Source organism: Acipenser ruthenus, chromosome 5 (genome assembly GCF_902713425.1).
Source record: "Acipenser ruthenus chromosome 5, fAciRut3.2 maternal haplotype, whole genome shotgun sequence".
Taxonomy (NCBI): domain Eukaryota; kingdom Metazoa; phylum Chordata; class Actinopteri; order Acipenseriformes; family Acipenseridae; genus Acipenser; species Acipenser ruthenus.
Genome location: NC_081193.1, coordinates 33,549,605 through 33,621,693, shown reverse-complemented (window position 1 = coordinate 33,621,693; position 72,089 = coordinate 33,549,605). Strand labels below are relative to the sequence as shown.

The 72,089-nt window shown below is 37.5% G+C and overlaps 2 protein-coding genes and 1 long non-coding RNA gene across 7 annotated transcripts; 1 reads left to right on the top strand and 2 right to left on the bottom strand.

The window, feature by feature from the left end:
- Positions 1 to 16,284: 16,284 nt before the first annotated feature.
- Positions 16,285 to 29,790, bottom strand: LOC117402641 (interleukin-20 receptor subunit alpha-like). The gene is made up of 7 exons (XM_034003988.3): positions 29,524 to 29,790; positions 22,996 to 23,131; positions 22,191 to 22,375; positions 21,268 to 21,443; positions 20,332 to 20,470; positions 19,117 to 19,256; positions 16,285 to 18,626 (listed from the first exon to the last, which is right to left on the bottom strand). The coding sequence occupies exons 1-7, from the start codon at positions 29,576 to 29,578 to the stop codon at positions 17,757 to 17,759; spliced, it is 1,701 nt and encodes a 566-aa protein (XP_033859879.3). The 5' UTR covers positions 29,579 to 29,790; the 3' UTR covers positions 16,285 to 17,756.
- Positions 29,791 to 36,708: 6,918 nt separating this feature from the next.
- On the bottom strand, positions 36,709 to 39,803 carry LOC131737121 (uncharacterized). Of its 2 annotated transcripts, none has more exons than XR_009328698.1 (3): positions 39,717 to 39,803; positions 38,179 to 38,237; positions 36,709 to 37,494 (listed from the first exon to the last, which is right to left on the bottom strand). It is a non-coding gene; the product is annotated as an uncharacterized LOC131737121 (long non-coding RNA). The 2 variants fall into 2 exon arrangements; XR_009328699.1 differs by lacking the exon at positions 39,717 to 39,803 and adding an exon at positions 39,313 to 39,379.
- LOC117402992 (mediator of RNA polymerase II transcription subunit 23-like) lies at positions 39,305 to 71,884 on the top strand. 4 transcript variants are annotated; one of them, XM_034004781.3, is made up of 30 exons: positions 39,305 to 39,563; positions 40,262 to 40,293; positions 40,708 to 40,795; positions 41,087 to 41,211; positions 41,836 to 41,947; positions 42,297 to 42,395; positions 43,474 to 43,575; positions 44,631 to 44,700; positions 45,028 to 45,140; positions 45,731 to 45,826; positions 46,439 to 46,456; positions 51,062 to 51,262; positions 51,864 to 52,007; positions 52,345 to 52,490; positions 53,330 to 53,575; positions 53,703 to 53,845; positions 58,192 to 58,366; positions 60,275 to 60,438; positions 60,679 to 60,803; positions 61,436 to 61,641; positions 62,840 to 63,020; positions 64,176 to 64,346; positions 65,582 to 65,798; positions 66,072 to 66,308; positions 66,769 to 66,934; positions 67,452 to 67,524; positions 68,432 to 68,646; positions 69,802 to 69,922; positions 70,613 to 70,744; positions 71,108 to 71,884. In XM_034004781.3, the coding sequence occupies exons 1-30, from the start codon at positions 39,525 to 39,527 to the stop codon at positions 71,276 to 71,278; spliced, it is 4,128 nt and encodes a 1,375-aa protein (XP_033860672.2). In that variant the 5' UTR covers positions 39,305 to 39,524; the 3' UTR covers positions 71,279 to 71,884. The 4 variants fall into 4 exon arrangements, with proteins under 4 accessions (XP_033860672.2, XP_033860673.2, XP_058880041.1 ...); XM_059024058.1 differs by lacking the exon at positions 39,305 to 39,563 and adding an exon at positions 40,026 to 40,103; XM_034004782.3 differs by lacking the exon at positions 46,439 to 46,456 and having other exon boundaries at positions 39,306 to 39,563.
- Positions 71,885 to 72,089: the final 205 nt, after the last annotated feature.

Sequence of the window (72,089 nt, the reverse complement as noted above, 5' to 3'; positions counted from 1 at the left end):
GCTAAAGGTTATGTTTGGCCGGGGGTCCCCTCTGAACCTCCCTTGGTAGGTAAAGGAAGCGTAGCTTGCATAAAAGTCGTGGAAGTGAAACTCACTAACCCCCCAAAAGGATGGACCCCCAGCTCCCTGCTAAAGATTCCTACGAGTGCAGACAAACAAAGAACTGCCAATGCATATAAAAAAAGAAAGAAAACATTTAACACAACAAAGGAGGTTAGTAACTGGCTCCCTACTAACTGTGTTAAGACCATCCGCTCAGTGGAAAGGAAAAATATATATATATATATACTGTATATTTTTAGGGGGAAAACCTTTGGTGGTCCTGGCGGAATGGTCGTCCCCTCTCCAGACATTCTAGCAATGGACTGATGTGCAGAAGATATCTCAGATAAGAATGTATATATGATTCAACTGCTGGTGAGGTCCAGCGCCCCATATTTACTTAGATGCTGGTTAATTTTTGCTATTGCTGCTAATGTGGCTGCCCCGATTCTGAATGAGTGAGGAGTATAGAATTGCGGGGGAAGTCCTGCTCTGGAAACTAATGTGGACAGATGAGATGTGAACCAATGTCTGGATATAAGTCCGGTTTGAATTGATGGGGGTCAGATTTTGAAATAGGTTTGCGTTCTGCGATATATTAAGAATATCTATACAGAATCCTCCGAATCCCTTAAATGAAGCCAGATCGTGTGGTGCTGAAATGAAATCTTCATAGAACATAGGGAGGCCGTTCCAGTGCTGTATGAGAGCTGACTACATTTTAATGTCTTTTCTAGTTTCTGATGAAATATTGATGTAGGAGTCCAAGTTTTTTGTTGTTGAAGAAAGAGCAAGTAATCAAGATATAAACGTCCAACCTTGGGGGATAATGGAGATTGCAAAATTAAAATGACTCCGCAACGAGAGCAGTGTGCGTTTCCTGATTTGTTTTATTGATCTGAAAGTTCTGGATAAGGGAACGGATATTATTGAGTAGATACAGGGAGGCTGGCTTTGAACTTTTCTGTGTCCAGTATGATTCCTAGAAATTCCAGTGAATGATTGGGGCTGATTGTTTTTTCTTCTGAAAGCGGGACTCCAACCTCTTAAAATAAACTTAAGATTGGTGGTCGCTTCTGCTGGTGGATCTGAGGTAGGAGATATCAAGAGAAAATCGAGTAGGTGGAGCAGAAATGGAACATGATATGAATTGAGAAGTATCCTGCATTGTATTACTTTAAATGCGTCTGATATATCTCCTTTTGCTAACCAGGAACCACAACCTGCTAATTTAATTGAATGAATTGCATCTGAGATGGTAAAGTATTGTAAAGAAAATTGATTGTGAGGAATGAGTGAGTTGATGCTACTGGTGCTTGATCCCTGTGGTGCTGATAAGTCTATGTTGAACGCTTTTTTCATGACATTTTCCTAGAGGCGATGTCGATGGGGTTAATCCTGTAGATTGGAAATGGGGGGAGCTGGAAACGGGCCGGCCATAATCCTTTTTTAATCTCTTTTTGGATAGGATACTGTACTGTCTTGGGTTCTTGAATAGCAGAATGGCGGGTTTTGCTTTGGAAGGAGGAGGGAGTGATTTGACTGATTCCAGTTGAAAAACCGTTCTCTAGTCCATCGATTAAATAGTTGACAAAGATCTTGTTTGGGTGATTCAGAAGTTTATGTTTTATGGTAGATTTATGGGAGTGGAAATTGTAAGTGTTGAAGAAAGTCACTTTGGAGCTACTGGGCAGATGGCTTTGGAATAAGCGTCCCTGCAGAAACTGCACGTGTGATTTGTTTTTGTCTGAACGAGCATATACCGAAGATGATATTATTACAGATTTGCCTTCCTCCTGCATATCTGATTTTTCACCCTAATTTATCTACCCTTGTGGATTGCTCAGGTGGGGCTGAAGAATGGATGGAGTTAGAGATAGAGATTCTGTTTGAAAAGCGGAGAGGAGTGATGCAGACTGCTGATCTGGAAGTTGATGCTATAGCAGCTTTCGGGCAGAGAGAGGTTGAGTGGCCAGTGGAACTGCAGACCCTGCATGTGTTGGCTCTGAGGACACTAAAAATCCTGTTGAATAGGTCTAAGTCAGGTTGTGCCCAGTCGATGATGTGGTTATCTGTTGCCAAAATAGCTGCTGCTTTTGCTGAAAATAATTTGTGATAATCGAAAAACATGGTCCCTCCATATCTCCACTATGTAAAAATTTGTAAGAATCAATTTCTTGTCTGTGGTTTGGGTATACTGAACATAGCACATCTCTGTATATAGCGAAGGCAAAGACGAATTTCCCGAGTTAGATTTTTCAGTAATCTGGGGTCTCTGGATTTCATCATAAATCTCCGCAATCCACGACTCTATGATCCAGAAATTCAGATGTAGCCATTACCAGAGAAACCAGACTAACGTGTTTACCTTCAATTATGCTTCGCCGAATCTGTGGGGATATTGAGTGACAGCGACCAGTGGTTGTGGAGGCGGAACCATATGCTGTGGCAGCTGCAAGATTGTAGATCAGAGGCTCGACCGCAGGGACCGGGGTTGGTATCAAACTGGAGGTGTCTGTAGCTACGGTAGAGGCGGCGGAGTTTACTGCAGTTTTTGTACTGCAGAGTTACACTGCCGTTTTTGAGTAGGATCTTTATGAGTTTGTTGAGAGTCCAGTCCTTAAAGTACAGTCACTTTGGAGGTGTATCCTTGGCCCAGAGCTGTTTTGATCGATGGGGATTGATTTTTTCTACAGTGGGTAGTGGTATGCTGTCCTGCTCAGGAGGCACCTGCTCAGGTGTTACTGAGACGTCAGATAGAGAGAACAGTGGTGGGCTGACCAGATCCTGGGTTGAAGCTATCGGATAATGTTCTGATACAGACAAGAAGTGATCTTCAGAGACCTCTGAATCTGAGGAAGGGTTGTGCGGTGAGTATTCCCTACTTAATTTGATCTTTTTTAATTCTTTACACAGAAATAAGTTGCTGGGGGTCTTGCATTCCGCTTAGGTTCAGAACCAAAATGAAAAACACAAAACAGAAGTATACTGTGTGGCCAATGGTTTAAATAGGAAGTAGATTTGATTGATGATAGGAGATCAAAGGATAGGGAGAAGCCTAGCTCCCGCCCCCCGAACCATAGTGATAGGTTAACATAAAAACTAAAAAAACTACTAGAAATAAATCATCTCTGGTACTGGCCAAAGTTACTGGACAATCACTTATTCAATTTTTGACGCCAGCCACATACCCACATGATAACTGTCTTCTCTGCCAAACCAGAACCACACTAATAACAATGCAAAATACATTTAAACATAGGGGAGCACATACAGATTAACAGATAATGTTACTGAGCTGCTGCAATCTGGACAGTTGGCATGTCGGCTATCTCTCCCTTTTCCCAAATGTGTCTGTGCTCCTGTGTAAAAATACTCTCTACTTGCAACAACATACATCCCTGAGATAAGGAGAGAGATTATAATCAGGGGTTCACATAACTTATATCATTAGGTTCTCACATGAGTATTATCAGAAATGGTTTGGTACTCACCAAAATTAGGGGTCATTATCCAAGTCGCTGTCTAGCTCCACCTCCTCCTCTAAAAGTTCAAATAACTGGGATGTCAAGGATCAGGGGTGTAAATTTGGAGCTAGATTTTAGCGCCAGGGTACCTTATATAGTGTGAGCGACATTAAATTCTGGCGCCAGTAGACATGTTTAATTTATTGTTATTTTTTTATATTTGTTAATAACCATAGATGATGACAGTTTCCCATTGGGTCTGGACTACTCAAATGACCCACCCACACTCACCCACAAAAACAATATGGAAGTCTGCATTTGTTTTTTCTTGGTGTGCATGTGTACCTGCGTACCAGTTATGTGAACCCCTGATTATAATGAGAGATGCTTCTCATATGGTGTAAGAACTCATTTTGGGAAGCCAGAACTTTATAGTCCCAAACTACACAGAATGTGTCTCTGTGGCACAGCGCCCCGCCCCTGTGTGCATTTGTGTTATGTGTTGTATGTTGCGTGTGTAAATGTTGGTGTATAGATTGGTACACGGGATATAAACGGGTCTGTGTTTCACGTGTATTTAAAGTGTAGATTTGTATTTAGGCACGAGGAGAGCACAAATCACTTCACGTGCTGGTTAAATGTAATATGTGAGCACGGGGTTGCACAGAATTAATTCACGTGCTGGGATTCAAGTGAATAATTAATTAGTAATTGAATCCCAGCACAACAGTATAAATAGGCACATTTTTAGTCAGTCAGGGTTAGGTGTTCGGAAGAGGAGAACGGGTGAGAGAGAGAGGATAGTTAAAATCATTAAAAGTAAACGTAAAGTGTTTGTTCTCACCGTGTTTGTTTGTCTCTCCGTGCACCGTTTGTTTAGTGTTAGTCCGTTTTGTCTGTCTTTTTATTTTGGCGTGTAGTGCCGTGTCCAGTGTTTTTGTGCTGTTTTCAACCCTTTTATTTGTTAATAAACGCTGAGTGCAGCCATTGCACTCAGCTCATCACCATCACCGTCTGTCTGTGTTTGAATTCCTTCCTGCTTCCGGTCTGACGCAACCCACTCTGGCCGTCTTTGTGACAGTCTCTTATGCCAAAAGGTTCATAAGGGGCATCTCTAACTGGACATACATATTTTATGAAGTGATTAATTATTTTATTTTTTTTACATAAGAATGTATGTATAGCATTAATTGCTCTTAAAACAATGAACAGCATTGCAGAAAACTTCAACAAAAGAACATCATAATAATCCAAATATAAGTAGCACAATATAATATCTTCTCTACTACTTCTGGGAATAAGTTGATAAAATGCATCCAGCCTAGTTTGACTGACTGATTTCCTTAATTTATTTTTTTGTTTTTAGTTTTTTGCATTCTGAAAAGCACGTGGGTAATTTGCTGTAGCACACCCACTTCCACCTTTACTTTAATCTGACATTCTGCAAATCTACAAGCTGTTTACACACTGACAATAATAAAAAAAGACTGCAAACACGACTTTGGCAATAAAACTGATACACAAGGCTTTTTCTCAGGATCTTTTTGTTCTGAACAACTTAAAATAAAATCTCTGGTGTTCTGTACTCAATGTCTGCAACACTTCTGCCACCCTATGTTCTCAATATACACGCTGACATAAATATGCGGTCTCATTCTATCCACATAGCATCTCAATGCCCAAACCAGGCAGAGGGAATTTAATCTCCTATACGACTCCTCCGCAAAGGGAGGGGGATGGAAAGCCTCTAGATCCACTGACTGATTCAAGTGAAAATCACGTTAGGGAGGAAAGCAGGGTTCGTGCGCAACAATACCCTGTTTCCATTGCCCCAATCACACATACAGGAACTGTGCATGGACAGTGCCTGTAACTCGCTGACCCGCTTAGGAGGTCTTCATAGAGAGATATTTCAGCTCTATGGTATCTATGGGCTCAAACGGGGCCTTCGTGAGAGCCTCCAGTACCACGTCTTGACTCCATTCGGGAAGGACGTCCTTTATAGGAGGACGTAACCACTGAGCACCCTTTAGAAAATGGGTCGCCAGTATATGAGCGCCCGGGGATACTGAGTCAATGGGAACGTGGCAAGCAGATATGGCTGCTAGGTACACTTTCAATGTAGAGGGGGATTTACCCACCTCTAGCAGATCTTGCAGAAACTGTAAAATAACTGCTATAGGGCAATACATGGGATCATGGCCTCCGACCATGCACCAGTTTTGAAAATATTTCCACTTATAGGTGTACAACGCTCTTGTGTAAGAAGCCCTAGTGTTCTGCAGTGTACTTACTACTGCGTCTGAGAGCCCTAGGGCAGACAGACGGTCCCGTTCAGGGGGCAGACCCACAGTTGGAGTCTGCTCGGTTCTGGGTGCCAGAGGGTGCCTTTCGCCTGACTGAAGAGATCCATGCGCAGCAGAATCTCCCAAGGCTGGCCTCGTAGCAGCTGGCAGAGGTTCGAAAACCAGGTTCTCCAGGGCCATCTGGGGCCACCAGGAAAACTGTCGCCTCCTCTCTCCTGACCTTCTCGAGGAAGGCAACGAGCAGCGGTATAGGCGGGAAAGCATATAAAGGCGCTTTGGGCCATTTGTGCGCTAGGGTGTCGACGCCTAGTGAACCTCCGCAGCTGCGGAGGGAGAACCACAGGTGGCAATGGGTCGTCTCTGCCATGGCAAAGAGATCGACCTGGGCTTCGAGACCCAAATAGACCGTACTCTGCACCGGTGTTAATTGGCTTTTTGCATCGTTGAGGGTGAGACCCAGCCTCGACAGATGTTCTGTCACAATCGCTGTGTGGGCCAGTGCTCCTTCCTGGGACTGGGAACAAATCAACCAGTCGTCCAGGTAATTCATCACCCTGACTCCATTACAATGCGAGCCTACCTGTCGGATGACAGGGCAGCTGCTATTCACAACTGCCTGGCCCTGTTTCAACCAGGATCCACAATGCAATTAGTGTTGTTCCAGTTTTTTTAAGTGTGTTCCATCTTACTAATGAAAGAAGCTATGCTCTGGAATCTAATACATCTAATGTGCAAAACGGGAATTTGCATATACAGTAGAGCTTTGCTCTTGGACACGTTGGGCGCTGAGGCCGGGTGTTGCCAAGAGGATTTGACCTCCTTCAGGAAGTCTGGGAATGCTGGAAAAGGCTGGGGGGTCGAAGTCTGCGCTGGTCTGAAAACAGACTGCACTGCTCAGAACTTGCCTTCCAGGGTACCCGGAGGAAGTTGGTGGCCTTTTCCATCAGTGCCCGAACTGCAAGCTTTGCGCTGCACTGGTCATGTGACTGCACGACAACTGTCTGAGCTGGTCGGAGCTGGGGACCGTTATCTGAGTAAGGTCTGGGTCCTGAGTCTCTGCCTGTAGGAAAGACTCCTCATCCCAGGAAGCTGCTAGGGAGAGCGCATCCTGTTCCTCCTCGCTCATCACCACGTCCTGCTGATGAAACTCTATGCTATGGGGTATGCTCTGGAGCAGGCGCTGGTGGAGCTGGGGCAGGTGGAGGGATGACTTGCTGCCTGCTTAAGTGCTCAAGTATCTTGGCCATTTGGCCCTTTAACTCGTCAATATCCCTCGCCTGGTCTGCATTCTCATTCTCTTTTTGCCCTTCGAGGGAGATCTAGAGCGATTGCGGGGGCGCTGTGGAGCCTGCACAGAAGAAATACTTTGCGTAGGGCTCGGAGGGTGGGGAGGCCTGGGATCCTGAGACCGACGACGGCTCTCCTAGGCTGGCTGTAAGGGTCTCACCAGAGAAATGCGCCATTCTGCTTTGCAAGGTCTTCTCTTTGGACCTGGCGCAAATAGGGCTGGACAACCTGTCTGCCAAGGCAGCAGAGGCGTGCTCAATGCCCAGGTACTTCACACACAGGGTATGTTTGTCCTGTGGAGGTATTTTCCACCTGCAGGATGTGCACGGGTGGAAATTCGACATTTTCAGTCGAGGTGTTTAGCTCTGGAGCGTGGACGGAGCCGATGCACTGAGGAATCGAGGCTGTATATCACAGTGGCACCGAAAAACCCAGAGGGGATCGAGTGTGCTGGGTGAAGCGCTGCAGGCGTCGAAGCTCCGAGGCGACGAGGCCTCGAGGCGCCGAGGGTGTCTTGGATGCCGATACGTAGAGCTCACTAGCCTCAAAGGCCTCGAAGCGGCGAGTCGTTAAGGTCTTGAGGTACTGAGGGCCTCTAGATACCGAGGCTATGAAGCGCAGGGGCACCGGGGCCACCAAGGGCACAATGCGCAGAGCTCAAAGCCTTGAGGGCGTCAAAACGCCAAGGCATGGAGCCCTCGAGGCACCGAGGACATAGAAGCGCTGGGGTACCAAGGCTCTGGGGCAGCGTGGCACCGATGGTGCTGCTGCACAGGCTCAGAGAGCCTCAAGACGTTGAATGCTGAGGAGTGTAGCTCACAAGACACCGAGGATGCCGAAGCACCGAGGCACCGAGTCTATGGAGCACCAAGGCACAAAGCCACCGATGTCGTGAAGTGCTTGAACACCGAGTGCGCCGAGGCGTTGAGGCTTTTGTGCACTGAGGCTATGAGGCACCGAGGATCTGAGAGTACTGTGGGCATCGAGGCCTAGACACTGGGGCGCCGAAGCACCAAGCACGAAGTGTCGAGGACAAAGCACCAAGGTACTGGGCTGAGTATCTGTCTTTGTATTATGGATTTTCATGTTGTTACTGCATTTTAAAGCGCTTTGTGATGGTAGTCCACTATGAAAGGCACTATATAAAATAAAGATTGATTGATTGATTGATTGATTGCAGTCACACAACCAGGGGCAGCGCGTAGCTTGCAACAGTGTGGAGCCTTCAGACAGTTGTAGTGCAGTCACACAACCAGTGCAGCGCAAAGCTTGCAGTGGAGTGGAGCACCCAAGATGACGTCCGGACCTCATGGAGCATGCAACCGGTGCAGCGCGTAGCTTACAGCGGGGTAGTACAGTCACAGAGAAGGGAGAAGAACAGACAGAAAAGAGAAAAACACACACCTTTTTATTTTTTTTTTAATTTATTTTTTTAACACAAACACTGCTTTATGGGTGAGTGGTAATGCGCGCGGTCTGCTCAACAATAAGGCCAAGGCCCAATGGAGGAAGCACGCTGTTGTCGTATTTATTTTATTTTTATTTTTAAACTGCAAGGCAGTAGTAAAGAGACACTCGACAGCAAGCTAGAGTGTTTTTTTTTTTGTTTGTTTTTTAACTGTAAATAGTAAGAAACAATAGTACTCGACAACCTGTAGGGGCGCTAGGCTGTGCACACCGAAAGGTCTCCGCGCAGTGACTATTTATTGCCTTGGTAAGGTGGGACCGAGGACGTCACTCCGCCGAGGGGCCTATCGGCAACTTTGATAAAAAATGCTCAGCGAATACCTGACAAGCAGGCATATCCCAAAAGTATCATTAGCGGTCATCTTTGAATTGAAATGGAACTGCAGGTTACCCAGATTAAAATACTCTTCAGACTGCTCTGAATAAAGGAAATGTTTAATCAAATTTTGGTTTGGCAGTAAAATTGTTTTAACTAATGCCCATATCAATGATATATACAAAACAGTTTCTAGTTGGTACACTATTCTCTCAATAAGGTTAAATTACAGGTGGTATCCAGTGAACAATGCTTCACTGCCACATTGTTTTAAACTGACTATATTAATAATACAGACCACTCGTTTTCAGATAGCAACCTGATTTTATATACTTCAATGAAATGTTTTTAAACCTTGGTAGGGGCTCCCGAGTGGCGCATCCAGTAAAGGCGCTCCGTGTGGAGTGCAGGATGTGTCCTATAGACTGGACGTCGCAAGTTAGAGCCCAGGCTATTCCTTTGCCGACCGTGGACGGGAGCTTCCAGGGAGCGGTGCTCAATTGGCCGAGCGCCGCCCGGGTGGAGGGATGGTTAGGTCGGCCAGGGTGTCCTCGGCTCACCGCGCACCAGCGACCCCTGTAGTCTGGCCGGGCACCTGCGGGCTTGCCTGTAAGCTGTCCTAGAGCTGTGTTGTCCTCTGACGCTGTAGCTCTTGGGTGGCTGCATGATGAGTCCACAGTGTGAAAAAAAAGCAGTCGGCTGACGGCACACACTTCGGAGGACAGCGTGTGTTCGTCTTCGCCCTCCCAAGTTAGCGCAGGGGTGGTAGCGGTGAACTGAGCATAAAAATAATTGGCCATTCCAGATTGGGGAGAAAATAATAAAAAAAATAATTGGCAACGACTACATTTTTAGAAAAAAAAAATCTTTGTTTGCTGGTTCCTTTCTGGGAAGAGATTCCATCCGTTAGGGTCTCTACTGTATATGCAAATTCCTGTTTTGCAGATTAGATGCATTAGATTCCAGAGCATAGCTTCTTTCATAAGTAAGATGGAACAATCACACACTTAAAAAAAAAAACCGTGCTGTTTCAAAGCATGTGTTTATTAATGCAGTCTATGCATTTGGCGAATAGGTTAGCACAAGTGTTTTTTTGTATCTACATACAAAATAATAATTTAAACATCTCAGTTATTGAATATACAGTACTAACACACTGCAGCTGATTTATCTGTTAAGGACACTGTTTTCTTTTAATATATATAAACTGTACTGTTTTGTCAATGTGTAGTGCAACTTTCCAATTCCTGTGTAAAAGCTTTTGTCCTTTTATTGTCCACGAAAAACATTTTCCCAATTATTTCCCCAGATCTGAATGTATAATATTGTACTTCTTTATTTGTCCACCATTTAACCCTACCAGGAAACTATGGGAATAATTAATGCATAGAAATCTTGTGGCAGTTGGTTTATGGTTAACTTGATTTTCAGATGTTTGCATAACAAATTATCCTAATTCTAATTTAATTCTGCAACTTCCTCTTTTTGAAACCAAATTTAAGTATTTGATTAGCAATCAAAAAAGGTACAGTAAAGGCAGTTCCCCTTTTAACTTTGAGTTTGTTGGATGACATGGGCACGTTTTGTGCATACCTTTTCACAATTGGTATATGATATATAACTAGAGGATACATTAGGCAAACTTGAAAGCACCCTCGCTAGTATGAATGCCATTAGATACTATGTTGTACATCTCCTCTCATACACACGGTGGAACCTGTAGTTATTGATCAATTAATACAATTGAATAAATACAAATGAATGAATCATAAACAAATATTCACCCCATTGTAATGATTTGTGCCTCACAGACCAAAAATAAGAAAATGTTTTGCACTACTAAACTTAATATTTAACAAAATGGAGCTATTCATTTATAAACTGAGCAATCCTCAGGCTGGTGATGACTGGTATTAACCACATGGAATGAAAGTGTTAGAAACAAGCAATAGAAATGAGGTACGCGAGCAATGAGGCTTATAATAGTGTCTTGTAGGACATCTCATAATCTTATAATCCACTCTATACGGCATACTGCACATGTAGTCAGCAAAGCTGCATTATTTCATCACTTTTACATTTTGTAGTGGTACAAAGACTTTTGGTACAAATAAATTCATATTTGGGTATTTGATATACTAATCGTTGCTAACCTATTCGCCAAATGCATAGACTGCATTAATAAACACATGTTTTGAAACAGCAAGTTTTTTTTTTTAAGTGTGTGATTGTTCCATCTTACTTATGAAAGAAGCTATGCTCTGGAATCTAAAATTAGTTAATTCAATAAGGTGATGCAAAACTTTTGGCCATATGAGAGAGAGAGAGAGAGAGAGAGAGAGAGAGAGAGAGAGAGAGAGAGAGAGAGAGAGAGAGAGAGAGAGAGAGAGAGAGAGAGAGAGAGAGAGCTTTGATAACAGTCCTTTGAGAAGAGCGCTAATAATAATTAATTGTCTTTTGCTTCTAGGCTTTTTGTGGTTTTAGAAGTGTGTCCATTGAACAGATGACACCCTTGAGAACTAAAACTCAATAAACCATTTGAAAGATATCTGATACAGACAGGTAAGGTGAAACTGCTGGAGCAAACATTATCTGTAGCTAAGGTAACAGGAAAGCACAATTGCTGGCTGAGCACGCATACCTGACATTTAGAATGCAACTGAACATCCTGTATCTTAATGAACTCTCATACTGCATAAAACAACCATGAACAATGTGACCCAACAGGAAACTGTATGATACCACCCGAGCAGAGAGTCATAAAAGTTAAGAAACCAATTTATGCAAACAAAAGGAACACTATCATTTTATATAGGCTGCCCAGTGTTTTGCATTACTCTTTTGAGAGCTAAACTTTCACTTGATTTGACTGTAATCTATGTTAAAGTGGCTCATTGTTAATGCTGCTCAAATAAACGTGTTTATTTTGGAAAGATTTTGGTTTGGCTGCAATGAAAAGTTTGCACAACGTATGCATTATTGATATCTTAAATTGTTTATATTAACTAACCATCAATATATGAATCACATTTCTTAACATGGAAGTTAGCCAGTTAACAGTTATTATTATTATTATTATTATTATTATTATTATTATTATTATTATTTATTTATTTATTTATTTATTTATTTATTTATTTATTTATTTATTTATTAAACTGTCCCTTCAAAATGAGCATGACCGAAATTTCTTAATTTTACTTTGTGATTGAATGATGGATCATTATGTTGACCCTAACTAAATAATGTCCCCTTTTGTATGCATGTCTTTTTTACATTTTTAGTTGGGTACAGTATCATTGCTAAAAGTCACTAGCTTTAATACACTAAACAAGATCAACTAAATAGGTTTCATTCTCATTGAATGTGGAAATAGTTACCAATTGGATCACCATAGATACACAGTGGAAAGAGATGGTTGTTAGTTACAGACGGCTAGACTATTGGGAAAAAAGGAATGAATCGCAATATCAAAATTCACTGCTACTTAGAAAGATAGCTAAGGTTGGGTACAATTATTCCAGTCATGACATTTGCATTCTACTATTTAAATTAGTAGATCAGTGTGATTAAACCTAGAAAAAAAACAACTGTAGGTTTTTTTTGGCATCAGATATTAAGTCACTTAAGTCAGTTTCACACAATGGTTTTTATTGTGCAACAGTATCACATATCATCTATAGCATTCCATGCAAAAACGCAGAACAATCCAGGTTTTTATTCCCTTGATTGCATAATCCCCCAAATACAGTGGTGTTGTGTAATTCCAGATCCATTCAGTAAATGTAACAACAGTGTGCTATTGGTGCTAGAAATGACTTTTATTTTGAAAACTATGCAAGTAAAACTTTGCACCAAGTTGCCGACCTTGGCTGGAGACCCACATGGAGATCTGCGTTTGGAGGACCTGCTGGGGATGTAGTTTGAATCACTGCACTTCAGCACTTCAGGCATCTGACAAGTCCAAGTGAAGATTTCCCAGGCTGGACTGTTCCACTAGAGTTCAGTAGCTTGATAACACCCATTGCTTAGGTTTGGGGGAGAAATCAATATTCGTTTTTTGTATTTTAATACAGTTGTCCCGCGTTATACTGCCCTCCTCACTATAACGGCACCCTTGCTTATTGCCAGTTTTTGCCCATGGCCCTTACCTGGTGGTATAAAGAGGGTTGATTGTATTTTGATTCTGAATAAGAACCACAAGCTGTGACTGATTCGTTTAAGATTATAAAATGCCAGCAGCCTGCTGACTGTAGCCTGCAATTTGAAACTATTTATTTTTTTAGTTTTCCTAACCTACAGTACTTTTCCACAAAATCTGATTGTGTTCTTTAGTGGTAGTTCCAAATAAATTAATAAATACGTGAAAGCATACTGTACTTTACATGTTTAGGATACCCTTAAATGGGCTTCATCCCACCCACTATAGGAGCACTGACTGAATCAGGGACTATAGTGACATATGAAGGAGCTGTGGATGAAAACGTACAGGTTCCAAGAAGACAGGCCAGTACTCTGGCTGATGTGAAACCTTTTTGCAACCAATATCTAAACAGACAGCAGGCTGGTCAGATGGGTCTCTGGGGAGTATGTGGTTGTGCTGGCAGCCGGATGCTACCCGTAGGTTGCAGGTAGTGTGGTGAGATAGAAGGCGAGTTTGGTGATCTCTATTGCTGCTCAACTTGCAGCAAGTTGCAGTAATGTCTGTTTGGTAGTAATAGTGTGTCCTAGTAACTCCTGCTTCGCTATTGCTCATTAGTAGTTAATCAGAGTCTTAATAACCCTTCCAGTGAATGATCATTTAGACTGCTCCCTTGAAGATCCTGAGCTTTCTTTTTCACACTTGTGAGTAATTATCATCAAGGGAAAGGGTACATATACATGACATACTTGACTGTAGTACATTGGAGATAGATTTAATATGTGTGTGCCTTACTGTCAAGAAAGTAAGTGTGCACATTTAAGAGAATCTGGGTGAAAATATGGGAAACGTTTTACAAGGTTAAAGTACATGTGAAAGAACAATAAACCTCTCTGCTGTAACCACTGCTGGGATTCCCCCTTGAGACAAAACATCTCACAAAGTACTGACAAGTCCCAAAGCACAGTGCAACAAAATTACAAAGAAATGTAATTTGCACATGGTTTTATGTCAATCAACACTTACTGCCTGACTAAAACTTGACCGAGCAGAAGCTAAAAGCAAACAACACTGTTTAACACCATTATATTAAGGTACACAGTGTAAGGATTTTTGCCTATGTATTTCCCTGACCTAGTAGCTCTTTAGCTTAGCATGTGGCCTGAAATACACTCATGTAGGGAGTGACTGGCTTTTCATAATACAGAGTGCAGCTGTGACCTCGGGACAGATAACACTTCTGTTTTCGCATAACTTGTTTCTGCTTTATAAGCTGTTTTGAGCCTATGTACAAACCATTATCAAACCAATTGAAACTGGTTTAAAGCCATTTACTTTTATTAAAAGTGACATGTTATAACTTTAGGTAAGTGTCACAGAACGCATAATAACACACTATACAATTGGAACACATAGGCTTTTTCTGATAAACACACACCTTGTGTGGGGCAATGTACACATTGTTCCACTTAAATTGCACAAGCCCTTATTGATTCATCAGCTTTTGTTCCTTTTCCATTATACTACTGGTACTTATGCTTCCCATTTAAATGATAAAGAAATCATTGAAACTGCCTGTAAACATTGTGTGATTTTCCTAGGTTAATGAAGTCTTAAAATTAAGCTGTACATACAGTGCCGTGAAAGTATTTGCCCCGTCTGATTTTCTGCGTTTTTGCATTTTTTTGACACTGAATGTTATCAGATCGTCAACCAAAACCTAATATTATATAAAAGGGACCCGGAGTGAACAAATAACACAAACATTTGATACATATTTCATTTATTTATTAAAGAAAGTTGTGCAACACCCAATGCCCCCGTGTGAAAAAGTAATCGCCCCCTTAGACTCAATAACTGGTTACGCCACCTTTAGCAGCAATAACTGCAACCAAACACTTCCTGTAGTTATTGATTAGTCTCTCACAGCACCGTGGAGGAATTCTGGCCCACTCCTCCATGCAGAACTGCTTCAACTCAGTGACATTTGTGGGTTTTCGAGAACTGCTCGTTTCAGTTCCTGCCACAACATCTCAATGGGGTTTAGGTCTGGACTTTGACTAGGCCATTCCAAAATTTTAAATTTCTTGTTCTTCAACCATTCTGACGTAGACTTGCTTGTGTGTTTTGGATCATTGTCTTGCTGCATGACCCAGCTGCGCTTCAGCTTCAGCTCACGGACGGATGGCCTGACATTCTCCTGTAGAATTCTCTGACAGAGAGCAGAATTCATGGTTCCTTCAATGATGGCAAGGCGTCCAGGTCCCGATGCAGCAAAGTATCTCCAAACTATGACACTACCACCACCATGCTTGACCGTTGGTATGAGGTTCTTACTGTGGAATGCAGTGTTTGGTTTTTGCCAGACATAACGGGGCCCATGTCGGCCAAAAAGTTCCACTTTTGACTCATCTGTCCATAGGACATTGTCCCAGAACTCTTGAGGATCATCCAGGTGCTTTTTGGCAAACTTAAGATGAGCATTCATGTTCTTCTTAGTGAGCAATGGTTTGCGCCTTGCTACTGTGCCATGAATCCCATTTTTGCCCAGTGTCTTTCTGATAGTGGAGCCATGAACACTGACCTTAGCCAAGGCGAGAGGCCTGCAGATCCCTGGATGTTGTTCTAAGGTTCTGTGACTTCCTGGACGATTTTACACCTTGCTCTTGGAGAAATTTTGGCAGGACGGCCACTCCTGGGAAGATTCACTACTGTCCCAAACTTTCTCCATTTGGACAATATGGTTCGGTGGAGCCCCAGAGCCTTAGAAATGGCTTTGTAACCCTTTTCAGACTATAATTATAGGGCAGCAGTGTGGAGTGGTGGTTAGGGCTCTGGACGCTTGACCGGAGGGTTGTGGGTTCAATCCCAGGTGGGGGACACTGCTGCTGTACCTTTGAGCAAGGTAGCAAGGTACTTTACCTAGATTGCTCCAGTAAAAACCCAACTGGATAAACGGGTAATTGTATGTAAAAAAAAAAAAAAAAAAGTGTAAAAAATAATGTCATATCTTGTAACAATTGTAAGTCACCCTGGATAAGGGCGTCTGCTAAGAATAATAATATATAATGTTTAAAGTAGTTTTGTATGAATAAAGAAGCTGCTATTACAACATTAGCACTCATAATTTAGTCCAAACAAATTGTTGTTTGTAAAATGAGTCTTATAAGCTAGTACGGTCAGAACATAGGCAAAATGCAAGAAACATAGACTTGTAGTATTCAATTATTTATTAAACAAATGAACAAACATATGGGGAACAACTTAATCTTCAAACAAATTATAATGTAATAAACGATAGGTGCATGTAAAATGTCCATAGAATAGAAAAAGCAAAAATTATAATATTGTCCCAAAAATTAGTATGCAGTTATAAATGTAACTATAAAATTACAACTATAAATGCATGTAAAATGTTGATAGAATTTGTAATTGTAAAAAAAAAAATGGCATCTACGCATGCACTACCAGTGATTCGATACAATCCCTAGTGAATGTATAAAATGTTTGAATTTTCTCAATATGTAACACATCCACTGGCCAATTTTAGTGACTGTATACATTCACTTGCAATTCTATACAATCACTGATTTCACACATTCACTGTAACATATATACCAAATAAAAAATGTATTTCATTAACATCCTACCAGTAAATGAAAGGTCACGCACAATAGCCAAAACACCCTTGAAGAAACTAAACCAGCACTAAAGATAAGATTACATGGCCTTCATCTGTACCATTTGTAGTATGTCACAAAAGCATTGCAGTAAAGAAAGCTAAGCTGCTGGTTTAATACCCCAGTCTTAACTTTATCTTAATATTTCCCGTAAAATTCCTGTAGGTTTTAATTCAGGATTTTCTGTAAATAAACATTAAGTACTATGTAATTTACTTATAACGTATTATGTCACATATAATTACAGCTTACATACTATGTGCATTAATTGTAATAAAACAATCTGCCTCGTTTCATCATGGTAAATTAAGTAGAACAGTTTGTCAAATGCATACAAATAATGCTTATATTAATTGCCATTTAGCAATACCCTGCAAGTAAAAAGTAATCCTGTGTAATACCTACCTATGGTACTTGCTTAAATGAAGCATAGACAAGATATATTAACCAATAATGTTGCAGTTTTTTTACCGAATTCTACAACATTGCTCACTCGACCTGCCGAACTACAGCAGCATCGAATGCCAGTCTCATGTTCTGAATGGTGTCCCATTACTAATAAAAGTGAGATGTTTTCTTGAACATACAATTATATTTGACTATATACACTACTTTTCATCTCAATAAGGTGAAAAAGGAGTCCTTCATTCGTCCAGTACTTGGACATGCATGATTATCACCTGTTGGGTTATTTCCTTTTCATGGAAGTGTATCAGTAATTTAATAACATTCACAAAGCACCATTAAGATGTAACAGCTTAGGTAAGACTTTACTTTTTTATAATAAAAACAAAAGGTCATATTTTATGTATTTCCTGAAACACAGTAAAACCTACATTACCTGGTCCTAAGGTGACTGCCTATTCAAAGTGCCTCTCTTATTACAAGTATTGAATATATCAATTGTGTTCTGGGGTTTACAGTCTGGTGAGATCAGGTTCCTATATACAGTAAATACAATATATTGTTTAAGGCCTCAGGGCAATGCCATGTTTCTTACAATTACACATTTTAGGTCTGTGTTGAACAAATAAGCAAACTGCAGACAACTTATTCTTCCATTTGTACATGCAAGCCCCAGTTTTTAACTAATCTTGTCAGGTAGGTGTCTTCATTGTCAGAAGACTCTCCTGAAGACTGCCTCAAGTACACAGTGGGCAAAAGGCTAGTCTTTTCCTCCACACAACATTCTGCCTTTTCAGTGTCAACTACCGGTACTTCATTTTCCAGTTCATGAAGGATGGGCATGTGCAGCGTACGACTCTCGGGATCCCAGTCCACAAGAATGGTTCCTTCTCCTTGTCCAGCCTCCTCTGGGAAATCCCAGCATAGACTCAGCTTTGTGTCCTTGTCAAACTGTTGACAATGGCTCCCCTCACTGCCCTGTGCTTGTCCTTTTCTCATCTGTGCTTGAATATATAAATGAACCTGTGGTTGCACAGCTTCCTCTTCACTGATCAGGTGGGTTTCAAAGCCTGGGTTAAATGCTGCTTTTTGACTGACCCCAATGGAAGCAGACCTCATTAAGTCTTTGTTTTCTGACAGCTGGTCGTGCTGTTCGAAGGATGACAGAACCTTCAGAACAGTTCCATATCCATAATCTTCACTCAGTGGCCTCATTCCTGTGTGTCTCCTGTAATTGGGGGGATCGTTTTGTTGACCTTCATTGCTTGCCAAAGTTTCAGGATCTTTAGCTAACAAATGTTTTTCTAGGTGGGATGCATAGCCCAAGTGCTTCGCAGGTTGAGACTCACTGGTGGATTGGATTACATAGGCAGAGCCATATTTGATGTGCTGAGTTTCGCCCCCTGGATTCAAAGTGGAGTTGTCGATAGCACTAAAGGCAATAATATTTACTTTTAAGTTGTCATAAGGAACAAAGATGACCTTTGCCTTCGACTCACAATTGTTCTGCAGCAACTGGAAAAAAAAGAAACTCATTATAGATGTAATCTTACTATACAAAAAGTATTCACATATAGTTTATTTTATTAAATATATTGTACTTTATCTAAATGTATTTTATTTAGCCAAGAATGATATTCCTATAAAGGGCACGTTATTTCCTCATTATTTGTTAGCAAATATGTTACATTTTATTACTCAATACATTACTGATTACGTTTACTCACTATTATCTTGAGTGACGACTCACTCATTCATTTTTACTGTTTTAATGATACATTCCCATCAAAGTTGTTACCACCAGCTTATATTTTCCTATTAATAGGTGCTTATGTAAGCCCAGTCATTGTTTCCTGTCAAAAAAATTATTAACTTATAGGGAAAAAATAAGTGTTGCATGCATCATGTTTTAAACATTCTTTTTAAATAATGCCTACAACTTATTATAGTTATCTAATGGCATTTTATAATGATGGTCAATTTATAGTAGAGACATCTAGCTTACCAGGTTTTTGGGTGTTTTTGGATAGTTGCCAAACACATATCGGTAAATAAGATATAAAATCACAATGATAAGAAAGAAAGCAACCACGGAAGGCAAAATACATCTAAACATGATGAAGACCAACCATTCTGAAGAGGTATCTAGAAAGAAAATAAACACATGCATGACATATATTTGTACATGTTGAGTAACTGTTTGCCGAAACACATTTAAATAATACATTTCATTTATTCATTTTCTAATTCAAATGTTGTTTCACCGCTGAAGGTCAACAGGCAACATCATTTCCGTCTGTTAATCACCTGTTATATCAGCTAAACCATTCTTTTCTTAGTTGCAATTCACTGTTAATTAGTAAAAATTATACATTTAAGTTAACTTAATGTGCTAATAAAATAAACACATTTTAAGTATTTAACTCTGTGACATCTATGTTGTGACAAACTTTTCTTTCCTAGCTAGTAAAGTCGTATTACTAACTGTTTCATTTCCTCCCTGTGACTTGTGTGAACAACAGGGTCTACTGAGCAAGTTTAGATAAGTGTAACAGTAATCACCACAGCTAGAAGCAGAATCGTTTTAGTCATTCCAAAACAGCTAGAAGCAGAATAGTTTTTAGTAATTCCCTTAAAAAAACCCATGATATGGTTTCTAAAAATGTGTACAGGTACTGAAGCTCAAATATGCTCTTACAAATTGAGGAACATGTGATGTTAATTGAAAATATACCACAATGTCACGTGTGGTTATTATTCTGTCAGACTCTAAAATGCACATCTGCTTCTTTGAGTGTTTAAACTTTCATTTTACTTGCAGTAGTCCCCGACCCCTTCCTCTATGCTTATCCACATTTGTCTGATATAAAGTCAAAACCACACATTAGTCAGAAATGTTGTGAGAACAGAACAGAACCGAAAACTTGATTTTACGTGTAAGGGGGAAAGCCCCCAACAGGTAGTTCTGGCATGACTTTCTGGATTACAAAGATTGCCATGGAACAGTTACTGACACTCTGGCACTATCTAGCAACACAGAAAATTTGTGAAGCTAATATTTATAAATATTTTAAAACCGCAACCTGTTTGTGGGTGTTTGTGGCTCATTGTGTGTTGAGCAGCCTTAATGAAAATTACACGAATGCCTCCTAGTGTGTTATTACAGTATTTCCTAATAAATACAAAAATAGATATTGGCTCTTTACTAGTGCTGCCTTACCCTTTGGTGTGGTCACACACTGCTCTGTGGAAGGTTCACTGTTTTGCCCATTTACCTTTGTCCTGGCAGACACACAGTACCGTGTATTGTGGTCTAACTTGTCAAGGGTTTGTGAGTTGTTTTTCAGTTGGAAGTACAACTAAAAAAAGAAGAAGTCACAGTTTTTAAATCCACACAATTATTTGAAAAACAATAACCTTACAGCAGAAACATCTTCCCTTGCTTTTGTTTTGGTTTCTGTAGATGTAGGTAACAGCCTATCTCCACAGAACTGGAAACTGATTCAGACCTAGCAGGTGCTCAGATAGTTACAAACCTCAGAATGCAAGACATGTATCGCAGAGCTTAAGGTTTCAAAACTTACATTCACTTCTAAACCCCCTCTCATCTTAGAAACAAGACATGGCAAGGTCATTGTTTTATTATTTATGTCTCGGCTTCAAACACTGTACAGTCCTATCCTGCATTAAGACTGCTGGTAGCTTGCTGGTGTAAGAGGACAATCAGGTTGCAGCTATAGAGCTTTTACCTCATATCATTGCAGGGATCAGAATCTGTAACAGCTCTGTATCACGTAACGCTGCCTTTCCCAGTACATGAAAGACCAAGTAGTTTCAAATATCAAATGTGTACATTTCTCATACCATTTGATGGTGTTTCCGAGCATTTTTAGTTGTTCTGGGTTATGTTGCACCAATACTAAGTTAGTATAAGATTAGTGCTAATCTAGGTCTGTGAAACCATCATTAATCTTCCTTTATCTGGTTTAAAGTTTGTCTAGAGAATCCTAAGTACTTGGACTTAACTGCATTCCTCATTGAATGAGTCCGTTCTTTACCAAAAATTTGAAACAGACACATTTACTAATCTATTTTATTATTTCAATTTCATCTTCTCAGGATGTACAGAGGTTATACTTCCCAATGCTGTACTTACCAACTGTTTAGTTTTATCATTGTACAGAGACACATTGTATTGCAGGTTTTTGTAATATTTAGCCATTGACTTCGCTTTGGTTTTGTTATCAAACTGCCATTTCTTTGGACCACTTAATCGGATAAAAATGGATCTTTCACCAGCTCTGACTTTCAATGATGGGGGCCCAATTTTGGCTGAAAAAAATCAAAACAGTACCTTAGAATGTCCCCTTCCTGCCTTGTTAAAACATAATCAAGCAATGGATATCTCTGTAAACATATTACATTAAAGTGCTCAAGCATGAAACAGGCATTAGCAAAAAGACTGAAAATGTGTTTTAAATGCTCAGATTTCTACAATATGACATATTTCATCACGAGTTATGAGGTAGTACTTCGTGTCACTGTGGTAACCCTAAGGTTCATAAATATATTCATGTATACATGGCAACATGGCCAAGTACAGCTATGACCAAAGGTTTTGCATCACGCTGTTCAGTTAACTAATTCTGCTTCATAAAGTCGAATAAAACCTGCTGAATAATGTTACATTACATACTGAACTACCTCTTGTAGTTATTCATATACTTAACAAAAAACTGACAACAATTTCGAAATCCTGTACTACTATTATGGTTTTTACGAAATAATTTTGTAGTTTCTGTGATTACATTATGTTAAATAAATTATGTTCATATAGTTTTTTTTTTTTTTTTTTAATTATGTCTCAATCCTAAAATGCTAGGTGATGCAAAACTTCCTCAAATTTTGACTAAAACTCAATCCTTTTGCATACTCTCTCATATATATCACTATTTGTACTTTGGTCTTATGCATACTCTTTATCTGTTGGACAATACTGCACTCACTTATTTAGGGCACACACATCTTAAATGTGCCAAAGAATCATGTGAATGGTTATGTTTTTATGATATTACTTACTGTGCAATTTTGGATCAAACCTTGTAGATTCTGTCCAGTTCGAAGAAATGTCATTTAAGACTGCCTTGACTCTTGCATAGTATTCTTCATCTAAGTCACTGGTCTCTTTGGAAAGGTCACACCACGTTCTAGTGATATTTGTACACTGCTTTTGATCATGCCAGACGTCTTTCTCCCCACCATAACTAAGAAAAAAACATTAAGAGAAAGTAGAAAGGATGCCGTTAAACAATTGTTTTTGTTTTCTTTATTTAATACAAACATTTAATGCATTCTGTGAATTATATTTTTACAGATTAATCTACTGCTGCCTGCTTCTTATGTAATATGACTCTAGTCAGCTTTGGGTCATGCATATGAACAGCTGTCTGTGACTTGCACTGTTTTGGCTTTCTGTTAATACCTTGTCAATTGAAATCAAAACAGAGGTCTCCATTTACACATGTACGTTTATACGCACAGCACTAGGAGACTGAAGAGTGGGATGGAAAGTGATGTTTTATAACAGGACAGGGAAGAAGAAATGTTTGTGTAATTGTATAACTAAGTTTATATGTAGCATTACTGAATATCTCATGATAAACAAATTGCTGCTTCACTTGAGCTGAATTGTGCTTATTCTTTGATGTTTGTGGCCAGTTTTGACATTTCTCTAACCAAAATGAAGAGCGGTAACTTAGTAAAACATAAACTACCAAGACTTCCTTTCACTTTAATTAACTACTACACCACCTCTTTGGAATACTGACTAAAACCTGGACCTCTTGAACACTATAATAAACAATATTTTAGGATTTTACATTACATTATGTATTGAACTGTATAGTGAGTTCCATTGTTGTTTCCTTTCCCTGGACTCCAATGCAAGACATTCTTCAGGTTAAAGGATTTAAAGTGGACATCACATGGTTGTTGGGGTACAGCAGTTCCATAAACCACTTCTGAAAAAAGGTCACATTTCACAGTTTAAAATGAGTAAAACCTAAACCTAAACACATGAACACTTTCCTTTCATTTTGATATACTGGTATATGAAACGTTACAGGCATAACATTGCAAAATATTAAGTAGGGTTTACTAATTTGCTTGTACAGTGAAATAGTAAACCCTACTTAATCAATTGAATCGATCAATTCGTATGTAAATGTACCTGTTTCAAAGCCATTTGTACATTTTAATGCATTAAGTGAAAACACTTCCTGTATTTAGTTTGGGGTCTACATTTTAAAACAGGAAATGTTTACTTCTTGATAACGCTTGGTATGGTTTAAAGAATGGTGAATGAGGTTTTCAGCGCACATTTGGCTGCACATATTGTAGCAGAACACTTATCGAGCATCTCTAACCATTGTCGTCTAAGATTATCTTTAAGAGACTTTTCTAGGGGGCGAGACAGTATTTCTATTTATAACAGCCTTTTGCTCAGTGTAGTAACTGAGAACATGTTTATTTGTCTCAATTAGATTTTAAGGTAGCAAACTGAAATATATATATATATATATATATATATATATATATATATATATATATATATAAAAAAAAAAAATATGTGACAAGGCACAGGAGTCACCATCTTTTTAGATAAGAACATGCAACTGAGAAGAGAAACATGAAGATAAATCATAACCTGAAACAGAAATGACTAATCCATGTTTGACTAATTACATTTCTTTCTTTTTCATTTGAGGGCTTTTGTTTTTGTTTGCCTCTGTCTGTAATGTAATGTAATGAGTAGCAAAAATTACAATTTGAACTAGAAGTAAGTTTCCCCTTTCCTTTAAATAAAACAGAAATATACAACCCTTGCTCTCGTTGTAGTCTGCTCAGAGGTCAATGCACTGTGTAGAATGAACTCTGTAGAAATACCCACATTATTTTATACACCAACAACACACTCACTTCTCTTATTAACCACTTGTACATATCATGTTACCACTATTGAACTTTCACTATAGCCTCCCAGCATTCTCAAAATAAAATAATAAAATGGTTTAGTTAAGTCCAAAGAAGTTCAGTAGTTTAAATTGAGTTGTATTAAACCATATCTCTGAAAATCGTATTTATGCCTTAAATACAGTTGCTGTAACTCATGCCAAAATAGAATAGCAAAATGCAAAGTATGATTAAGGAATTAGCTTTTCCTATCTGTTTTTCTGGTAGCATCTTACATTAAGTGTCTCTAATTACTGTGTATTTTATAGTAGTTACTTAGTAAATGCATGTGTACTTACACATACTGTAACACAGCAGGGAGGGGGTTAATATCCTCCCTGCATAAAATATGTGCGTATGCACATTTTGTTTAACTGTTTTATTAGTAATTATCCCCTGCACCTGGTGATTATTGTAAATTAGAGCCAGGTGCAAGGTATTTAAAGGAAGCATCCAGTCTGTTCAGGGCTGCTGGTGTGTATAGAAGCTCGTTTGATAGTGTGCACAAGCGTAAAAAGTTAAAAAGGTATTGTAAAATCTTTTGATCTGTGTTAAACCTGTGTGGTTTGATGTGTTTGTTTGGCAAGTAAATGGCTTAGCCGTCCTGCGAGCTAGTCAGGGACCTGCCTGTGTAGTCAGTGCTCCAACACGGAGTTAGGATTTTGTTTGTTTATTTTATTTTGTATATTAACAATAGCGCATCAGCGCTTAAACTCCTTTTCCTGTGTCTTGGGTCATAATTTAAAGGGGCAAAGGAATGACTGTGAGTGCCGGCCAGTTACAATACTTACAATGTTGTTATTCATAGTTACAATGTACTTCATGTGTAAATCTTTTTGCACTATATAAAGTATGTAAGTATGCAATTGTATCAAAAAAGGTTTGGGGTTAGGGTTCTTGTTATAGTGTGCAAAAAAGGTTTACACGTGCATTGTAACTAATCATAACATTGTAATTATGTGTAAGTACACATGTATTTACTAAGTAACAAATACACAGTAATTAGAGACACTTTGGCCTTGTACACACACACACACACACACTGCGGTTAGCGTGACAACCGTATTAACAAACTGCACTCGCTTTGGTTGTTTGTTGTACACACAAGCCTTTCATTACTGAAGTGAGTGCTGTTTAAACTAACACCTGAACTCGGACACCATTACACGACATTCGTTAGGTTTGTGTGGCGGCAGCATGGAGGCTATGTTTTTGTTTAATCGAAAGGTAATCGAAGGCTTACAAAGGCCTGTGAGAACGACTTTGTCATTTACTGAGAGCTTTCCTGGAGTGCCAAAAACACACAGATTCGGTATCGGTGGAAAAACGAGTTGCGATCGCACTGTGGCGTTTGGGGATACGAATTGTCCCATATTGTCCCAAAACATTTTTTTTCTTATTACAGAATATTATGCAACTGCACTTTGATTAAATAAAAAAGTATATTATATGTATGCACTATTTATATTGTTAAGAATTTACTATTCATCAATATTACACAATCAACTTGGCTCATCAGGCACCTATATATTTCTTTTAGCCATGTTTATCACACGGAAATGTCTGATAAGCGATGACATCATTACTTGCGCAAAAATTCACGAGCACCTAGTGCGGTTGTTTAGTGCAGTTTTAACACATACACACACAGTTGCTGCGCATTAAGTAACCGAACTGAATAAATAACAGAATTCGCTACTTGTTCCGAACAGGATTAGCTAGTGCGGTTGTTGCTGTCTTTTGCAACCGAACTGTGGCCTGGTCCACACTACATAACCGATCTCAAGAACCGTACTCGAAACCGTTCTAATTAATCCAGCTCAACGCGTCCACACTGAAGTACCGTTTCATGTTTAGTCAGGCTTAATGCGGACACACACTATTAAAATAGTCTGGTTACAGTATCAAGCAGTGCAATGAACAGAGAAAATGGATATTATTATTATTATTTCTTAGCAGACGCCCTTATCCAGGGCGACTTACAATCGTAAGCAAATACATTTCAAGTGTTACAATACAAGTAATACAATAAAAGCAAGAAATACAATAACTTTTGTTCAAGCAAAGTACAAGTGTGACAAACCACAATTCAATAATACAGCAGATAATAGTGATAGTGACATCAGGATATGATTAAATAGTGATAGTTACATCAGGATATGATTAAATACAAAGTACTACAGGTTAAACACTTGGCAGATTACAGTATTCTGAAGTACAGGATTAAATGGAGTAAAATAGGGGGCAGATAAGAGCAAAATATGACAGTATCCAATCATGCACTGTATTTTATTTTAAAATAATGTGTTATGTCCCATATTAACAGAGGTCCATATTGCTAAAAAGAAATAAAACAAGTATTTTGGAAAAAGTAAATGCAAACGCACACACAAGTATGGCTTGAAGTTTTGGGGGTTTACTTTTTCAGGTTTTATCAGGTGATGTCCCTTTAAACAAATTGATCTGATTCTGTTTCATAATTAAACTCAGAAAAAAGCTGTTAATTACATCTTGCCTGAGCCTAATTCTGGTCCCCTTCATTTTATTTCAAACAGAGCTGACAAATGACGTGAATTGTTCATTCCCGATCCTGCTTTTAACTCGCATTTCATTTTTGCAGTCGCCTCATTTAATGTCCCGACAGATTTTTTTTTTTTTTAAAGCATAAAAATCAATACCTAGTGCAGAGTGTACACTGATAGCAAGTCCTTCAGGCACCTGCTCTGAGTATTTCGCCAAACATATCACAAAGCATTTGGGGATATTGGAGGATACACAAAAAAATGTAGTTTGGTATTACAGCGTCCACACTTCTGATAAACCGCACTACCTGATGCGATCTAATTAGAACCGGACTCGAGACTACCTCCTGAGGTGGTCTTGAGTCCGGTTGTCGAGTACGGTATTAAATGCTGCGTCGTGTGGATGCAAACCGTTTAGCTCTTTTAAGCCGGCTTAAATGCAACTAATACGGTTTAAAGGCATAGTGTAGATAGGGCCTGTGTGTGTACTTAAACCATATTTAAGAGCAAAAGGTGAACTCACAACCGCATTTAGGCTTGTGTGTACGAGCCTTAGTCATGGCTCCTAATCCACAGTAAAACCTTAAAACGCTGCTATGCAATGGGGATCTTATTTCCATCACTGCATTGTTCACATTGCATTTGTAGCCTATAAGTATGGCTTCTGATTTTCGATGTTTTACCCCTTTTCTACTCTCCTTCAAGAATCAAATTGTTACCTGTTAAGCCATTCTTCTACCTCAATCACAACTGAGAAATGTATTAATAGTAAAATTGATTTAATGTACTCTTTTTTTCTGTGAAACAACTAAATTGGCTTTTAAATTGGCCAAGCCTTAATTTTTGATAAAGCACGAGGAACAAACAAGATCGAAACATGTTAATAAGCGACTAATCTTTATTAAAGCTATAATGAAAAATAAAGTATTTTATGCTGGACACACTTTATTACAATCGTTCTGCGTGACTGCATTTACATTAACCTTTTAGGGCCCATCCAATGTTAAATATACTGCCAGCGACCTAACCCTTTAAATATGTTTACTCAGCCACTGTGAGAGACAGCCCTGCTTGTCTGATACGTAATTGGAAAGACGAGATTCATCCTTTTAAAACGAGATCCTACTTGTGTATTTCAGGTAGATGACCATATTAGGAGATTAGGAGCCTTAAATGCGAGTGTTTTGGAATGTTGTTGCTGGGCTGAAGACAGACCTATCTTGCTCTTATTGTATTACTTGTATTGTAACGCTTGAAATGTTTTTGCCTACGATTGTAAGTCGCCCTGGATAAGGGCGTCTGCTAAGAAATAAATAATAATAATAATAATAATAATAATAATAATAATAATAATAATAATAATAATTGTGAAGTAAACAAACATTTTCACACAAAACCTTTACAAAATAAGACAAATGGCGACATCAAAGGCACAAGTACCTATTTTCCGATACATATATATAATATATATATATAATGTATTTCGTGTTTGTGGATCAGATGCACGAGACCAGAGGGTTATGTTGCCCTGGTCGCCACCTTGCTGGCTATTCAAGCCACAGTGAATAGCCCCATTTTGTGACACATGATCAGAGTGCCTGGGACGAATAATTTGAATGTTTTTTTTTTCCCTCTCTTTTTTTCTTCTTGTTTTATTTTGCACATTTTCAATTAATCCGTTTTTTTGGTTGCTTTTGGTCCCTTTTGTATATATGGCCATAGTTCCTTCTTTCAAAAAAATGTACATGTTCCCTACCTGTTGAAGTTTGATTGTGCACTGTCAGATTTCAGCTAGCCATGCTAAAAAATTTTTTTTACAAACAATAAATAATGTTTAAAAAAAAAAAAAAAAAAAAGCACCGCTCCTTTTTCTGTGGTTTTTGTTATCTGTATTGAACCGGGTGAGTTTCAGACTGTTTCACTTTTGTTATGTACACATTCATTTTATGACATGTACCTGTAACCTTTATAGTTAAAGAGTTATGGCAACAAATCTAACAACAGTAAAAAACAGGCGAAAATAGCTCAGACCCTAAAGTCACTTCTGTTTTGAAATTAAGAAGTAAGACTTACAACTTAAAAGCCCATTTAATTAAATTAAATCAATTTTACTATTAACACGTTTCTCAGTTGTGATTGAGATAAACAAAAAGATTAACATGCATCAATTTAATTTTTAAAGGAGTAGAGATTTCGGGAAAACCCCAGAAATCAGAACCCTATCTATAATCCTGTGTAGACCTTTATCCTGCCCTACTCACCAACCACTGGCCCATCCACAGATAGCCCTCTAATTTTAGTTCATTCCAATTTACCAACTGGGGCAGATTTTCAAAGTGTTAACTAATCTTGTATTAACCTTTTTTTTTAAGGATTTTCTTTTTGTTTTTCTTTTTAAAATGTGTTTTAGTTAAAGATTAGAATAAAGACTTTGAAAATATGCCCATATCAATGTAAACTATAAACTCAGTTTTATACAATGTACCATCTTACTGCTTAACCAAATGATCAGATGTGTGTTTAGCTGCATATATTTCTTCATTACATACAAGATAGCACTGTGCAAACATACTGTGTCTTTTGAACTAGTGTTCAAATCACTGGAAAGATGCACCACCAATGCAAATTTAATAAAAGGCAATAACTGACAAATCACTTAAGGAACTATAAATGCATTTTAAAGTATTTTCTGTGATAAAATATGCTGAATCCTGAAAAGAAATTCAAAAACGACCACCACTTCGACATACCAGCATGCGCGCCAGTAGGTTACCGTCTGAAAATTACTTAATATACAATAGTGGATTTATACAGTAAATTGTAGACAACCGCATTTGTAACGTGCAGTCTTTTTAGAATAATGGAGAAATATATTTTACCTGTAGCCTTTAGTGTTACAAGAAAAATAACAGTCAGTGTTCCTGGTCCTAGCATTTAGATTTGAAGTGTGTAATTTACTTCATCGGGATCGATTCGCTTCAGAATCAGATTGCTTTCATTCAGTATCTGCAGGTAGTCGCTGCATCACAGTTGTGTTGCGTACTATCGATATGCGATCTGAAAATAAACTTAATCTCGTTACAGCTGTTTAATGTGGTGAGACGTCCATACAGTAACAACCTCGACTACTATCAGTACTAAGGAAGCTGATCTTTAGTAACTTTCAGATAAAATCATGTGGTACAATGCAGACCTTTCTGTCGCCGTACCTTGACAAGGGGGCGTGGTGTACTTTCTTTTTGAAAATGTATGAAAGTGTTTATCATCGCTCATTTTATTCCAGCGCAGTTCTAAATCTCTCGGAGTGAAGAATTTCACTGAAACAGGGAAACTATCTTTACAAGTTAAGCGTCTGATTGCGAGATAAGTGTCTGATTGCTTGACCTGCATTTCAAAACTGTCTGATAGCTTGACTACAGTATGTATTGTCAGCTTGGAATTTTAAACGTGTTTGTAAAATAAACGGGTGCTGTACAGTTACCAGTTTAATTTGAACTTAAATGAATAGTCTCTGACAGAACATAATAAAATGGAAAACAAATAGTCTGGCCAAATTATGTTTCCTAACTTTATTAACATTATTACTCGTGCCCATTTTCTTGTGCTGAATTTTTTCTTTTTTTTTCTTCATCATATTAGGAATATTATTTCAGTTACAGCACTATAGATAAACTGCTGAATCCTGGTACCTTTGCTGTACTGTAGCTCAAATGGTCTGATAACAGCTACATGTAAACCAGTGGAGTGTCTGAAACAAACAAGAAGTGATTAGGGACCAAGAAGCAACAACTTTTCATGGTGTTGCTCTTGCCATATCTGTCAATTTCAATATTAAATAAAAAAACAAAAAGCAAACTATGCATTCTGGGCTTGTACCAGATCTCTCTAATTTTGTGGCCAGTGTATACTTTTCCATAAAAGCTATTTACACTACTACCATGCACATTAAAGTAATATTCTTCCCCAATTTACACCACTATATTATTATTATTTGTTTATTTAGCAGACGCCTTTATCCAAGGCGACTTACAGGTGTGTGAACTATGCATCAGATGCAGAGTCACTTACAACTATGTCTCACCTGAAAGATGGAGCACAAGGAGATTAAGTGACTTGTTCAGGGTCACACAATGAGTCAGTGGCTGAGGTGGGATTTGAGCCGGGGACCTTCTAGTTACAAGCCCTTTTCTTTAACCACTGGACCACACAGCCTCCTACCCATCACCCAGTCTATTCTGAATATGAAATATTACAGTATACTAGAAACTGGGATATATATATATACTGAATATCCTGTGATTTCCTTGGTTTGATGTTAAGAATTAATAGTGGTGTAAACAAGCACTGCCATCACTGTGTTGTTTAAATTTCATTAGAGATTTAATGAGAGAAAAAAAAAAAACACCTCTTTGTATAAACCTGAATTATTAAAATATTGTGTGATTACAGAACCTTACCAGTAAATTGTCTGTGGGGGTTAACAGCATAAAATGATAAGATTTATCTTGGTAATAACATGTGGGTTAATGGTAACCCATAACACTTATTCAGAAAATATATCAGATGTACAATCCACTTTTCAATTGAATCTAAAAGTAATCTGCATTTTAACTGATTCAATATCACATTAAAAGCCTAGATCTGTTTTGAATATTTGGGAAAAGGCTCTGAACCATTTTAATATAAATGTAAGAAAAAGGGGTGGACTGGTTTGTTTTTTATATCTGGAAAATCTGAATGAAGCAACAAGAAATGTCATGGAACCTCATCAGTGAACACTTTAAGTATTATGTTTAGTTTGTATGACATGGTAAACATTATACTTTGAAGCTCTGCAGGCACAATGTGTTTTTTGTTTGTTGTTCAACAAAGGGAGAAAGTCAGTCACAGGCATCCAGTGAAGCCATATTTTTGAACCTCAGTTCCTGATCAGCTTCTTGGAAATGGGATCAGTTTTACAATATGTAGCAACCCCCTCTTGTATATATATATATATACAATTCTACAATTGAAGTATTTTTTTAATTTACAGAATATGTAATATTCTATTAAAACATAATAATAATAATAATAATAATAATAATAATAATAATAATAATAATAATAATAATAATAATAATAATAATACAAAATACCACAGTTTTCACTTTGACTCAATAGTTTATCCAGTCACCACATAATTTCACTTCTGCTGCAGCAGATGCTAGAAGCCACACATCACACCGCTGACATCACTAGAACCAAAAAGAAAATAAAGTTCATAAATTAGATTTGTGAAAAATTTTATTTGTTGTGATTTTCAAAACTTTGGTCATTGCCCCTTTAATTTACTGTTTTCATATTATGTTCATTAGGTCAAGAATTATGGGAAATGTTGGTTTGTGAGATTTATTGTATAACCTGTTTATGACCATAGAGAAGTTATCATCCACTATATAAAATAGGATACAGATCTAGAGATAAATAAATCAATAAATAAATAGATGCAAAGAGCACAAGGGTAGTGGGAGACACAAAAGCACTGGGTTTATACAAATATAAAGTGCTTTTTTTTTAATTAAGTCTTTGTCAATTATCTTTTTATTATTTTCTCCCCAATTTGGAATGGGCAATTATTTTTAGGCTCAGCTCACCGCTACCACCCCTGCGCTGACTTGGGAGGGAAAAGACGAACACACGCTGTCCTCCGAAGAGTGTGCCATCAGCCGACCACTTTTTTTCACACTGCGGACTCACCATGCAGCCACCCAAGAGCTACAGCGTCGGAGGACAACGCAGCTCTCGGACAGCTTACAGGCAAGACCGCAGGTGCCTGGCCAGACTACAGGGGTCAATGGTGCGCGGTGAACCTAACCCTCCCTACCCCCGGGTGGCTCTCGGCCAATTGAGCCACGCGCCCTGGAAACTCCTGTCCTCAATCGGTAAAGGAATAGCCTGGACTTGAACTCGCGACGTCCAGAGTATAGGGCACATCCTGCACTCCACGTGGAGAGCCCATAAAGTGCTTTTTTTGATTTGGACACTCAAGAAACTAGATTATTCTGAGGTAAAAACATAACTATAAGTGATCAATAAATTACATAATAAGCAATACACTGTTTTTATACAGTATATATCAAATAACTACATTACAATAGTGCCCATAGCAAACAGATACTGTACAAACTTACATTCTGTTGTTTTATTTTTATGCTAAGGACGTCTTCAATACAATCCATATATTTATACTGTATATATATATATATATATATATATATATATATATATATATATATATATATAGCCTTGACCAGACTGCACCCAGCTACCTCCAGACCCTCATCTCTCCCTACACCCCCACTCGACCTCTCCGCTCCGCTTGCACTAGAAGACTGGTTTTACCTCCTCTACGCTCCCCAGGCTCCAGAGCCCGCTCCTTCTCCACCCTCGCCCCGCAGTGGTGGAATGACCTTCCTACAGATGTCAGGACTGCCCAGTCCCTGACCACCTTCCGGCGCCTCCTCAAGACTCACCTCTTCAGACAGCACCTGTAGAACTCCTCTTTTTCCCTCTGGACACTTATCACTCTTCCTTAAATGCACTTTACTTGCTCTTATCTGCTTCCTATTTTATTGCATTTAATCCTGTACTTCAGAGTACTGTAATTTGTCACAAGTGTTATTTAATCTGTAGTATTTTGCATTTAATTATATCCTGATGTAACTATCACTGACACTGTTATCTGTTCCGTTATTGAATCGTATTTTGTCATATTTGTTTTTGCTAGAACGAAAGTTATTGTATTTTTTAAAAAAGTATTGTATTTTTTGCTCTTAATTGTATTATTACTTGTACTGTGATTCTTGAAATGTATTTTTGTTTACGACTGTAAGTCGACCTGGATAAGGGCGTCTGCTAAGAAATAAATAACTCACCGGTGGCCCAGTACCATGATAAATGTATCACATGTAAGTCTTTATCAGCCATTTGATAAAATAAATTAATGGTATCTTAACTGGTCCTGATAAATGTTTAATCTTTTAATCTAATTACAGGTTACATTCATTTGAGGAACTACTATGTGATTGCACACTTCATTTGCATTATCTTTTATATTCAAAATACTTGCTTATGTTTTGCCATATCTAGTACAAATTCATATCTTATTTGAATCAACTGTCTATGGTTTCAGCAGTTCTCAGAAATCACCACACATTATTTGAATGCTGTGTGGTGATGCTTTTGGGGTTTGATCCACAGACTTATGTCACTATTGCATGAGCAACAACTGACTGACCACTAAAGGTCACATTACAAATTTTACTCTTAGAATTGAATTTCAAATTAAGCCCGATCATGACCCTAGATTGATTCATTTCAGTGTCACATTTTAAGTAGTTGTGGTAGATTGTACTGCTTTCACATATTTATTACAGGCACACGCAGTATTTGGTCTTCAGCTGTGCATGTGTGTCTCCATTTCAAATAGAAACAAGGCATTTTCTTTTGGGTCCATGCTGATAATATGTTGCAATATGTTGCAGATATGCAAATACGATGTGCCATATAATCTTGGATTTACATTATTATATGTTATCCAAGAGGTTTGTTTCCTTCTTCTTTTCATCCTTTTCATAAAGGAAGTTGGATTCAGTCCAACAGTCATTTCCTGGATTTTCACAGTTATGTTATAAGCATGTAATAAGATTTTATTAAATTACATCCCTTATCTATTTATGACTTTGTGATATACTGTAGTATAAAAGCAGACGGAGAAAGGTATTGAAAAGGTAATATAATAGCACATTTATTCAAGAATGAGTACATGCTGTCAGCAAAATGGTAGCCAGCCAGTCATGTAAAGCTATATGTCTTTGTTTATTATTATTATTATTATTATTATTATTATTATTATTATTATTATTATTAATAATAATAATAATAATAATAATAATAATAATAATAATAATAATAAAGGGTAATTTTTATTACTGTGTCTGAAATTGGCTGTACCTGTCTGAAGAGATGTTTGTAAAAAGGGCTTATAAAACTCTGTACTAGGCTTAAGTTAGTAGAGAGTCATTTTCTCTGCAAGTAACAGCCTATCTCTGATACCATAGTTATACTTATAATTCTTATGAGTTTATTACTTTCTAATATTTTGCATGCAAACATACATATCGCATATTACATAATAATGGAGAGTAAATTAATCACATAGCTTGTGTCAGAGCAAACTAACTGCAGCCCTGGCCAGCAGCATCCTTAAAACCAATTAGTTTTAATGTATGTGGCACTTACAAGGCAGTAGGAGTCACTGATCTCATTGTGTCGCGTATTGCTGATGGGGGAGTGTGGGACGGGGGTGTTTCCCCTCCCACTGGGACATTTTTGAAAAAAATGATTAAAATTGTGCATTCTGGTGCAATTTTGGATGGTTTAAGCATGTGCTAGACTAGTAGTGGTCTGCTTGTAGTTTCTGACAAAGTATTCCATTAGTGCAATGAAGGTGTTTTATTTCAGTACTGCTCACAGCAAGGCAGGATCAACAAGAAGAACAATTGACTTTGAGCATCAAGGCCCCTGCAATACAAGACAAGAATGTGTGTGGAATTGGTGACCGCATCTTTAATTGTGTACAGTTGTAATATGGGAAACAGCAGGCTGCAGCTCCCATGCTCAGTGTTATATCAAGTCATGATCTGACAGCATGTAACACAGACAGCTCTTATGATTACATGTTCCCATTTATTTTTTAGTAAAAAAAGTTTAAATTGCCGAGTGCTAGTTATGCTATTTTTTATATTAAATACACCACAGCAAGCACATTGTCATATATTGTAGATATTTTCATTAGCACAATCTGAGAGCTATTTTAGTGAATGGCAGTTTATTAAATTGTTAAGTTTATTTATTTTTCCTGCAGTCAAGTTAGCTGCAGTGTAGGACCATAAGAGTATTTAAAAGGTTAAACTTTGGTGTAATGTTCTGGCATAATAAATAAAGCAATACGTTTGTAACAGTGTAGCTTGTAACATCTGATAAGTTTTGGGAGAAAGACAGGCCATCCCGAATTCCTGAAGCCTGGAATAGGCCTCTGAATCAGTAAGAGATAGCAAACATGGATGCACCTGGTTCTCAAGGTCAGATGTTGGCAAGCGAATAATTTTAATTAAGGGAGAAGATGTTCTTTGTTCAAGTGAGTTATACAGTCAGTCGGAAAAAAGGACGCTGCTATCAATATCTAGCAAGCAATGTCACAGAAAGGAAAGAGCAGCGGACACGTTTTTAAATCGGTACCTCCCTGTTTTAAGTGATATCTGACAGTTTAAAATGTGTTTAAAGGGGGGAATATTTGGAAATCCCCTTAAACTGCTGTCAGCCCCAACCACACCAGCCACCACTGAAATATTTCATTGACTACTAAGTATAGTTTAACAAACAATATTTATGATACAATACATTGGGGAATAACCTTATTTCATATACAGGATGTCAATACCTATGTCTGCAACTGTATACACACACACACACTATATATATATATATATATATATATATATATATATATATATATATATATATATATATATATCATTGAAAACTTGACACTGAAAGTCTGATAAAGGATGTATCATTCTGAGTGTAAAAGACAAGACTGTGTTGATGCAATACCTAGTTAATTTCATTCTTATTCACATTAAAATGTAGTTAACATGACTATGCAATAATTATGTGAATGATATAATAATAATAATAGCTGTGATGAAACTCCAGAAAGTCTTTCTATAAGGTAAAACATATTATAGTACACACTTAAGAGGATGCCACAATGATAAATAATTTGTTTTATTTATGTATTCATTTAAGATTTTATTAGTAATTTGGTTTGGTATGTAACTATTCACAAACCACCATTTGCAACATCCTAAGAGTGTTACATTTACAGTATTTGGAGGTAGAGATGCATTTATGGTACTATTACATTTTCCATAATTTGAAAAAAAATCGATTTAAATAAAAAAAAAACTGATTTAAAAAACAAAAAAAGAGTTTAAAAAAATATATAAATAACAAACCCTCCTCCATGATGGTACATTGAGTTCTCTGTTTATTACACTCATGAGTACAACCATAAACAACCCATTTCACTTCATTGGCCATTCTCATTGGTGGAATAACTAGAATGTTCTGTGAACATTCATGCTGTATCATACATCATTTAGTAAAAAATATAGTTATAACTGGTGATGTACACCTAGTGCTGTACAGGGTCATACGACATTTCAATACTCAGGATATTTTTACTGTTTGCCAAATTGAGGATGCCGTTAAGAGTTCCCTACATTTCTGTACTTAGAATGTTGTTCAGGGATGTCCAAGGTTCAAGGAGATGATTCTCTGTATTTTTCACACATTCAAGGTAATTGTCCTCTATAGTGTTATTGGAGGCTGTGTGGTCCAGTGGTTAAAGAAAAGGGCTTGTAACCAGGAGGTCCCCAGTTCAAATCCCACCTCAGCCACTGTGTGACCCTGAGCAAGTCACTTAACCTCCTTGTGCTCCGTCTTTTGGGTGAGACGTAATTGTAAGTGACTCTGCAGCTGATGCATAGTTCACACACCCTAGTCTCTGTAATTCGCCTTGGATAAAGGCGTCTGCTAAATAAACAAATAATAATAATATTGGGCAAGCAATTCAGGGCTATATGAAACACTTTATGACCATGATGGTTCTTCCGCTGTATTCATTGGGAAGTTAAGAGTATTTCTCCTCTCGTTTTATGGTCATCTGTCATTTCGGAGACTCCACCATTATGTTCTTTTGAATCCAACAGAGCTTCTTTCTTTGCTATATCACCTGACACTGAGACCTGCAACATGAAAAAAGAATATAAACTTTGAAAGTGTTATAAATCTTATCACACTGTCATCATGACTATCACATGGGTGTAAAAAGACGCTGATTGGCTCGTGGGATCGGAGGACACCCACTGAGCCTCAGGTCCCTGAGCTGTGTGGGGAATCGCAGCAGTGAAGATGGAAAGTAATAATAAAAATTGGGCATTCCAAATTAGGAGAAAATTGGGGGTACAAATTTGAGATTCTAAATTTAAAAAAAAATAATAATAATAAATGAGGAGCACTTGAGGAGAAGCTGATTGTACACAGTGCAGGAATAATCACAAAAGGAAACTGTAATCCGGTTTGGAAAGGGGTCTTTTTTTATATATAAATCCCGGTCTGGCGACCAAACAATAATCCTCCGGCAATACACACCAATGTGTAAAGCTCGGCAGAAAAATGATAATAATGATTTGCAAAACAAACAAATAATAACACGTTATCCGCCCCATAATGATACTAGACACAATCACCAGGCCGTGTGCGAGCAGTAGTGCTCGAGGTGGGTGATAACAAACAAACAGTGACCGTGGTGTTGTTGTTCCGGGTAGTGCTGGCCCAAGGCGACAGCTCTGGAGACGTGTTAGCTGCCTAGTGAATTCACAAAACAAAAGACAATTACTAAGAGTGCTACAAACAAACAAAACACTCACAATTTTATTTCACAGTTCACAAGGGAATCTCTCCCAGTCCTTCCAGTTCCGTATGCGCTCTGAAACCAAGCAAAGGACAAGATTTACGATTCTCCGGCCCTTTTATGACATTACGCATAACCCCTTGGTAAACGACTACAGCTGTCTCTACTGTCTGCAGCTGCTACATCGTTTCCCTTCCAGGTCAATACGTTCCTGCAACAGAGTCTCGCCGCCTTCCAGTCTGAACGACTTCCCAGCCCAGGGAAATAACTGTCAGGCCAGCCCGACCAAAGCCTTTCCCTTTCGCTGCTTAGCGCCCTCACGTCGGGAGGGAGATTTACAACCAAAACTCATATTTCTGTCACATATCCCACTGCTCAGTGGAGCCGAAGGAACACCCGGCTGAATCTATCTCTCCCATTACTCCCACCTCCCGGGAAAAATAATCTGCATGGTGTACCATGTGGTACATGAAGGGCTGCAACACCAGATACCACCGAGTTACCCGGGCATTGCTGTCCTTCTTTACTTGAGTGGGGCATGGTCTGTGACGACAAGATCAAATAAGTGTCCCTGCACTGCTTTGCGCCATTAAAAAAAAAAAAGTTAACATTACATAAATAGTAACAACTAATGTGCATGCAGTTGCTCTTTACAATGCTATTTATTTGAAACTTTTTGGCATCAATATTTTTGTTTTTTGGTTTATAACTTTACTTCACACATTGGTAAATGCTTTGTGAACTACCTTCACTATGTACATATTTGAAAGTATGTTATAGGCCTATTGAGACTAGTGTTTTTTATTTTTTTATTTTTAAATAAACACTTACAACAACAATAATACTATGACTACGACTACTACGACTAATAACCAGTGTGGTTCCCTTTCTCTAAATATTTCATTTTCAGTACCTTTTAACGTGTTGTTTTTTGTCGTTATTGTTAAATGTACTAAATGTAGTCCTTGTTAGCATCCTCTTCTTGAGGATGCAAAATCGACTTTTTTAGTAGTCCCCTAACGTGTAATTAAATATAACTACGACGACTACTACGACTAATAATAATAATAATAATAATAATAATAATAATAATAATAATAATAAAGGGACTGTTCTAAAAGCAAGACAGAGACTCGCGGAACCTATTTACCCATAGTGTAGTTTCAGTTCGGAATGTTTAGATCCAAGCAACGTCTTCCTGTACGCAGTAGCTAGACATAAACAGAGATGCAAGAGAGAAAGGAAAATGTGATTACTTTGTATGGAAGTATTTTTTATTTAATTTTAACATTTTAACGAATACTCAGACATTTCTTTTTTTATTTTATTTATTATTTTGCTGACGGGACAATAGCTATTTCAATGGAAACCCAGTTGCAAAGCATATTTGAGGAGGTGGTTGTGAGTAATCCTTTTGTTCTCAAATGTGGTACAACAGTGATAAAGTAAAGATTCTCTGCATGTTAATTACATTATGTTCTAATGGGGAAAAGATAGTTTACATATATTTTATAACACTTGGTTAATTAGCAGGTGTCATAAAAATAAACTTACCCTTACAGTAACAGGCTAAATTCAGAAGTAACAACTATAATGTAACACAAAAATAAATACAAATATATAAAAACGTACTTTAATTGGTGTAGCACTACCAATCAATGTTTGCTACATCAAACATCACTCAACAGATGTGATTGTCTGGCCGTAGTGTGACGTTTCCTAGTACTGTGTGTATTAATTTAATTTGTTGTGGGGGTGGGGCATATCGCGAAAAGTGAAGTCTACTACTTTTAAAATACCGCTGTTTGGGGGGGAAGCTACATATTACAAATAATATGACATCGTATGCTAAATCTTACCTATTCGAAGTATTCAAACAGTAAAAGTTGCCTATTAACGTTTTTACTCCATATGTGTGTTGTCTTCAGTACCGATATACTGGTATGTCATATCTTTTTAGTTGTTATAGCCAACATATATAGAAAAAATGGTAATATATTTTTGGTAACATAATGAAGGGGGTAATGTAGCTTACACAATGCACTGTAAGGGTCTATTGCATTATTTAATTTTTTATTATTTATACTCCCTCCCCCTAGAAAACGGAGATCATAGAGGAGGCCTTTGCTGGGTAAGTGTATACTGACTAGTTCCTGGGTCTAGCAGTTTGTGTTAGAAATTGGCAGGGTGATAAGAGTTTAAGAGTGGAGATGGGCAGCCACAATTTAGAGCTGTACTTGTCCATAGACAGGTATGCATTTATCACACTGTCATTTTCATAGAAATGCAAAAGCTAGTTTCATGTCGTGTAAGCGCATTATTGCAGAAATCTGTTTGTAACACATTTAGACTACATTAACTATACTGTGGAGAAGATTAGCAAAATGTAGATATCTGCAGAAAGTATGTTTCTGTTGAATTCTGTGTAATAAAATAGTGAATTAAAATAAGGGCTAATAACAGCAAGTCATTTATATAGTTGTTACATTTAAGCTGTTTTTAATTAGTACTTATGTGTTGTACATATTGATTTAAATTATCATAGCTTGTTCATGGACACACCTGAAGATGAGAGGACAAAGCTGATCAGTTGTCTTGGAGCATTTCGACAGTACTGGAGCACTCTTCCTCAGGTGAGAAATCAAGTCTTCTGTTCATATTTTTTATTTAGCCAATAGGTTATGGATAAAATGGTATTGATTCTGATTCACTCAGATTGACAATACTTATAGTATGTACTTCAGAGGTACCCTGGATTGTGCTTATTCAATCTTTAAGCCCTGCCATCCAGGGTTACAAATGTATTTGATGGTTGTTTGATATACAGTATGTGGACATACTATAGCAGTGAACCTAGTTGTTGTTTGAGACAAGTCCCTGCTGTAGTTTTTCCCAAATCACTAAACTGAAATATGTGTTTTTAGGAATCCCACGACCAGTGCGTGCAGTGGATAGTTCGATTCATTCATGGCCAGCATAGTCCGAAAAGAATATCCTTCCTTTACGACTGCCTGGCAATGGCTGTGGAAACAGGCCTCTTGCCACCAAGGTAAGGAAACACCTTGTTTGATTTGTTTGGTAAAGGTGGGCACATTTTCATATTCCTAAGTAATGCTACACTGACTGAAATTGTATGTGATGATGTGACTTGATCGATAAACTATGTGAGAGTTCAGTTATTCAGCAACAATAATGGCAATGCAGAAGCATCTCGGTGACTTCACAAGGGCCATTATAGTGGGTGCAAGTGCCTGCATTGAACAATGTGTACAACAGTACTTTCCCCACTTGAACATGTGCGGAGAGCTTTGCATTGTTGGCTATTCTACTCTAGAGTCTGTATTTATGTACTATTTCTGAACAAGTCCAGGCACTGGTCACTTACATAAGTGTTTAGAGGCAATACATCAAGAGAAGTGCTTACTAAATTTGAGAAGAAATGGTTTGCACATTCTCTAGCACAAGTTATTGAGAGAACCTTAATGTGGAGGTGTACGGGTATGTCAAACTTACATTTTTCCATGTGAATAAGTGGATGTACAGTAGGTTATGGTAAGCTTCTTTTTTTCTTTTCTTCATGGCACTTTTTCTTGTTACTGATGGCTCTAATCTTATATTTACAGCCATGATGGGTATGAATGTTGCTGACTTGCTTATTTTCTTTCTTGTTCAGGATGGTGTGTGAGGCTCTGATCAACTCTGACAATCTGGAGTGGGAAAGAACACAGCTGTGGGCCTTGACATTTAGACTAATTCGGAAAATAATTGGTGGTGTTGATTATAAGGTATTCTTTGATTTAAAGTGATTATAGAGAGTCTATTGCTGTAAATGCTGTTGTAATTTGTGTTTTATACAAAACATAATAAAACATGGCATGCTGCCAAAGGGAATCAACAGACGTTGCCATGAGAATAATTTTGCTGATAGCCTAAAATGAATTCACAGCTTCCCAAGCGTGACGAACAATTGATTACAATTATCTACTTAATTGTTCTGTGTAGGATTAAATATCTAGACATTTGACATATGTTCATGTTATACTAAAATATTTATAGGTTTCACACAGAATTATTAAGTTCAGGAAATCAAAAGCAGTTTCATTAACATTTAGTTTTTCCCTTTCTTTTATTTAGGGGGTTCGTGATCTTTTAAAAGCCTTGTTGGAGAAGATTCAATCTATTCCCAAAACAGTGAGCTCTGCTGTTGTGCAGCAGCTTCTAGCAGCTCGAGAAGTAAGACATCATTATTAACATTAGAGGGCCTGTACTATTTATGGTCTGTTTGTACAGACAAGAATTGTATGTTTAAAACATCTAGTTGCAAATCCTTGAAACAGATGTTTTTCCAATTTGTCAATATACCATTCTATTTATTTCTGGTTAACTTAAAAGCTGAATGTTTTTGTATAGGTAGAGCAGGTGGAATCACAACAGTGTTTTGAATGGGACATAAATAATTCCTACATTTCATTAGTGGTACAAGCTGTTATACAGTTAAGGAAGAAATGTCGAGAGTGGTAATGTAGTGCTCCCTCATTATTTCATGATTTGATAATTCAGTTAGTTCATCATGTTAGTAAATTGTAAATGTAATATACTTTGTAAGGGCCCTTCAGTAATTCACTCTTTCCATTATTCCTATATTTTTGGTCTGATTGCTAAGTATTGAGGTAGCACTGTACTTCTAAACTGAGACTTCTCAATATTCGATTAATGAAGAATGGATGGTTCCTCACCAACCAGAGGTGTGTAAGTAGTTCAATAGGGCCTATGCAAAGAAAGGGGTTCCCGAGTGGCACATTCAGTAAAAGCACTCGCTAGAGTGCAGGATGCGCTCTATAGCCTGGACGTCGCCGGTTCGAGTCCAGGCTATTCCACAGCCAACCGTGGACGGGAGCTCCAGGGGGCGGCGCTCAATTGGCCGAGCGTCGTCCGGGGGGGAGGGAAGGTTAGGTCGGCCAGGGTGTCCTCGGCTCAACACGGCTCACCACGGCTGTGGCTCTGAGGCGGCTGCACAGTGAGTCTGCAGAGTGTAAAGAAGCGGGCGGCTGACGGCACACGCTTCGGAGGACAGCGTGTGTTCATCTTCGCCCCTCCCGAGTCAGCGCAGAGGTGGTAGCGGTGAGCTGAGCCTAAAAAATAACTGGGCATTTCAAATTGGGGAAAAAATAATAAAAACTAATTGGCAACGACTAAAGAAAATATCACATAGGTATTCAGTTTGACCAAAAACAAAACAAAACAAAACAAAAAGTGTGTCTTTAAATATTGTGATGTGTTTTTTATTATTTTTTTACCCTTTCTCTTTAAGGTTGTTGAGTACATCCTGGATAGAAATGCTTGTCTTTTGCCAGCCTATTTTGCTATTACAGAGATCAGAAAGCTCTATCCTGAAGGAAAACTGTCACACTGGGTAAGTGATAGAACTTTACAGATCATCACTTGCATCTACATTTCTTGTCATCATATTTCTTTAGAATGCCCTGTAATATATCAGAGTCTATCAGCTTATACTGAGGACTTAACCCTTTGCAGTCAATTTATTAAGTGCGCGTCAGGTCCAATTTATTTTCACACGCGCAGTTAATTTTAGACGCACTGTTTAAAAGTATTTTTTTTCCACAGTCAAATGGATTTAAAAGGCCCTGCATATCAACAAAGCACTCACTAGGCATCTCCAGCCCCGCCCCACCCTTTCGTTCACTGTAGCTTTCACATATGCTAAGAAATAAATAATAATAATAATAGTCGTACATACCAATCAATCATCTCCTGATCACTCGTTTTATCACCAAACGCCTCAATAATGTGATCCAAGTCATTATTTTATTACTATAACATCTGAAAAAAAGCTCTGCAAATGTCCGTGATATTCTCTGAGCGCTGATGCAGTCACAGCCAGCTTGTTTCCTTATGGCCTCCATTATCCTGATGCCAGGGGCAAGTAGGACTATTCATGAGATACGCCCTTTTTATTTATTTATTTTTTTTCCGGCTCCTGTCGCTCCCACTCGGCTATTGAATGGTTTTCCCTTTTTTTTCCGGAGAAAAAACGACTAAAAACCTGTTTTTTGCGTCTTTTTTGATGATGTCGGACAGGGTCCGACATTGGACCTGATAGGAATAATTGCAATGTCGGACCAGGTCCGACATAGGACCGCAAAGGGTTAATGGAGGTTCAAATCGAGCCTTAGCCTCTAAATGTTTTGTGTGACCTTAGGTAGATAAACTAAAGTTTCAGCTGTTGGAACCTTTTGGTACACAGTAGTACTAAAGGGAAACTTTTTTCTGTACAAGTTTATACCAAACATAATATATTGAGACAAACATTCCTATGAGTGTTTTGTCATTGTCTTTTGTGTTATAAGTGTGTGGTGACACCTGCTGGTAAACATTTTTTTTTTTTTGCATTGTTTATCACAGTTAAATTGAGCTTTGATAAACAAACTGTTGAACTTGTTTTTATAGTTGCTGGGAAACCTTATATCAGATTTTGTTGACAGCTTTAGAGCAACTGCAAGAATTAACTCCATTTGCGGTAAGACCACAATCTTAACATTTAGTCTAACTATTTCATATTCAATAAAGGCAATAAACAGTGATACTCCTCTGTTACATTGACTTGGATATCGTGTATGCTATTCAAAGATTGTAACTAAAAAGCAATGATGGCTTTAGGTGTACCCTCTAGCAAACTAGACTCCTACAAATTTGTAGGTGACAGCACAAATTTAAAATACTTCATATATTAATTAGCCCTGAGACCCTTTCAAATGTAGATCTTGTGTCCATTTCCTAGAAAGACAGTTAGAAATATTTATTCAACTCAGATTTTCTTTATTCATTAATCTTCTTTAATGTTTAGGGAGATGTAGTCTGTTACCTGTGGTAAACAACTCTGGTGCAATCTGTAATTCATGGAAATTAGATCCAACGACTCTTCGTTTCCCTCTGAGAGGGCTTCTGCCTTATGATAAGGTAAGTACATTTTTAATATTGTCCTTCAGCAACCTTCAGTATAGCATTATTACATCAAACATATCAGAAGACATGTACAGTATAGATTTAGTTAGCATAGTTTTAAAAGTAAGACATGTTTATACTAGCTGTGTAGTTGAGTAAAAGCAAAAACACAGTTTTCCATTAGTATGAAGTAATTTATATTAACATTGATATAACTAATAAGTATGTTGTAGTTTTCCACCATGCCACGTAGTGTTACGAATATATTAGTAGTATTATTATTATTTATTTCTTTCTTTCTTAGCAGACACCCTTATCCAGGGCGACTTACAATTGTTACATGATATCACATTATTTTTACATACAATTACATTTTTTTTTTACACATTATTTTTACATGCAATTACCCATTTATACAGTTGGGTTTTTACTGGAGCAATCTAGGTAAAGTACCTTGCTCAAGGGTACAGCAGCAGTGTCCCCCACCTGGGATTGAACCCACGACCCTCTGGTCAAGAGTCCAGAGCCCTAACCACTACTCCACACTGCTGCCCACACTGCCTGAATATAGTTACTTAAGTACGCTTTGTTGTGTTTTATTCCAGGATCTCTTTGAGCCACAAACGGGTTTGTTAAGATATGTGCTGGAACAGCCATATTCAAGAGATATGGTCTGCAACATGCTAGGTCTCAACAAACAGGTACTCTACACAACCTCAAGAGCTTTCCCCAAAAGTATCTACACTGTTCTGTTCTCTTTTCTTTTGTTGTGGCTAAGGAAATAACATTAGATACTTTGTGACATTGTATTTTACAAGAGTTTACAATCAAAATCTTGCTTGAGAACCTTTTTTTGTAACATATAAATACAGATTTTTTTAAAGAAAAAAAATATGGAATTATTTTTTGTTTGCATTGCTTTAAGGCCAGCCTACAGTATACTCCCTGCCACTCCAGCTCTGACATGATTCCAGTTGCTTAGCTGAAAAACATACAAAAACTCTAACCAGCACATAAAGACCAGAAACAAAAACCTTTTTGTTTTTCAATTCTCATTTCTCTCTGCAGATTTGTCATGCTTTGGAGACTGCGTACATTTTTATCACTATATAATTAGCCTGATGGGGATTGTAATATAGTTGCTATTTTCTTTCTTTTTTTCCTTTGTGGAGCTTGCTCTGACTATTTTGGGGGGGAGGGGGGGAGACGACATGAGGCTGTCCTCATAGTCACTGTTTTGTCTTTTCTTGTTTTCTTTCTTTCTTTCTTTTTGTTCTGTCCTGTCTTGTCCTGCCCATCCTCCAATGCTCTAGACCTTGAACATTGCTCAGGTATGTTCACAATCTTACTGTTGTATTGTGACGTACTAGATGCTGGCTGCTTGGTAGCCACTGATTCAGTCTAGATTGTAAACACCTTGGGGGTTTGACATTACTGTAGCAGTGAGGGGCACTCGGCCATTAACTGCAGGAGACTGTTGATAAAGACAAAGGTTGGCCTGGCTAATAACTTTTTGCTGCTTTAGAAAAAAAAAAACACTACCCAATTCTCAACAAAGAAAACTACATTGTAATAATTAAAATATATGTATTAATACTGTTCATATGAAATGCTGCAAGATGTGAATGTGATGTATAATATATCTACAGCGATTGCCAAAAGTGTTGCATCGGCCTATAGAATTAACTAGTTTTGCTTCATAAAGTCCACTGAAACCTGAATAATGTTATGTTAACATATCGAATTACATACTGGTTTGTAGTTTTCCATATACTTAATGAAAAACTGACAAATTGAAAAATCTGTAGTACTATTATGACTTACGGTACACTTTTGCGATATCATTTAGTCTCCATCCTAAAAATCGAGGTGATACAAACTTTTGGCCATTGCTGTACAATTACATGAACAACATATTCATTACAAAACAAGTGTTATCATAGCAAGTAAGCAAGTCAGTGAATTTCTGTTGAAACACACATGTTAAAGAACATCTCATTTAACTATGATGAAAGGTTGTAAAACAATAGCATTTTCTTCACTTGAGTCCTCCAGTTTTTCATATTGCAAAACATAATATAATAATATCCAGTACATGAATATGATATGTACCTATTGTGCAAACTTCTGGACTGAATGGGTTGGACTTAAGTGATGCAAGAAGGCAAATCTTGGTTTATGAAGGATTTCTACGTGTCTTTCTATTGAACACTGACACATCTCCGATTCATATCGCATGTATAGTCTGCTGTGTAAAACTTCTTCCCACTGCCTGCTTTTGTAATAAGCAATACCTTCTATATTAGTTATTGGATGTTCAACTCGGTTTGCAAAAAGGAAAAGGTTAGTTACAGTGATGCCCTGACTCTGAAGAATACAATTATTGTTAATGTTGCATGATTTATTGCTTTATCACTATTTTAATAATTAGCTGTAATGTTTGAACTTCAACCTTCTTCACATGGCTAAATTAAGTTTAATCGTATTTATTATGATGTGTAATGTTAGTATTATATTTAATACGTGTTTAGTTATGTTCTGGAAGAGTAAAAAATAAAATAAGCCTAATTCAGATTTTTCCTTTTATAGGATCTTTAGCTCCCAGAAACATGTCACCCATGCTCTATTAGTAATTATTATTATTATTATTATTATTATTTATTTCTTAGCAGACGCCCTTATCCAGGGCGACTTACAATCGTAAGCAAATACATTTCAAGTGTTACAATACAGGTAATACAATAACTTTTGTTCAAGCACAGTATAAGTGTGACAAACCACAATTCAATAATACAGCAGATAATAGTGATAGTTACATCAGGGTATGATTAAATAGTGATAGTTACATCAGGATATGATTAAATACAAAGTACTGCAGGTTAAACACTTGGCAGATTACAGTATTCTGAAGTACAGGATTAAATGCAGTAAAATAGGGGCAGATAAGAGCAAAATAAAGCACATTTACATGAAGGGTGATAGTGTCCCAGGATACAAACAGAGGAGTTCTACAGGTGCTCTTTGCTACTTTTTCTATGAATCACAGTAACAATGTGGACTGCATTCTTTTTTTTTATTATTGAAAGTTCAGCACTAAGGCAAACAGCATTTTTTTTTTTTATTTAAATAAATAACATTGTCATCATCATCAAATCCATGTTTACCATAATGTGTGCCTCGTTCAGAATGTGATATTTACAAAGTGATGGCAATGTATATTAAGTATATTGGTACGATTTACTAACATTATTTTGTAAGCTCTGTGAACTTTAAAGATAATAGAATTATCATGGCCTCATGTTTTGCACAAGTCTCTTTTGGTGAAATGTTTCATAGCCTGGTTTGTGGTACAGGTTTAATTACAGTGAAACCAGAATTTAACTGGTCACCAAACCTATAGAGCTATAACCTTACACTGCCCTCCTACAACAAAATCATGTCTAGAACATAATAATACACCTATTGTGACACAAAACAGCAACACCAATGTATTGGTAGCAGAGAATCTTCATTTTACTCTGAAGATCTGTATATACAATAGTGAAATGCCAGCATATAGAGGCAAAATGCTGTTTTTTTATTCCCTAGCTGTAGATTTTATATATATATATATATATATATATATATATATATATATATATATATATATATATTATATTTCATTTCATCCATTAATTTATATTTTTGTGTTGCATTTTGCTTCCAAACAGCATTTCAGAGACAACATACAAACACAAAACAGTAGAATCTGATGCGCAGCCTCAATGTCTATAGAAAGAAACCTATTTTAATGTAGAGGAATATGTTAATTTCAGGCCCTGAATCGACTACTTTTTGCACACTGGAGTAGGTGGTAGACTTGACTGTTGTGCTGTGCTGCCAACTGTTTGTTTTTTTTCATTCTGTAAAGAATTCTCACTGCTGTCAATCAATTACTTGTGGGATGTACTTTGGTTGGCTCGTACACATCGTGTTTATGGAAATATTTATCGTGATTCATCTGTTTTTTTTTTAAAAGAAAAAAATTGTTTTGTTTTGAAAGCATGCTAAAGAAAACACAATCCGTGTTTCTTTTTTGAGGTTAGAATATTGGATTAAGCCAATTGGACAAGTTGGGAATTATGTGAATTTCATTATTGCTGAATTATAGCAAATGCTAACATTTAGAAAAAAACAAATTAGTTTAAGGAGGGTTAAGGAGCAAAACCAGTGGAGTTATAAAGGACATGAATTGGATAAAATACTGTGGGCCATATTTTCAAAGCGTTTACTCCAGTCTTTAACTCTTACAGATAAATTCATGTTAATGTTTCTGAATGAGAAACAAACAACTTTGAGTGTGTTTGGGAGACCTTGTATTATATTAGCTAGTTATTTGGGGTAAATGCAGCGCTTTGTATTTTAAATGTTAGGGGTATTGCTATTTATGTGAATAATATTGTGACAAATGTATAGATTTAATTAACCTGTAGATAATACTAGAAATGTGGTTATTTTCCTAAATTAGTGATTATACCCTTTGCCATGTTTTTATTATGTAATTAATCCCATGCAATAAAATTAGATGTTCAAAAAGGGACCTTTTTTTTTTTTTTGTTCCTTCAAGCTTCAATTAATTAACTAAAACTATTACAGTATTATGAACCATTAACATGGCATTAAGTGGCACAAAGTGCAGTACTCATGGAAATAATTTCTATTATCTAATATTCCAGTATCTCATTTTGTTTATGAAGCCTCACAAAAGTACAATCGTAGTGATTTATAGATTAAAAAAAAAAAAAAAAAAAAAGTATTAAAACCCATAACTGGGCAGTGGCATGCAAATCTGAGTAATTGGTTACAAAAGTTTTTTTCCCCACTTAATATGCCTTAAATCCAATAAACTAACCTTCACAATGAAGATAGTAACGTATCAGTATCTTACAGATTGCTTTTTCTTTTTTTATTGGTTTTCTACCATATTCAGATTTATTTGTTTTGTTTCTAATCTATATAAGGGACACTTGTCGCTATTTTAAAATCAGTGAAAAGCTGCAGCATATTCTAGGCTCTAATATAAGTATGCATATTTAACATTTTAGGTAAAATAATTTTTCATGTTGTTCTTTACTAATAAAGAAAAGCCGCAGTTGCTTACTAAATCTTTCTGCTGTACAACACTTTACCATAAGAGGGCATTATTTTCCCTCCTTAAGAAAGAGAACTGAATCTACACATCTAAGCAATACTATTGAAAGCAAAGGCTAGTAAAGCTTGACTGTTTGGATTTCTTAAGTCATGAACGTTATTCTCAACTAAAAGATGTGGAATTCAGTTTGTTTATTCCTTATTGATACTGGTGCTTTAAAGTGGTAAATACCAATTATATCATTTTAACAATAAGGAAATAATATTTTTTAGGTACTGGTAAAAATATATATTCAGGTGATCTGAACAGGTGAAAAACATAATAGTGTTATGTTCTCCTTAAATATGCACACTGTAAAACCCTACAGGACTCGTATTATGTTAGGGAAAAAAAGGAGCAGACTTAATAATACTAATATAGTGCAGCTTTCTTAGATCCAGTGTTTTGTTTTGGCTATGAGTGGTTCTGTCTTCATTTCATGCATTTTTATTGTTTTCCCGTAATATTTAGTAAATGTCCCTCTCTGTTAAAGGAGTGACAACCAAGGCTTATAAAACTGTATTATTGGCAACATTATCACTGTTAATTTTTTAGATGAATACCTTATGTTCTTTACTTCCTGTTGAATTTGACTTTAATTGGGGCTATGCATGTACAAAGAACAAAAACAGATCTTCAGCCCCATGATAATGGGGAAAGTGATAATATTGTTGATGCCAACAAGAGGTAAGAAAATCAATTCTAAAGGCTTGGTTACCACTCCTATAAGGCTATTGGAATACAGTATGTGGTTCTTGTTTTGCAGCACAAACAGCGCTGCCCAGTGCTTGAGGACCAGCTGGTTGACCTGGTGGTGTACGCTATGGAGCGCTCGGAAACCGAGGAGCAGTTTGATGATGGAGGAACCAGCCAGCTGCTCTGGCAACACCTCTCCAGCCAGCTCATCTTCTTTGTGCTATTTCAGTTTGCCAGCTTTCCACACATGGTTCTGTCCCTACATCAAAAGGTAGATTTAAATAAATAGGTAATGGAATGCTGTATCCTGTGTAGCATGTCGGAGCAAAGAACTGGATTGATTCATCATCAATCCGCATCACCCAGTGTTGTGTTTTTTTTGTATATATATTTAAAAAAAAATCAATATAGGGTACCGCTGGATTTAAATGAATTGCCAGTGCTAAATGGAATGGTATTTGTTTCATTCACGTTTTGTTGTGCTGCCTATACATCAGAGCCAGAACTCTAATTAAACTGTATACTGTACATACATTATTTTTACTTTACCTTTATGGTTCTGAGTCCCCAATAACTCTCAAAAGCCTTATGGTAATTACAAAATCATAATATTGCAGATTCCAATTTGGTCCCAGCTAAAAGACCCATGCAGCTTAAGCTTAGATGAAGCTGTCTTCATGATGTCTGCGGTCAACATACCTTTTCTCACTGAGTATTAGCGATATTTTATTACTACAGCATTATTTGATACTAATAGGACCTGAGCCTGCCAATGGATTAGAAATTAAATACTGACTATTTGTACTATACATTAGGAGAGGTTTGGAAGAACTGTATAATGTGACACGATTTTTGCTGTTGCTGTTTTACAGTTGGCTGGTCGAGGTCTCATTAAAGGCAGGGACCACCTGATGTGGGTACTTCTGCAGTTTATTTCTGGCAGCATCCAGAAGAATGCATTGGCAGACTTTCTTCCTGTCATGAAACTTTTTGATCTTTTATACCCAGAGAAAGAGGTAAGAAGTTAATCTACTCCCACGACATTAAAGAGTAAGTAGCGGGGTTCCGAAAAATGTAGCGTTACACGTCCCTTTACTCTTTAAGGATTTCACAGTTATTTAAAATTCACTTTTAAAATGTTTAAGTAGGTAGTACTTTAAAAGGAGAAGAAAATACAATTATGTAGATATAGTCCATGCAATAAGAAGTAATAAAAAATACTTTGAAAAATCACAGTTTACTGACATTCATGAGGATATATTTTTGGTCTGTTGGTTTGAGTAAAGGTTGAGATTTCAAGGGGTTTGGACAGTGAAGTAATTTACATTTGTTTTGTGTCCTTTTTCATTTCAGTGCATTCCAGTGCCTGACATTAACAAGCCCCAATCCACGCATGCCTTTGCCATGACTTGTATCTGGATTCATCTCAATAGGAAGGCCCAGAATGACAACTCCAAACTTCAGATACCAATTCCTCACTCTCTTAAGCTTCACCACGAGTAAGTCTATCCATTACAGTAGTTTAAATCAAAGCCATACTATTATCATAAGGGCTTCTTTATTTGTGAGTCATGGCAGTACTTGCTGTATTCAGTTTGTGCACTATAGTGTGGCTGGTATGATTTTTAGTGTTCAATTAGGCCGTGCGCAGGCATTTTCTTTTTCATTAAGTACCCTTGTGTCCTCAGTAGAGCTAACCTCCAGATATATGTGTTACCCTAAAGGATTTGTTGACTGAAGCACACAAAATGATATACAAAGGGACACTAAACAAGAAGAAGAATACATTAGTTACAATAGCGCATTTCAATCGCATAACAAGGTTAAAAATAAAGCATTTTTATATCTGCTTCATGCATGAATACCATTCTTGGTTGTAGAAAATATATTGGCAAATACTGTATATAGTTCAAGGCAGTAAAGTTGTAGAAGTAGGTGAGGGGGATGCTTTTTATGCTTCCTGAAGTACTGAATGGACTGAGCCATTGGAGTTTGGGCTGACAATATGAAAACTCTGCCCAATTACATTAGATAAATGCATGTTCTACACCATAGAGAGAATATGTACACAATTTAGTAATTAATCATACAGTAGCATTTTTATGTGTGTGTTTTACAATGAGAATACTGTTTGTGTCTAAATTATGTGGTCTAATGCCTCATTGGGCAATCTTTTAGTTTTGGTTTGGAAGAAGTTACATTATGGATGTGATAAGAAATCTTGTGTCTCCCTTGATAACATTGGACATTATATCGTAGAGGACATTTTTGAAAAATATATGAACTCTGTAGTAGCTTTTGTCACTTTTTTTAACATTTGTTTCTTGTTTTAACCTAGATTTTTACAGCAAAGTCTCAGAAATAAGAGCCTTCAGATGACAGACTACAAGATTGCTCTTCTGTGTAATGCTTACTCCACTAACTCTGAGTGCTTCACATTGCCTATGGGGGTTCTGGTAGAGACCATCTATGGAAATGGCAACATGAGGATCCCTCTTCCTGGGACAAACTGCATGGCATCTGGATCAATTTCCCCTCTGCCAATGAGCCTGCTGGATTCACTGACCGTGCATGCCAAAATGAGGTATGCAGACCATCTTTGATTCACATTGAAATGATTTTTTTATATTTATTTATGGAAATAGATCTGTATATAAAAAGTAAAACCCTCAGTAACACAGTATCAAGTATGTTGTTGTTCTTCCCTTTAGTCTTATACACAGTATAGCCACAAGAGTCATCAAATTGGCCCATGCTAAGTCCAGCATTGCCCTGGCTCCTGCACTGGTGGAAACATACAGCCGGCTGTTGGTTTACATGGAAATCGAATCCCTGGGGATCAAAGGTTTTATTAGTAAGTTGTGATTTATTTTTTTTCTTTTCTTTTATTAGCCATAATACAATTGTGAAAAATATATGAAGCTATTGCAAATTTTAACCTACTGGCGGGAAATAGCAAAACAAGCAACTTGAATGGAACTTAAGCAGTTCTACTTAAAATTACCTTGGAAGAAAATTCAGGCTCACTCAATTTCATCTGGTAGGCTAATCCATAGAAGTAGTCATTTAAAATTTATAATGGGAACTGCAAATTAATGATGCAGATAAAATAGTTTTCCAGTGGTTTATCGGTGTAGCTGGGAGCAAGGTGATTCAGTACTGTACAGTAGTTATTTCTCTCTGATTTTAGATGTGTCTGACGCAGATTGGAAAGGGTTGATCTTCCTAGATTAATCCTAGATGCCTTTCGTCTTTTTCTTTATATATATTTATATATATCAGGGATGCCCAAACTGTGGCCCGCAAGCCATACTTGGTTTGCCCCACAGAAGCACATTCAAAAATACAATTGGTTTAGTTTCCAGTTTGAAAGTATATGACAAAAAGTTTTTTTTTTTTTTTTAAATATTTAATAAAAGTGAAACTTTGTTTTAAGTTACTTAAATTATATCAACCCCACCCGACATCTACTGCAAATAGATTCGCCCTGGAAGCTATGATCACGTGTTCTCAGAGTGTAAGGAAGATTGTGCATTGTTGTTAGAGAGATGTACAGTTGTTTCAAAATGGATTGTGGGTCAAAAAAAGAAAGTGGGGCTCCCGAGTGGCGCATCTAGTAAAGGTACTCTGCGTGGAGCTCAGGCCTATAGCCTGGAGGTTGCCGGTTCGGGTCCAGGCGATTCCACTGCCGGCCGTGGACGGGAGTTCCCAGGGGGCGGCGCACAATTGGCCGAGCGCCGCCCAGGGTGGGGAGGGCTTAGGTCGGCCAGGGTGTCCTTGGCTCACCGTGCACCAGTGACCCCTCTAGACTGGCCGGGCACCTGCGGGCCTGCCTGCAAGCGTCCCAGAGCTGCATGGTCCTCTGATGCTGTAGCTCTGAGGTAGCTGCATGGCTGGCCTGTAGAGTGAAAGTGGAGTACAGGAAAGAGGCAATTTCAAGACAGATTGAGTTATTTTTTTTTTACATCAGTTAAAGAAAGAGCTGTTTGTCTAATATGCCATTGTTGAAATGAAGGAGTACAAAGTGAGATGACATTATGAAACAAAACATGCATCGTCATACTCCAAATACACCGACATTGCACGAAAAGAGAAAGCCAACAAACTAAACAAGTTTGTGCCCAACAAGATGTGCTTACAAGAGGTTATCAAATACCGGAAAATGTCACCCGTGTGTGCTATGGAATTTCAGAATTAATTTGCAAGAGCGGTAAACCATTCGCCACGGGTGAATTTGTAAAACAGTGCCTAACATTGGCTGCTGAAAATGTATGCCCAACAAAGAAAGATCTGTTCTCTAACATCAGCCTTTCAAGAAACACGCTAACTTGTCGCAGTGAAGACATGTCCCGGGACATTTCACAACAGGTCTGTAAAAAAACTAAAGATTTTTCTGTTTTTTATGGCTCTTGATGAGAGCACTAACATATGTGATACTGTGCAGCGCTTTGGATTTCTTAAGGGGCATTAATGAAAATTTTGAAGTGACGCAAGAATTGGCTAGCATGCAGAGCCTTCATGGTCATACAAAGAGTACTGACTTGTGCGAATGCATTTTGCATCAGGAGCAGCTGTGTGCAAAATCCATTGGGCTAAATGGGGTGCTGCAAGCAGTGATTTAAAATGGTAAATTTCATCTGATCAAAATCACTGAATCACCAGCAGTTTAGATGTTGGAGGAAGTGGATGCAGAATATGGAGATGTGCTTTATCAACAGAAATTCAGTGGTTAAATTTTTTTTTTTCCCCTCTGACCTCAGACTAGAAATAAGAGTTTATCGAAAATATTAAAATGAAAAAAAAAATTACTTACAATGCTGATAAACTGTTTTTGCTTCAGCGCTTTTAAAAATATATTCTAAAACTATTAAACTGTAGTTTACATGGTAAAATAGAAACCTCATTAATTAAATAGTTGCATATAAGGGGTTACATGAAGCAATTCCAAAACCGCGCCGACATTACCGCGAGGGACATTACAGCGACTGCACATAACCACGCTACGACATCACTGCGCTGAACAACAATTCCCGTAAGACTGCGAAGTTCACAAAAGTGTCACTTACCAGGGACGGACACAGGACACAGTCAGAGCAGGGTTCACCACAGATCTGATTGCAGAAGACTATAGTTTTTTTTCACTGTTCCCATAGAGCTTCATCATAACTAGATTGATAAATACGTTAAGTAAAACCTCCATGCAATAAAAGCGTGCTTCCACGAGCATTTTTTATGTAGTTGGGCTGCATATCGATTTTTTTGTTTGTTTTTCACTTCTTGCGGAATGATATTGAGCATATATTTTGATATATACCGTATTACTTCGAATTAATGCCGCCCTCAAATTAACGCCTCACTCAGATATCAGCTTTTTAATAGACGCCGTCCTCGAATAAACGCTGCTCTCAATAAAGAAACGTAGAGGTATTTTTTTTCTACCCCTGCTCAAAAAATAAAGAAAGAAACGCGCAACTCTGCCTTTGTACATGACACCCCTGAAGAGACTGCAACCTCAATCCAGCATGTGTTATTTTATAGTACAGTCCCGACAGACAAACCAAGCTGAACTACTTAAAGCATAGCAGTCCTTCACATCCCTTTTTTTCCAGCAGAGTTCAGTGCCAACACAGCAGAGGATAAAACAGGGGCTGTCTGTTTACCTCGTCATCAGCTTGGATGGTGAAAACTTAAACTCAGAGGTCACTGTAAGCGCTGTTAGATGTTTTGTTTTTTATTCAATTCGAATTAAACTCATTCTTGTACAATTATTTATATATATATATATATATATATATATATATATATATATATATATATATATATATATATATATATATATATATATATATATATACACAGCTCTGGAAAAAATTAAGAGACCACTGCAAAATTATCAGTTTCTCTGGTTTTACTATTTATAGGTATGTGTTTGGGTAAAATGAACATTTTTGTTTTATTCTATAAACTACTGACAACATTTCTCCCAAATTCCAAATAAAAATATTGTCATCTAGAGCATTTATTTGCAGAAAATGACAACTGGTCAAAATAACAAAAAAGATGCAGTGTTGTCAGACCTCGAATAATGCAAAGAAAATAAGTTCATATTCTTTTTTAAACAACACAATACTAATGTTTTAACTTAGGAAGAGTTCAGAAATCAATATTTGGTGGAATAACCCTGATTTTCAAGCACAGCTTTCATGCGTCTTGGCATGCTCTCCACCAGTCTTTCACATTGATGTTGGGTGACTTTATGCCACTCCTGGCGCAAAAATTCAAGCAGCTCGGCTTTGTTTGATGGCTTGTGACCATCCATCTTCCTCTTGATCACATTCCAGAGGTTTTCAATGGGGTTCAGGTCTGGAGATTGGGCTGGCCATGACAGGGTCTTGATCTGGTAGTCCTCCATCCACACCTTGATTGACCTGGCTGTGTGGCATGGAGCATTGTCCTGCTGGAAAAAACAATCCTGAGAGTTTGGGAACATTGTCAGAGCAGAAGGACGCAAGTTTTCTTCCAGGACAACCTTGTACTTGAAAACATACGCACATCCAAAGTCTTTCAAGGTGCAGGGCAGTAAGATTTTAAAGTTAAACAAACATAGTACCCGCACACTTATATATTATGCTCCAAAGTGTTTCTATTTTTTATTATACCCAAGATCAACGTTTCGATCTGCAAGAGATCTTCTCAAACCTGGTATGCAACTGCTTTGCAATTGTGCAATACTTGACACTGCTAGGTCATATTAAAGCCTGCGTACTGAGGGGGGTGGGGGGAGTTCCTGGTAAGTAACGTTTTTGTGAACTTCACAGAGTCTTCTGGGAATTGAATTGTAGTTCGGCGCGGTGATGTTGTAGCGCTGTTATGCACAGTCGCTGTAATGGTCGGCGCTGCAATGTTTGTCACGGTTATGTCGTAGCGCTGTAATGGTCTGCGCTGTAATGTCCGTCGAGGTAACGTGTAACATTTCACCTGCAAATGACAGTAGTAGTAATTCAATTTTAAACCTAGTACATTAAAATTGGTATGAGTAAGTTGGTTTGGGTTATACATACATACACAAGGAGAGAGCTTTGATCTTTTACAGGTTGTTATGTATTTTATTCAAATTGAAATAACATAAATTATAAATTGTAGGTGTACCTAAAGAAGAAGAAAAAGTTTACTAATGACTCATCTTTCTAATTCTTGCAGGCCAGCTTCTTCCCAATGTGTTCAAGTCCCATGCCTGGGGCATACTGCACACACTGCTTGAGATGTTCAGTTATCGCATGCACCACATCCAGCCCCACTACAGGGTCCAGCTCCTCAGCCATCTTCACTCTCTTGCTGCTGTTCCACAGACAAACCAAAACCAGCTGCATCTTTGGTCAGTTAACTATAGATTACAATGTGTTATAAAATGGGTTCAGAAATGTATGCATCTTGACTGGCTACTGAGTGTTCAAAGCCATTACATTATTACCAATGGGTAGAAACCAAGTCCCAGCAACTAAGCCTCATTACCAACAGACATCATTGTGCCAACCATTTAGAATTTTTGAATTAGAAAAATGTAACTGGCATTTCTTTGCCGAAGTGAGAACCACAGCAGATGAACAATACTCGATCAGTAGCTACATAGGCTTGCAAGCTGGCTTGAACCATTTTTTAAAATTCTCCCGCTGTGGGACGCTTCCTGAACATCATTACATGTGCCAATTTCAAACAAGCAAACAGTGTGTTTCTTTCTACCCTGAAAACATTCAGGTGGCATCAAAAAGGCAAATTGTAACATCACCCTCCTATATCGCAAACAAAAAAAAACCTTGAGGTCATCGCCTTTGGTCTGTCCCCTCACAGCACCTGATTTTGTCTGTAAAAGTGTGGCTGGACATCCAGCTAAACATGGACAGGCGTGGTAGAGAAGGATTGCAAGAACTCAAACCCTCCTCATTTATAGTAAAGCTAGATGAAAACAGGCTAGAATGCGTGGCTTTAGTATACAACAAAGCCACACAGAGATAAACAAAGAGCAGCACAGAGGTTTCATGTATGTTTTACCAGGAAACCCCATGTGCCTGGTGTCAACCTTTAAAATAATACTGTCAAAGCTACCCCAAAACGCTCCTGCTTTTTATCTACAACCCAGGCTGCTTCCACAGGAATATCTTGACACCCAGTATATGTGGTACACAACAGAGCCTATGGGTATGAATTACCTTTCTAAGTTGATCGCCCAACTTAGTAAAGAGGCCATTCTAACTCGCTGGTACACAAATCATTCTGCATGCTGCACTGCAGTTCAAATGCTATCTGCCACTGGTCTGGACGCTAGGGAAATAATGTCTATTACTGGACACAGAAATGAGGCCAGATTAAGAAGCTATTGGGTTGCGTCTAATGAAAACAGGAAATCCTGGAGCATTGACAAAAAAAAAAAAAAAAGAAGAGCCTCAAACAAGATGCACTGCTCGGCAAACTGTGCCACCTACTGAACAATCTGTAAAATTGTGCAACCAGCAATTTAATTTAGTGGACTGCACATTCCGTGGCACAGTTCAATTGCTCAAAATAATTTCTTTAATTTATTTATTTCATTTATTGCAGGGTAGTAATATAGGAAAAATAAATATTTAATTTTAAATTAAATATGTGTATATCTTGGTTTCTAAAAAATTGTAACCCATTTTAAAAATGCAATAAGACACTCCAGGGGTGTTATTCTCGGACTGCGGCTTCATGCTTTGCTCCTGGCTGTGCAGTTATCCCAGCACAACCAGTGCTAGGGGTATATTATAACATTTCCTGAAGCTACCTTAGGAAATGTTATAATATACGGGTCGTATTGATGGTTCAAAGGTACTTTCTGATCTCTGAATATTGATCCTAAAATGTAGCTTAATAAGTAGGCTGACACTGGAGACAACCTGTGAGACCCGGATAGGAATTCCAAATTATGTAGAATACTATAAGTTCTAAGTGACTGCAAAATGTATTTGTTTATTATCCCAGGCAACAGATACTTTATATAATGGAGGCATCTCTGAGTGCCTTTTAAATGTATTTTGTGGAAAATATGGTAAGGGCATTTATTTGCAGAAATGGTATCTGCAGAGTCTGGATCATGCTAACCTACTTTGGGATGAGTTCTGGCCTCTGGTATGTCGTGGTAACTGCTTGCCAAAGGGTATTTCTTTTTAATCACATTTCTATGAGGTAGGCCAGATGAGTTGGCAGAATTTACAAAGAAGCGTGCACATTGCTATACTTTTTTTCATTTACTTGGTATTTTCAGTGTGGAGAGCACAGCTCTGAGGTTGATCACTGCCCTTGGAAACTCAGAGGTCCAGCCACAGTTCACACGTTTCCTCAGTGACCCTAAAACTGTGCTTTCAGCAGAGTCTGAGGAACTCAACCGAGCTCTGATTCTCACACTGGCTAGAGCAACACATGTAACAGGTAATTATTTTACGCACACTAGACTTAAAATACTACTGAAAAAAAAACACAAAAAAATTTCCTTAACTGAAATTATAATTGTTTTGACTTTTAATTTATTGTTTAAAAAGCCATTATATTGGATGATTACAGGTGTTATATATGTACCTTTAACAGCAATGTATGTGCCATTTTTTCTGAACTTTGTTTTTTTACATATTTTTTACAATATTATTGACATTTCACTTTTTTTTTCCCCAGATTTTTTTACAGGCTCTGATTCCATACAAGGCACTTGGTGTAAGGATATATTGCAGACTATCATGACCTTTACTCCCCACAACTGGGCTTCCCACACTCTCAGCTGCTTCCCAGCTCCACTGCAGGTATCGATCATAGCTCAGTAGGGGTGTCAATCATTTGGAGTTTTTTCAGAGCACCTATGTTAGAATACCTTTATCTTAAAGAGTAAGGGGTTCCACAAAATGTAGCATTATACGTCCCCACGTGCTGCTACAACTGTTTAAATAATGTACCTGTAATTTCTCTTTTCATTGTTAACATTCTGACAACTTTTTACACGTATAACTTTAATGTCTGTTTCAAAGCTCTTTTCAAAATGGCTGTTCTAGTGCACTGGGGTTTGAGATTTGTCCTCTAAATCACTGTTCCTGCAGTGCTGGGGTTTTCTGTTCCGTACCACATCATGAACCGTTATTGCTTTGTTACCTGTTTGACAATGTGGGCAATAATCCTTACACTGTCAGTGCACTAGAGTGGCCATTTTGAAAAGAGCTTTGAAGTATTAAGTGTAAAATGTTGTCAGGATGTTAATTTCAATTCTTTATAATGTATTATTTATAGCTTTTGCCTTGGAAATATGTTGTCTAAATACATTTTCTGTTTGGTTCTCCATAGTTGTTCACAAAAGGTTTAAACCAGTCATCTCCATTCGTGGAATAACTACAATACTCCATGAACACTCTGCTGATCATTACTTTCAAATTTTGTCTACCAGGCTTTCTTCAAACAGAACAACGTCCCTCAGGAAAGCCGCTTTAACCTGAAGAAGAATGTGGAAGAGGAATACAGGAAGTGGAAATCTATGACCATTGAGAATGACATCATCACCCATTTCTCCATGCAAGGCTCCCCTCCCCTCTTCCTCTGCCTGCTCTGGAAGATGCTGCTTGAGACGGATCACATTAACCAGACCGGTTACAGGTACGTTTGTACCTAATGCAGTCGACGCCGCCTAATCGGGATACTGATAATCTGGATTTCTGCTTAAATGGGATGCAACTCTGGGAGACGGTTCTTCACAATGCTATTTATGTTGCTTAATTGGGACGTCGCTTAGTTTAATTGGGATGCAGTATTTTCAAATGATGAACGGAGATCGCTTTTCAGAGCAAGACAGGTCGTGTAACGCAGTGCAAGTGAGTACATGGTTACACTGTGACTTGCGTAAATTGAGTAAACCATGTTGAACTCTTGAAGGAGTCTTCTGTGGTTTCTCAGGCTGCTGTTGAAAAGAAAGCTGGTCTGTCAACATCGCAAGTGCCTCGCCTTGTGATAAGATGGGATTTCATTATTTTTTTAATTTCATGTAGAAATAAAAAACAGCGATTTTAATTCTGTTTAGGAATTAAAAAAAACAAAAAAACATTGACTCGCATTTTAAATTATGTATTTAAGATTTAATCATAATGTGATGTGATTTCATTCTTTTTCATTAAGAAACAAAAAAGTGTTACTACAGTCATCTCAACTGCCTAGTCTCAATTAGCTCAGCCGCTTATTTTGGATATTTCCTTCACCTGAGGCATCCCGATAAAACGCCTCCAACTGTAACAGACTATACGCTAGGGTGTCTACTTTTGAGTTATGCAGATGTACACTGTAGAGCTCACTATTATATATTAGTTTTCGGCTCTTGGGTTTCAGTTGTTAAATTTTAATATTGCATTGTTAACCTGGTACATATGCTGAATTAGGAGGTCACGCTCGCCTAAACAATGTACAATATGCAGCCTTCAATGTAATATGTCGCTGGCTAAGCCCAGCTGATTTTTTGTTTATTTTTAAATAAGAGTGATCCACATCCGATTGAGCTCAGGGCATTCTAATACAGTGACAGGCTGTGCCAAGAAGCGACTGTTACATGCTACTTTTCTTGTACTTTTCTTGTAATGGCCAACCAGGCCAAAAAATACGGTGTTTGCAGTGGCCCAACAGAAAATGCTTTTTAGTGATTTAAGTTTGTTTGGTCTGTTTAAAAACAAGTACAAAGTTTTATAACTTTTTTTTTGTATTATTTTATCTGACATAACATTTGTGAAACTCAACTGTGTGGAGCACTCGTGTTTCTTTAACTTTCCGTGCTATGTGATGTATAACTATGACAGGGTTCTGTTTTTAGAGTGCTGAAGAGGATTGGGGCTCGGGCTTTGGTGGCTCATGTCCGGACATTCGCTGACTTCCTTGTGTACGAGTTCTCCACTTCAGCTGGGGGCCAGCAACTGAATAAATGCATTGAGATACTCAATGACATGGTCTGGAAATACAATATCGTCACATTAGACAGACTGATTTTGTGTTTGGTAAGCTAACAGATGTTAACCATTAGAATATGTTTTTAAAACATGTATGGGCATTTTCCCCTTGGCATGTACAACACATGTTTATTTTTCAAACTAGACGCATGTTTTTTTTTATACATGCTCCTGATTTCCATCCCATAGTGTCAAACACACACAATAAAAGGCATAATCTTTTTTGGTTTGGTAATTTAATTAGACTGGACCAGATTCCCTGCCTACTCTGTTTTACAAAAAATAAATAAGCTCCAAATGTGCACTGGTTTATTTGCAGCACAAACAGAAGCTTGTAAAATTCAGTACATAAGATGAGCTCATTGATATTTGGGAGATGCTCACAAAGAACCAAGCAAATTCAGTCCATCCCAGACTCTAGATGTATAGTAGTAATGGTCTTTCATCCATAACTATAAAAAAAAAAAACTTATTTGATTGAATAGGGCTGTGTGGTGGGTTACACCCCGCCCCTGTGCATGTTTTGTTTATTTTGTATTGTGTTGTAGTATTTTTATTTAAATGTACTGTTTTATTGTTATAATTTAATGTAGTTTGGCAGAGACTATGTTTGCTTCTCATCTCTGCCAGACTACATCTCGTGAGAATGTGTGGCCGGCAGCTAATGACAAATTGGCTGTCAGCCACGCAGATGCGAAAACCAGTGCAGAATGTGGTCAAGGGATAAACTAGGTAATTGATGGCCAGTTAATCCCTCGACCACAATACAATAACCAGCTTTTGCTCGCCAGGGTTGGTTGTTCAGAGGAGGAACGTAAGAGAGAGAGCTATAAAAAGTAAGAATAAAACAATTGCTACTCGTGCTCGTTTTCAATAAATCCGTACACCAGCGCTTCCATCCGCAGTATTGTTGCCTGTCTCTTTCTGGTATGACGTCACCACAAGCCAGCCTGTTCACAGGCTATTAATTTAAATGTCTATTTTATTCCAGTTTAGCATGTACAGTATTTTTCTTAATATATAATTTATGTTTTAAATATACATCTAATGAGCAAGGATCTTAACTTAAATTCCTTTATTATTATTATTATTATTATTATTATTATTATTATTATTATGTGTTAAGACGTTTTTAAGACAGTGACCTGAAATGATCCAGTTGTAGCTGTTTTATTTTCCTTTTAACTGATCTGCCCCATTTAGGCAATGAGAAGCCATGAAGGGAATGAAGCCCAGGTCTGCTACTTCATCATCCAGCTGCTGTTACTGAAGCCCAATGACTTCAGGAACCGTGTGAGCGACTTTGTGAAGGAAAACTTCCCAGAACACTGGATGCAGAATGACTGGCATACTAAACACATGAACTATCACAAGGTAGGGTGTCAAATAGTTCGCTCTTAGCAGATTAAAAACTGCAAAAATAAACCCTGCAGTGAATGTGGAAGTCCTTTCAGCATTAAAAAAACAATGTGTGCATTTTAGATAATTGTAATTTCTTTGGTAGGGTGTAGAGGGGGGGAAATTGCAGGGCAAATGTTCAAAGAACACTGTTAATTTGCAGTGGTGTTTTAATAGGTTTGATCTTTTGTGATTTTGGTATTTGTTCAGTTTTCAAGAATTAAGCCTGAAGATGCTTGTTTCAAAAGTGGTGTATTTTAATGGAATGAACAAATTTAACTTTCAGTTGAGCATACAGGGTCAATAGCCCTGCATGCATTCACAAATGCCTTTTTGTTAATGTCCACATTGACATAAAATTGTATTTAATCTGCATTTGGAATGGGTTTTTAAAGCGAAATAACTGACACCTTGTGCATTGGAGGGTTAAAAATTCCTTAGCACTGTTTTAGTGGGCTAATTTTCTACATCAAGGCATGTGATGAAGAATGTACCATACTGCTGCAGTCAGTTACAAGCTATGTTTAATAATGCAATACAATACTGAGATTACAATACTTTTAAACCTACAAAGCTTAGATAAGCCAATTGTTTTCTATGTCTTTTTACTAGCTACATTTTGTATATACATTTAGTATTGACTGTGACTTAAAGCTCAGAAACTGACCTCCGTTCATATTCTCAGCTTGTATCATGATGTGAGAAGCTGTGGCTGAGTGCAATTGCATACTAATACCAGTGATCTTGATGTATCGTCATTTGTTTTATTTGCCGTAACAGTTTTCTAAAATGTCTACCTCAATACTAAGAATAATATACAACAAAGTCTGATATTATTACTCCACTCATGGGTACTTCAGGGAATCTTACTAAATTTATATACCTAACAGACAACAAAAAACTGTGACCACCTGTTTTCATTCCCAGTAATCTTTTAAGAGGTATTTATGGTGTTTGTATTTTTTAGCCTTTCTGATGTACCTTGTTTTTATTGCACTTGCGACTGACAAAATTAAGTTATTTGTCTATACTTGAAACCATTTTTAACACTGAGATTGTACAGGCGTTCTTATGAGAAGATGTTGTCTCCTCCCTTTCAAAAGATTGAGTCTTACACTATACAAAGTAAACTGACGGGTCTAAAATGTGCAGTGAATGCACTGGATCTAATGTATATAATGTGAAATTGTTTATCATTTTTCACTCTACAGAAGTACCCTGAGAAACTGTATTTCGAAGGCCTAGCAGAACAGGTGAGCCCACCTGTGCAGATCCAGCCCCACCACCTCCCCATCTACTTTGGAAACGTCTGTCTTCGCTTCCTGCCTGTGTTCGACATCGTCATCCACCGGTTCCTGGAGCTCCTTCCAGTGTCCAAGTCTTTGGAGACACTCTTGGATCATTTGGGAGGCTTGTACAAATTTCATGGTGTGTTCTGATTACTCCAATCTCAAGCACATGTTACCAAAATCACATCATTGTTTTCAGAGCAGTGAAAATCCACTGCATCAATTCACTATGACTCATTTTATAAAACACACAGTATGTCAGTAGAAGTGCCACCTAATGTCTTTATTTATATGCACATACAATGTTGATTGTTTCTGGTCTAGGTCATGGCATCTGATTGGTTGGATTAATGAAGTATTTTAAATTCAGTGTGACGTTGGTGCAAAATAACAAATGTGTGTTTTCTCCCAGACCGTCCCGTGACATATCTCTACAACACTCTTCACTACTACGAGAAACATCTTCGTGATCGAACCAACTTAAAACGCAAGCTTGTCCATGCCATCATCAGCTCACTGAAGGAAAACCGTACACAAGGCTGGTGCCTCAGTGAGACGTACCTAAAATGTGCAATGAATGCACGAGAGGACAACCCGTGGATTCCCGATGACACCTACTACTGCAAGCTCATTGGCCGATTAGTAGATAATATCCTTTCATTATGAAAAATTGATACTTAACTGCTGAAAGGCTTGATTATAATAAACGTGGTAGAACAAATGTATAAAAGCCTGAGCCATCAGATATGATTTCATAATAGGTGTATTTGTATTTATTTATTTTTAATCTCCACTCTATACAGATAAATAGTTTTAAATATTTTGTCCCAAACACGCACAATTGAAAATTAACTTTTCAATAATTTTCTTGTTTCAGATTTACTTCTTAATTCAACCTTGCACTGGATGTCAGTCTTTGAAAGAACTATTAAAAGGCTGAATTTTTTTAAATAATTAATTGCCAGTATTTCACTTACTTAGGCTTAATTGCAGGAAATGGCAAAAAATTACTTTAATTTTCTTTTTTAAATAAGACGTTGCATTGCAACAACTTTGTTTATTGGTACTGGTTTCTAAAGTATGTATAATTTCTTTAATGTGTATATTACCAATGGCTGGAAAATCACCCGGCCCTTTCCCTAACTGCGACTGGAGGTTCAATGAGTTTCCTAACCCTGCAGCACATGCTCTCCATGTGACCTGTGTGGAGCTCATGGCTTTGGCTGTGCCAGGGAAAGATGTTGGAAATGCACTTCTCAATGTTGTGCTAAAGAGGTATGTTTATTTTGAATTATAGAGATCACTGCCTCACCTACTGTAAATTAATTGTGTACATACTGTAAAATGGGAGGCCACTTTATTGGAAACTATAAAGAACTAAAGTAGAAAAATGGTGTTATGCATGGGATAGACAATTTGTGTACATGCTGTAATCTTGCTTTACCAGCACTGATCACTAGCATATTTCTACAGAGCTTTTCCACTTCATTGGGAACTATTAGTGGGATAAAGTAAGCAAATCTGATTGTGCAAAAGGGCTAAACAGTGTGTTGTATCAAATAAACAACTGTCCAGCATAAAAGGCCACAAGCAATTTGATGTTAGTTAGTTAACTATAAAATGTGTAGAAACAAACATTTATAACAGTTTAAAAGGTTGGAAGCATCACTATTAGTTGAAGACTACAATTGCAGTGGATTGTGACTATGCTTATGTTTTCTTTTGACTTCTTATTCATAGCTCAAAAAGAAAAAGCAGTTAGCTACAACTTTATTTTTTATTTTTCAAACAGCCAACCTTTGGTACCCAGGGAGAATATTACTGCATGGATGAATGCAATTGGACTTGTAATCACTGCCTTACCTGTAAGACATTTACTGTTACCATATACTTTGTGGATTATTCAATTAAATGGGGAAGGGTGTTTTTTATGCATTACTTTTTACCTTGAATTGGCATTCATGTAATGGCAATAATTGTGTATTTGTTGTGTATCTATGTTTTTACTTGCATTCACATTGGAAATGCTGTGAATTTGAGACAACCCAGTTCTTATGAGAGTGTGGTGCGCGGGGGTACAGTAGGTGTCGCTGTGATTGTAAGTCGCAGATAGTGCGAGCTGTGAAAGAAATAAAATGTAGTCAACAGTATTAACAGCTCAACTGAAATGAAACGCAGTGCGTTGGCTTCTGTGGCCTGTTTTATAAGCGTCAACATATCCTAATAAAACACTAGTATTTTTCTTTTGTATTAAGATACAATTTTCATACCTTATGGTACGAGTTCCGAAAATCACAAAGACGATTGTTTATTATTTGTAAGGTGTTTTTATTTTTAATTCACTTGAAAGAGTAAGCACAGTGATTTTTTTTCAGTTCAGGTTTTTTCTTCTTGTGCTTCAGTTTTGTTTGCTACAATTTGCTTTGTTTTTGCAGTGGTGAAACACAATGTTTGGCTCTGCAAACACAGACACATAAGAATACAGTAGTTATACAATTCTGTGGTTATGGAAGGGATATAACCCTGGCAGTAACAAGTCAGTAAAGAAGGCAGGCTAGTAAAAAATCCCCCAAAAACTCCTTTAAACCAACATGTGTAAAAGCTAGATTTGTTTGTCGGTATGTGGATAGGAGTGAAAATGTACACCGGACCTTGACCTTGCTGTAACCAAGAATTTTGGACCTTCACTAAAATAATTGAGTATGCCTGTTCTAGTACATTTATTTTATTAGAAGCTGATTTTTATTTATTTATTTGTGTATTTGTTTTTAGGAGCCTTACTGGATTGTTCTCCACGATTGCGTTTTGAATGTCGTCAACAGCCCTACTCTGACATCAGAAACTCAGTGGGTCGGGTACCTATTCCAGCTGTTTGATTTCACAGCCTGTCACCAGTCATACTCTGAGATGTACTGTAGCTATGTCCTAGCTTTGGCTCATGCAGTGTGGCATCATTCAAGCATAGGACAGCTCTCTCTCATTCCAAAGTAGGTTGATTTGATGTGTTTGTAAATGTGCTGTCCCTTTTTAGTTTAATTATTTGCTTTAATTATGTGTATAATGCAATACAATTGGTATGTTTGATTTTGGTTGTTGTTGGACATATGCTTCCTAATGCAATGCTAGCCAATAAATGAAAATAAATCTAGAGAGCCAGGAACATGCAGTGGGAAAAGTGATGCAATTCCTTTTGGAGTTTTGAGATGGTAAATAAATCTTCATACAAATGTCAGCTATATGGAAACACTAAAGAATTAATAATGGGTTTTATGAAATTGTGATTGATTTAAAAGTAAAATAAAACATTGCCAAAGTTAAAGCTTCTTGCTGAGTGGGGGCTGGTATTCTAACAGGAATTTCTTACTGACATATAACAGCAGCATGGAATCTTGCCCAGTTCATGTGACAGCCTTTCCATAAACATAATGAATTATGGTTAATCTGGAGAACTAGATATAAAAATGTTCTCGGTGCAGTCTGTTTAGTTAAAAAATTGTCAGATAGATTAAAAAACTTTCATATCCTTATTGTTTTGCTTGTTCAGTTTACAGTTTACAGTTTACTTGGGGCAGCAGTGTGGAGTAGTGGTTAGGGCTCTGGACTCTTGACCGGAGGGTTGTGGGTTCAATCCCCAGTGGAGGACACTGCTGTTGTACCCTTGAGCAAGGTACTTTACCTAGATTGCTCCAGTAAAAACCCAACTGTATAAATGGGTAATTGTATGTAAAAATAATGTGATATCTGTATAATGTGAAATAATGTATAATGTGATATCTTGTAACAATTGTAAGTCGCCCTGGGTAAGGGTGTCTGCTAAGAAAGAAATAATAATAATACAGTGTTACCTGTGCTCACAGTATATTTTCTCTACATACAACATTGCATTTTAAATGTTTTGCTGCTAGTTTTAGGTGAAGTAAAAGTATTACAAGGTATTTCTTGTGGAATTATGCAAGAGAAAATATAGTCAAGAGGCCTAATGCAACTTATTAAAGGAGTTGTGGTACTGCGGTTAAAGTGCAGTGCATGTCTACATAGCCCCCTAACAGTTGGTTATAGCTGGTTCATTTAGCACAATTTTACCCAGACCCAGAGGTAATCGTTCACAGTGAAGTAAATATGTATCGTTTGACTTGTAACAGGTTTTTGTCGGAGGTGCTAAAACCAATTGTGAAGACAGAGTTCCAGCTGCTGTATGTGTACCACCTTGTGGGACCATTTCTACAGAGGTTTCAGCAGGAGAGGATAAGATGTATGCTAGAGGTAAAGTCCAGTCGTTGCATTTTATATATTAAACTGGCTTCCAGATTTTACTGATATTTTCATTCAATGATTATATTTTATAAATGCTTCCACATATTGTTCCCCAAGCTTTCATCACAACATGTTCAAATTTAGTAAGAGTTCTTACTACTCTTTTAAATTGCTTCCTTACATAATATTTGAATTTCATATACCGGCACAAAGACAAATACCTAATTCCTTGCTTTTGAGCGTGGTTCTTTTATTGTAGTCAATATTTAGAGTAAGGAATAGGAAAACCGACTATTAATTATTAATTACATGATAGAAAGGAAAAAACAATAATGTTTTGTGAAGAATTGTTGTCAGTTGGTACATTTTTTTAAATTTGCCTTTTGATATTTCAGATGCTTGTACAATAATTCTGACGGCTAAAGAGGTTATTTTAGATTGCTAAATATTGAGTACTAATCCTAGTGAATTTATCTCCTGAGCTGTCTGCAGATTGTTCCAGCTCAAAGTTACAAATTAAAAATGCCATTGTGTTTTTATAATTGTATTTCCGCTTAACATGCCAAACAGTGAGTCATGACATTAATGTCAGATACAAACATTTTTCATATCTGACCTCTAACTAAAATATGACTCCAAAATAGCTTGTTTATATGTCTAGCAATCAAGTAGTTTTAAATGTATTTTTATTTCTTGCAGATAGGGGTGGCTTTTTATGAGATGCTCCAAAATGTTGACCACTACAACAAACACTTGAATTACATGGACCCCATCTGTGATTTTCTTTATCATGTGAAGTACATGTTTACAGGAGACGGCATCAAAGAACAAGTAAGTTGATATGATGTTAGGCATACTTTATGATCTTTGACATCTATTATTTATCTGCCGGCAAGTAACAGGCTGTCAAACTCTGTGCTCTTGAGAGATTTAACCTGGAATTGACTTTATACTCATTCTTTATACATTAGCAATGTGTGAGGTAGCGAGCTTGATTTTCAAAGAAAGTACGTGAACACATTCATTGGATTGATTCCGAGTCATCCTGTTTTTAATCTTAATTTTCAAACTAATGTGACCGGGGGGGGGGGGGGGGGACACAACAAAACAAAATCACATTGTAGCTTGCTTTTTATTCTGTATGATTAAAAAAAAAAAATACATGGGATTTTTTTTTCTTTTACTTTTAACCAGGTGGAAAAAATTATTTGCAACCTGAGACCAGCAGTGAAGCTTCGCCTGCGGTTTATAACCCACATCAGCAAAATGGAGCCAGCTGCTGCCTCTCAGCCAGCTAGTGTTGCATCCCCAGCACCCCAACCCCATCCAGGGACTGTTAATGTGCCCCTGACAGCATCACAGTAGTAATCTGAAACATACAATGAGATACAGAGGAAAGACAGTAGCCTGAAAAACACAGCAGTATAATGAACTTGCCATTCGCTTTTTTTTTAACTGTACATAAATAGGAGTGCAATGAACAATGCAATGTACCCAAGAAAGGACATCATTTGTACTTCAGATATCAACAGCTACTGACTGTACTGATAGACATAAAAAGCATCTTGCTTGTCAATCTGGTCTAAAGGTTGATTAGACAAGGATCTGTTTGTATCAAATGCAATTGTATGTATGTATGTATATATTTGCATATGTGTTAGAAATCTCTAGCTTTTAGTCTTAAATCCGAAAGGTAGTGTTTTAAAAATTCAAGATGATTGCTTCTCTGAAATTCGTAATAAGAATGGTGGTATAATAGTGCTTTTTCTGGGGGGGGAAGTGTGATAACTATGCTGAGACTAAAAGGATATGGTGTCTTTTGGTTATTCAAACTTGTGTAATTTTTTAAAGAGGTTTCATTTTCTTGTAACAGTAGGATAGCGTGTGCCTTGAAACAAATATTTTCCAGTAATTTTGACAGTAATGTATCACAGCTGATTCTGTGTATCATAAAAAGCTTTTTTCCAAAAACTTGTTTTTGTCTGGGTAATTAGAAAACTGTTTAAACTAAACTCCCAGATACTCTATATAAACATCTTTAACAATATGCGCTTGCCCTTCTATTAGAGCAATTGTAATGGGATTCATGACTGTAGAGCACAAACAACTTTATATATACAAGAATGCAGAAGTTTTTTTTATTATTATTTTCTTTGGAACAAGTGAAAAATTTTCC

Excerpts from the sequence above, each read along its gene's own strand:
- LOC117402641 (XM_034003988.3), bottom strand. The coding sequence starts at position 29,578 with ATGCTAGGACCAGGAACACTGACTGTTATTTTTCTTGTAACACTAAAG. Across the intron at positions 23,132-29,523 it reads TGTAACACTAAAGGCTACAG|AAGTGGTTTATGGAACTGCT; the intron begins GTAAAATATATT and ends ACCTTTTTTCAG. Across the intron at positions 20,471-21,267 it reads ATGATAAAACTAAACAGTTG|TTGTACTTCCAACTGAAAAA; the intron begins GTAAGTACAGCA and ends TTCTTTTTTTAG.
- LOC117402992 (XM_034004781.3), top strand. The coding sequence starts at position 39,525 with ATGGAAACCCAGTTGCAAAGCATATTTGAGGAGGTGGTT. Across the intron at positions 61,642-62,839 it reads ATTAACCAGACCGGTTACAG|AGTGCTGAAGAGGATTGGGG; the intron begins GTACGTTTGTAC and ends TTCTGTTTTTAG. Across the intron at positions 63,021-64,175 it reads ACAGACTGATTTTGTGTTTG|GCAATGAGAAGCCATGAAGG; the intron begins GTAAGCTAACAG and ends TGCCCCATTTAG.